This window comes from Boleophthalmus pectinirostris, unplaced genomic scaffold, assembly GCF_026225935.1.
Source record: "Boleophthalmus pectinirostris isolate CB_2022bp ecotype Guang Dong unplaced genomic scaffold, ASM2622593v1 HiC_scaffold_7, whole genome shotgun sequence".
In the NCBI taxonomy this organism is placed as follows: Eukaryota; Metazoa; Chordata; class Actinopteri; order Gobiiformes; family Gobiidae; genus Boleophthalmus; species Boleophthalmus pectinirostris.
The window spans coordinates 18,536,152-18,596,682 of NW_026571473.1; the positions used below are offsets into that span (position 1 = coordinate 18,536,152).

Genomic DNA, 60,531 nt, shown 5'->3' on the forward strand with positions numbered 1-60,531 from the left:
CTATCAAAAGTGTGTGTATGAGGAAGTGTGTCTTTGTGTATCTGTGTACAAACTGTGTGCTTTCTTCTTGTGTATCACTATTCCCCGTGTGTATAGTTTAAAACGATGTTTCCTTCGAATGTGTGAAAGTATAATTTATGCCTGTGTTTGTGCCTATGTAAATGTATGCGTTTTAACGGTTGTCCTTGTGTTCCTGTAAAAGTGAGAGGAGGGAGGCGCTGTGCTGTAGCGGTGTGTGACAATAACAATAAATAATGTCCTAGCTTGACCTCGGATTCAGCTGTAAATGTGCAAGCTCCTGATTGGCTGCCACGCCCCCGGGATGAGGCAGAACATTGCATTTTATACATGACTCTGGTGTGAATTAAGAAAAGTGGTATTTGAAGGAAAAACTGTTTGCAGACTCCAGTTGAACCAAATGCGCAGGTGCTCTGAGGAAAATGGGAATAGGTCTATCAAAGCTTAATCTTCCTGCTGTTGATGAAAAAGTCCACAAAGTTAACTGTGAAAATTGGAACCTGACCTTTTTATGGACCAGCTGCCGTAGTTGTGGATATGCCCTTTGCTAATGCTGTATCCTTGGGCTAAGTTTTGGTTATGTTCCAAGTATAGATTGGTTCCAAAACTCTGGGTTGGAATCCAAAAGTGGGTCTCTGGGAAATTTATGGAATTGCCTTGAGTTTTGATAAGTTCAGAACTGAAGTGGATTTAAGGGACACACTTATTGTTAGTATTGCATTTTTAGAGATCAGAAACTTGTGGGGTGTAGTCCTTTTGTCGTTTAGTTAAATAATCAGTCGATGGTGTCTTAGTTGACTAAAATTTGTGTGTTAGTAGACTTACCATTTTATTCAGCTGCATTCATATGAGATAGCAGCAGGAAGAAGTGAGTGAGTTATCTGAAGAAGGTCTAGTTTTTGGTATTTATAAAAAGGCAGATTAAACTCATGATTCACAAGTTTAATCTGTCTTTATTTAAAACCACTCTTTTCCTAGTAGTACTTTTTAAAACACAGATAGTTGTTTTTGCATGAACTCCCGCTTGCAGTTATAGCTTTGTGAGTGCAGTTTGAGTCAGATATATAGAGATACATAGTAGTTTTGAGAGTTTATGCCACACCCACTTTTTAGTTGACTAATCTATCGGCAGGCGATGTCTTTAGTCCACCAAAAACATCTTTAGTTGAGTATAGCCCTAGAGACTTGTCATACCTATACAGAAGCAAATTAGCTAAACTAGAAATAATCCTTGGTCAATTCAGTCTCTTATTGGATCATAGTATTAACCAGTAGTAACAATATCTATAGTTTGCTTGACAAATACGTATAGTTAACTTAAAAGTGTTCAAAGTAACTTAATAAACCAACAACTACTACCAAAAGTGCATTCCTGCCAGTCACTTCTTTCCTTTTAACCACCTTAAAATCTTTCAGCTGATTAAGGAAAGGCGAACAACAATAACAGCACCTGATTAAATTAATTTGACAACATTCCTTGAAAATTGTTGTTGCTTGAAGAAAGTGTGCCTGCAGGTTTCATTTGGCACAATATAAAAACGGTAGGAAAATTGTTGTAATCAATTGTGCATCTGTGCTTTTTGTGGGCTGCTTTGGCCTTGAGTATATTTAGGCTTTTTTTTTTTTTTTTTTTTTTGCATGGGGCAACTGAAGTGCCACATGTGCAGGGTTAATGAATCCAGAGACACTTCATGTTTGTGTGTTTGGTACTGATATAAAATGGTACACTCTAAGGTTGTGAAATATACCCAAATATGACCAAAACTGAGAACTAGAATTGAAACTAGTTACTAATTTGAGGTGAATAGATACTGGGAAAAATACATAAATATGTCAAAGTTGTAGTTGGAGCATTCCTGTATAGTTCTTAAATGTGAAAGGTCTTTATCAAAACCAGTACGATCACATAAAAATTCTATTACATTGTATTACATTACACTACATTACAGTCATCATTTTGGTATCAGAATTTTCCATAGTGTTTTGTTTGAAATTTTAATGTCGCTGTCCTGTTTAGTCAAATGTAGAGTTCTGGAGGTGAGTCTTTCCTCTCGTTCCAAATTTGTCATGTTTTGTTACCCACAGGATTTGTCGATGCAATGAAAACCACATGATAAATAGCATGGGCGGATTACTGTCACCTCCCTCCAATGACATTCTCTCTCCTTGTCTCTGTCCCAAGTTTGTTTACATTTAATTTCTCACAGCCGTTCATAGTGTGTCCTGAGGAAATGGCAAAAAGTCAAGTTACAACAATACAGCTGCAGGAGACGACCCAGAAAACAAGCAGAGAAGTCCTGTAGCTCCTCCGTTTAGGCAAAACAGATTACGCCTGTCCTCTGATTTATAAAAACAGGACATTTTCTATCCCCCAATTCTACCTTCTTTGTTGTTCAAAGAAACGATCAGAGGGAAGCTTGGATAGCGTCCAGGCCTTTGACTGCCAGTCCCCCTGATTTGTAATCCAGCGATGACTTACTGAGGGGCTGTTGCATTACTGGGTTACTTCTTTCAGTGCTAGTGCCTTTCATGACTTATTCCTAGGCTATTCATCAATGTTTGAATGAACAGCTCTTCAGATAACTTTGGCGACCATAGCCGCCTTTTTCATTTTTTTAAATTTACAGTAGGATAAACTAAAACGAAAATTCCATTTTGAAGTTATTATACTACCTTAGTTATTATACTACCTTTGTTTAAAATATAATTTGAACAAATAGTACTGGGATATTATTGTCAGTTCCTTTTATTTTAGCAAACTACTGTCTTTTACGTTTATGTTTGTTATTTGTGCAGCATTAAGGAAGAAACCTATTATGTATGATAAGAGCTTCTTTCGTTAAAGGGAGGACATAAAGATTTTGTTTATCTGTGTCTCTAGATATGAGCTAGACATGTTCCAACTGATGCTTTATTCTTAATTACAATTTTTATGGACATGACGGTCAAGTATTTTATGTTGTCATTTGGTGTTTTGTTCCTCAATGCAATGATTCATTCAGAAATCAGAATGAGCCTCACGTGAGGGTCTAATTTTTGTTGCCAGTTGGAATTAAACCTAAAAGGCCTCTAAAAACTCACTGCCAGAACTCCAGCTGCAGCCAGTCATGAATGAGTGCTAGTGCAGCCTCTGCAGCTCAGTGAGTGAACTCAGGCGGTTCTCAGCTTTTACATGGCCATATACTGAGAACGAGAAAAACTTTTATATCCTTTTAAGTAAGAGCACAGGTTACATACCCTTCTTTTAACCTTTCTAAATTGTTGTACAACTCTCTGTCTAATAATCACTAATCACTTTATACACCCTTGTATTTAATTCGCTTCTGTTTCCAAAATCATCTTGAATTGGAATAATTTGTAGTATTTTGTTTGACTAATATGCCTGTAAAAAAGTTGAAGAGAGGGTTAAATGTCCCATTGCGGCTCAGGTCAAACATTGCGTTTGAGAATAAAATGATGAGGTCATCAGCAGAAGATGGAGAGTGTGATCGCCGTAGTTACATCTCTCTCCGTCCGGCTCCTCCCTGCAGCACTTGCATTTTTCATCTCCACACAATTCAAACCAATGAGCTGTAGCATGGGCCCATTGCTCCGCACATCACAGCACCTACACACACACACACGCACGCAATGGGTACGCATAGGGCAATGACACCACTCCGCCACGCTTTCTCATCTATTCCACTGCCTTTTCCTTAATATTTCACCAGCCAATTATTATTTTATGCCCCCTCTTAATGTGCCTCTGGTAAGTTGTCTCACAGATGAACGGGCAAATGCATGAACAAAAGCCATAAGAAAGAGGAAAGAAGGGCAGAAAGGATTGTTTAAATGTTTGTTTGGAGGTGTTCAAATAAATGCCAGCGTGCCCAGACATGCCAGCACATTTATTGGATGTGGGGCGGAAGTGTGCCACAGGCTCGACAGCAGACCGATAGAAGGATCTCTCTCCCAATCACTCCCAGACTCACATCTGGATCAGTTTGAGAGGATCCACCGCCAGAGGAAAACATGCATCTGCTTCAACTGCCACTTCCATCACAGCAAACTGAGAAAACAACTTTGAACTCATGAAAAATATTGGGTTTAGTAAATAAACTACAAGACATGGGAAAGCAGTAGATGCAGTATAAGTCAGAAATGTTGTGTTTTTGGGTAGGGTTGTCCAAAAGAATTATAGCTGGAAAGTGTTTGATACTTATCTTCTTGATATCTTCTTGAATAGTTTTAGAATGATCTTGAACCTTTCCAAAACTATATGGCAATTTTAAAGTAACTATACTGTTGAAAATATGGCATCATGTTTGGAAAAAAAAGAAAAATTTTCATTGTGGTATTAAAATTGGTAGTGAGTATCAAGTCTTTTCCTTAAAACGGAAAGCGTGTTTGAAATTTCAGAATTGGGACAACGCATGTGTTATTGCTAAATTGCAGTTGCCATGTTAAAAATTGCCTGTGGTCTGTGCATAAATAAAAAGTTGGATCATGTTTTGGAAAGGTTTAATATGGTTTGGCCCTGGACTCGTGATTGAGCCCTTATTTAATCGGGATTTAGCCAAAGCAGCAGCCTTCTGTTTCTCTTCATATCATAGATGAGACTGATTCAGTGTGTTACAAATAGCACATAATATTCTGTCTATATTTAACTTTTGTCTGGCTGTTTCATGTAAACTCAAACCTACTTTAGCATGTACTAAAAGTGGCCTCCCCATGTCCCGGCAGTGCTAAATATCAAATGTTATGAAGCGACAGACAGGTGATGGTTACAGTGGGTGCGCTCGGCTCTGGTCCTGTTATGTGATCCGCCTCACCCCTCGCTCCCTCAGATAATCCCTTCCTAATTCCCTGTGCGCCCTGTGCCAGCTTCGTCCAAATTGTGATTGACTTCTGTCCCACACCGCGACACCCCTCTCTTGCCCCCCTCTCCACCGGCTCCTCTCCTGCTTCTAGATTAACTGGATCAGTTTTGGGTTTCAGCGCGGTGCTGTTGTATTTCTCACTCATAGATCCACACACATAAACACATAGATAGGTTGTTTTTTGGCCCGTTTGACTATCAGACCCCTAACAGTCTGCGTCGCCATCTGTCACAGCACTATCCATACATATACATACACTCACATAACAACTGTTGGTACATGCGGCTTTACGGATGCCTCTGTATGTAAACAGGGCTGTCCATATTGTTAAATTTACACACTGTTCCTTACATTTCCACTGGGTCTTCTCCTAATACAAATAAGAAGGAACTAATTTGACTTTCCACACTAGTCTTTTGATTCTGACAGGCAGGGCTCAGCGCAGGCACAAAATCATTCTGCCATCGCCTCAGGAGCTTCTTACTTTTTTTTTTTTTTTTTTTGTATTTTTCATTTCCTTCTTGCTCATATGGAATAAAAAGTTTCATTGCTCCAGGCTTGTGGGATCTTTTTAGTAAGGTACAAGCCGAAAATCAAAAATAAGACATTTTGTCCGACAGTTGATAGAAATGAAGCAGCGTTCTATCAGTGGTATGTTCACAGACGCATTTGGACTCTCATATCTGGTCTAATCCTGATTTGTGACTATGGGCTTTGTTAGATGACTTAGTGTTGCTGATGTAACGCGCCCGCAGCACTTTGTTTGTGAGAGTTGCTGGCAGCAGATGGTGGAGTGCTATTACCACAGAGCAGTGGACACTGGAGAGACGAACTGTGTTGACTGCAGCAGATCTTCAGCCTCCTCCCTCAGTGTCAGACGATGAACGACCCACTCTTTTCTCTCTCTCGTCCTCCCCCTCTCTCTCTCTCTCTCTGTCTCTCTCTCTCTCCAGACACTCTTTCATCATCTGTCTCTCTCTCTCTCTCTGTCTCTCTTTCTCTCTGTCTCTCTCTCTCTCTCTCTCTCTCTCTCTCTCTCTCTCTCTCTCTCTCTCTCTCTCTCTCTCTCTCTCTCTCTCTCTCTCTCTCCAGACACTCTTTCATCATCTGTCTCTCTCTGTGCCTCTCATTTCTCTGTATGGGTGTCAGTGTTGTCCATCACTGCCGTCACACAGCAGTCATCACACACTCAGATCTATGGGTGTGTATTTATCACATTGCGAGGACTAAAATCTATGTACACAATCAAATTATGTTTCCTTATGTCGATAAAACTCATCCGTAATTATTACGACCTGATTTGAAGTTCAGTTATACATTAAAATATGTCAAAGTTAGGGTTAGAGCATTAAAGTTAAGATCAGTGTCTTGGAAATGAGTGGAAGTCAGTGTAATGTCCCCAAGAAGCATGTGAACCCAACATGTTGTGTGTGTGGTTGTGTGTTTGTTTTCAGTCTGGTCTGTGTGCGTAGCGGCGAATACCCGATCTTTATCTCCCTCATGCCCCCCACCCCTACCCCCCACGTCAGCGCTGCGTGTGAATCAAGGTCAGTGGGGATCTGTTGGCAGTCACCCCGCCTGAAGCCCCTCCTCCCTCTCCCACCCCCCTCCTCCCCCCAAAGGATGGACACAACATGCACATGCAGCCATCTCCATGTACCCACTACAGCTCACTTTAGCTCGGTGAGTTTCAGCGGATTAATTACTGAGGAAGCCAGCGCGTCTCTGACCTCCTCTGTTGGACTAATTGAAATCTAATTGAATTGTGCTTGTCTAGACTAATGAAACCCCACTGCTGAAGCCGACAATCTTTTAGCCATAGCTACAAGCCAGTAACCACCCAGTACAGTACTGGCTGCATGGTGTGGCACTGCTTGGTAACTTTGGAGACTGAATCAGTGGGCACACAGCACTGAAATACTGTCTACATAACACAAGACTTAGACTAACTTTATTGATCAACAAGGGAAACATTTTGGTCACATTAGCTCATACATCACAATATAAGATACTAACAAAGAGCAAAAATATAAATGATAATAATAAAGTCATAGTCAAGGCAGTTTACTTAAACTCACAGATTATTTGATTCAAAAAGGTTTCATTTTAATGTAATGTAATGTAATTTAATGTAATGTATAATGAACGTAAAAAGGAGACGTCAATACAATGTTTGAGGGTTTGCCACTTGTCTCCATGATGTTATTGTTCTGCTGTAATGCTGTACAAAAGCATGGGTCATCTCTCCATAGATCTGTCCTGTAACTTAACTTGGTGTCATCTTCTTGTCTCCATTGAGATAAATAAGTTGGAAGTACTGTATATTGTACCTGGCAATGAAATAACATCTCTATGGAGAAGCAGGTTGTGGACCTCACACATTTGTTTCACATGTTTAAAACACAAATCCTGCATATTTAGGCTAAGTTCCCCCTCAAACAGAAAACACTGTTTCACCTTGTGATGTCATGTGGTAATACAAGTGCTCCACTGTCATTTTAAACTACGCCTTCATGAGAATCATTTGGATAATTTCATCCATGGAATCGCCCTTCTTAACTGAACCAAAAGTAAAAACAGCTGCTAACTTGAAAACTACCACATGACACATGACACAGAGCATTATGAGCTTTGGTGATAGGCTAATAATAAAGGATTACTCAAACATGTTTGAATGAAACAAAACACAATCCGTGTATGTTTTTAAGGAGGTAACAACAACATTTTAACATGGCTTAAAGCTCATAAGAGTACATTTTGTGTAATATAGAACCTTGAAATATTTACTTGCTAATTTGATGCTGGATAGCTGGAAATGTGCTGTTAATAAGGGCAATTTTCTATTATTATTGTTGTTATTATTAACCAGTGCACCATGACTGAGCAGAGGCTGTATTCCACTGCTGAGCTCTGGCTTGTGGAAACTCATCGGTGTGTGACAGGCCTCTTCATGAGTCCTGCAGTGCTCCATCAATTAGACCACAAGCAAATAGGCAAATGCTGCTCTTCTTCTAAATAAAGTGATCCTCTGGGACTTTTGAGACATACTCTAGATTTCACTCCCTGTAAACATCAACAAACAACCGCAGTGGCCTTGTTTCCTGACTTCACACTGAGCAGAGAGCGCTGAGGAGGGGAGTGGGGCACCCATGGGAGAAGCTTGTTTTTATAGGTCTTCTGTAGCTTGTAGCAGGTGAGAAACATAACTATTCTCTTAAGGTTAGTAATTTGATGTTCCCTTTATTCTTTGTAGAATATATTACTTTGCTAGGCAAGGAGGATGCTGCCATGAGAGAGGCTGAGGAAAGGAGAGTGGTAATTAGATAGACATGGGGACATGGTTTTGTGTGGCAGCAATAAATGATCTTTACAACTGGTTTGACCCCGATTTGGTCCTGATAGACAAGGTTTAGTCCTAGTTTAGTCCAGGTTTTGTTCCAGGTTTTGTCCCAGTTTCATACCAATGTTGATTAGGCATCTCACAATAACAGATATATTTCTGAATAAACTATAGATAAAAACCATCATATTAAATGGCTCTGACACAATAACCCTAAAGCTGGATTTCCTCCAAAAAACTGAATATAATGAACATGAGCTGCTATAAATAAATAAAACTTAATGAGTCATAGAAGTTATTAATTCAACCCTCTTCAAAAAAAAAAAAAAATAACAAAAAGTTCCCCTCCAGTACAAGAAAAAGTACCCATAATAAATATTGACCCCCAAAAATAATTGTTCCATCTATCATGTATTGAACAACAAGTCAACAGAGTAATTATTGTGACAAGAGTAACGCTGATGTGGTGTGTGCATGTGTGAAGTCACCACATCTCATCCGCCACTCCTGCTTTCAAGTACAGATACAGCTTTTCACACTGTATTCATGGGTTTCTGCTTTCTCTTTAAAGGTGATAACTTGAAGACTTTACCCATTTACAATATTTGCTATGGCAACAGTACTAGATTTTCATCTCTCTGAAATGGATAGCACATGTATATCTATATTATACTAAACTTGTCTGTGTATGTTTTTACAGGTCCCCTTGCAACCTGGCCAGTCCTTTAAATTCACTGTCCTGGAGACACTGGACAGGATCAAGGAGGAGTTTCAGTTTCTTCAGGCTCAGTATCACAGGTAAAAGCGTTTCAAGTTTAGATCAATACAGCTAAAACAAAACTAGAGGAAAGGTGTTAATACAGGTTTTGTGTTGCTTTCTGTAATGTTTCCATCAACAATAATAGTGCTGGGTTTGGAATTAGTGATCAAAGGGATCTAGGGTTGCTGTTTCATGCAAGAATAAATATTTATAATGTAAGACTAAATCATTTCTGACTATTGCTTTTGTTAATCAAACTCCAATATGTTATGAACTGTATGAATATAATTATTATCTCTTTACTTTAACACTGACAATAACAGTGTTCATATGGCGCCTAAGCATCCCCTAGGATTAACCATCTCTACTAATGTCTGGCACATAGCTATTGTAACTGCAAAGCATAACTGGAAAGTGGCCATCATGTGAAACATTACGTGTCGATTCATTGAGCTCATCTTTGTGTGTACGGACATCCTACACTTACAATAGAGGACACAATGGAGTACAACAGTAAATATATACAACTCCTTTTCGTATTTCCACACAATGTTAAACTGCATTTGACCTCAGCAGTAGTGACAGTAGGCTAGAAATTATAATTTAATTCAGTGGATGCAAATAGGCCATTTTAATATGTGTCCCCTGTGCCTACTGCAGCCTGAAGCTGGAATGTGAGAAACTGGCCAGTGAGAAGACGGAGATGCAGCGCCACTACATCATGGTGAGTCCAATCAGGCCTTTCCCTTTTCCTAACTCTGATTTAGAGCTCCCCTCAGAGCTCAGAGGCTGTGACCGCTCTGACGGGCTCCTCTGTTCATATTACAACCAAACCAGCTGTGCATGGGTCCTGGATGTATTATGCTGTATTTACATCACTCACTTAACAGCTATTTTTACCTAAGCTCCAGTTTTAGTGTTAATATTTTTTATTATTAATGTTTTTGTCATCTTATCAGCTCGATACATTGTCTTGAAGAACATGGTTTTACATTTTATAATAAAAGAGATTGAAATTTCTTCAGCACAGCAGCAAACCCCTTGTTCTGGTATTTGATTGTTCTACTAGTAACAACACTGTCAATAGTTCCTTTTTATTGCAAGAAATATGAAAGAATTACATTTTAAGCTTAGTCCTCACAGTTAAGAATAAACTGCTTTTGCATCAGTTTGGGCTTGATGCTGATATCTCTGGTGATGGTTATTAATTAATAATGACAGCCCAATGAGTTTTTTTTTTTTTACAGTACTGTTTTTTTACTTTCTCTTTTACATCTCTCTGTCCATGTTCAGCCCTGCGCTGGTTCATCTGTTCCTAGTTTTTTTTCTCTAACAGCCCTGAGCTCCCTGTGTGTCTGTGCGACTAAAGGCGCACATGTATCGTAAGCCTTCGTCTGTGCTACACAAACCCACCGCGAGCCGACCAGAATACGATATGCACCATCTGCTAAGCTGCTAGCATTTCATAAACCTGGAGAGTGGTCAGGATCAGGGCTGTGAGCACCGCAGACACACAGACGGAGGCAGAGTACGGAGAAGAGGGGACGCAAAAGCCCACAGATAAAATAATGCCAGCACACAAGAGCTGGAGACTGTTTATATGCAGCAGAGAGCAGGGAAATGCATACAGCAGGTGCGCAGACCTAACGCTTCCACATCTTTATTTTACTTTCTTAAAAAACAACATGACTCAACCAAGGAGGGTTTTCACATGCACAGAGAGAAGCTGTAGAGATAGCTTTAGCCTTTTATACAGATAAAGATGTAACTGGTGATCAGTTATTCTGCTACTGAACATATGCTTATGCAGTGGAACTTAGCTGATGATGCTATTTTATTTGTATTGTATTTGTTCACTTTTTAGGTTACTTTCAAGATTTAAATCGAAAGTAAAGTTCCTAATGAATGATTTCAGGCATTTTTGGGGCCTTTAATTCATATATGGTAATATAATTCTTTATCCCGTAGTCCCAATTATACACTATTTGAAAACAACAATTTCTCAGTCTTTCTTGCATTTCCCAACATCCCATAACTGGTGGTTTTTAAAGTACATTTAAACTTCATTGACTTTTCAAAGAGAAAACACAAGATTCTGCTTGCACACAAAGTATAGTACAGTGAGAACCACACACAAAGAAAAGACGCCTCAGACGCCTTCGTACACCCACTTTCCTAATCTCTCCGGCACTCCCAGTTTTAGCTGCGGTTTTCTACAATAACTGTGCAGTAAACACCTCTTACACAATGCCAGCATCCTGCCTGACTCTACCTTTTTTGCATAGACAGGGCCATAGATGACATTTGAGTGAACTTTGTGCATATTAAATGTCATGGCCTTTGTGACCAGTGGTGAACTACAGAGAGGCAGAGATAACACCAGAATCCTGCACTACGTTCTAGTCTTTTTAACAGCTCCCTTTGGCAGTGAGTGGGCTTTGAGGTCAGAGAGGGGTCCATGTGGTGTGTACACTCATCCATACATGCACACATATAGGCTACGACTGCAGGCTCTAATACTTGAACTGGATCTCTGCTCTGGAAGTGTGGCCCTAGCACTGAGAAGAGAGAGAGAAAATGAGAGGGAACGATAGCTCAGAGAGAAAGAGAGAGAGAGAGAGAAAGAGAGGCAGAGAGAAGAGAAAGAGAGAGAGAAAAAAAAGAAAACCACTCATGAGGGAGGAAGGGCACAAAGGAGGCTGAGGGAATAAAATAGCAGTGAAGGAAGGAAGAAGAGTACAGAGGGGAGAGGATGGGAGGATGAATCTAACAGACAGAGAGAGAGGGAGTGATAGTGATGTGTTTTTTGGAAAAGGATGGTGGTGGGGGTGATGCAAAAGAAAGGGATGAAGGGAAAGAGGGCGCACTCACAGACACGTAAATAATGTGAAGCAACAACGGCCTGGCTGTGCCCACAGAGGAGATAACCCAGAAGGCTATATTTAGCTTGTTAGCCCTGGTACACACACACACGCACGCACACACACACACACACACACACACACACACACACACACACACACACACACACACACACACACACACACACACACACACACACACACACACACACACACACACACACACACACACACACACACACACACACACACAAACACAAACACACATACACACATACACACACTATAAGGCCTGTTTCCACCACGCTGCATCACTGTGTTTCTATTCTGCACCTTTAAATACTGCACTCAGGGCTGCACCTCTTGCCCAAACCATGATATGAGAACATATAAAAGGAAATACAGATTAGAAACCATGAACACAGTAGTAAGTAAAAATAATCAATTTTATTATCAATTATCATGTGTTGCTGTTTTAAGAAGTCTTTGTTGAATTTTAATTATGTTAACACTGACTACAGAGAAAGTCCTTTGTGAATTCCAGATGTTAGTTCACAGTTATGGATTAATCTTATTATTGACAGTTTTATTTTCCACACGTGAGAATGAGTTGTGGAGTTTTCTTTGTGTCACCAAACTTGTCAATGTCGCTGAGACTTTTTCATTGGCAGTGGGCACACTTTACAATTTTCATGCTTTAGAGACATGTTGCAATAGCCCTCTTAAATTGCAGCTGTCTGTGGCGTATGGAGCCAGCTTTTGGATATTGTGTGTTGGATCTTTGGCAGCTCCAATGTGTGTTGCTGCTTTTTGGATGGAAGACATGTTTTGTGTTGGCTGCTTTAATAGACTCATGGTTCATTGTGAGCTGTGGAGAGCATGAGCGAGACATTGGCATCTTTAGGGGGGAAGCTGCCATCTTGATTTTAGTTGGTGTTTATACTTCTGATAGGTTAGGTTTCTTAGGGCAATAAGACATTTATAACAGTTTCTTTTCCTCAAACTGATTGATTACAGCTTCAATTTTATTTTGTCGTTTTCTGAACATAAACAATAGACTTTTAGTAATTACTGTTTAAAACAAAAATGTCAGAATACTGCTCCAAATCACAGCTTTTACTGATATATAATTGCTATAGACCTCTTGAAAATACCCAAGCATATTATTGATGAAACATAAAAGCATAGAAAGCATAGAAATAACGTATTCTGGATGTTGATTAAAAGTTGATGAATTGCCCTGCCCTGTGATTTCTCCTCATACTCCTCAGTGTATTTTTAAATAAAGGGCTGTTGATTGTTAGCCTCAGTAATAAGAGTGTGTGGATGTGTAGGTTGTATAAAGGACCTTCCCTGCAGAGCGGCGTTCACCTCTGGCGGTCTGGGAGATAAGCAGGGGAGCACCAGAGTGTGAATGAAAGAGAGATGGAGCCGTCTTGCATCATAAAACTCCCCAAAATCTTTGGCTTATTCAAACAGACCTTTTGGACAAAAGGCTTTACTGCTGAGCTATAAAGTAAAAATTATCTTTACTAAAGTGGACATGTTATACATAGTGATTTTGTAACACGGTCGTTGGCATCTTCATATCAGTATATCACAGTCCAGGGTTTTCAGTGGCAGGAAAATTTTGTACTGTTGCCATAGCAATTAGCAATTCAACAGGAAACAGGAAGTTGAAACGCAGAACAAGAGTTGAAACTCATGAGCAGTGATTGCAGTTGAAAGCTGAAAGTGAAAGACAAGTTGTGTTCAAGGTGTGAAATATATGCTTTCCATTTCAGTAGCCTACTAACCAGCTGACCTTTCATAAGTTTCACACATGGTGATTGTCTAAAGGTAGTCTAAAGAGTCTAAAGTCTAAAGCCTTACTGATAGTATTGCTGGTTGATTGAATTTTTAAGGAAGTCAGTGATGGTCCAAGAAAGATAAAGTTCTTGTTTTATATTGCTGTGTCTGATAGATGGAGCCTTTACTCCTGAACTAAGATCCTGCTGTGATAGTTTTCAATGGAACACCTGGTATAATCTTTAATATGTATGTTTCATTTCAGCTGTCACTCCGGGTCCTCAATAATTTCTCAGTGCGATTAAATGTTCTCAGAAACCCATTTTATTTCTATCAATGTCCGGGCTGTCAGACAGAAGACAGAACCACAGGAAGCGACGCGCCCACCCCTTTAATATAGAGTCCAAAGAAGACGTGTGCTGAAGGGTGACAGCTCCCAGCCGGGGGCACATCAGGTGGCCTGTGTGTGTGTGTGTGTCTGTGTGTGTGTGTGTCTGTGCGTGTGTGTCTGTGGGTGTGTTTGTGTGTATCTGTGTGTTTAAGAGAGGTGCACACTCGCGGCAGGGACTCTGGTCTTAATGAAGGGACGAGCTGCTGTGAAAGACGAAATATTGTTGCACTAAGCGTCAGCATAAGAAGAGGCATTAAGTGTGATATGTAGCACTTGCTTTGTTGGTTATATTTGTGGAAACAGAACTGTTGGTGATTTGAAAAGCTTTCTTTTCAAATGTTGTCTTTCACGTGTTCAAGATGCTTTGTATCTAAGAGTTTCATTTATTTAACTGACCTTGTAATGCCTTAAAAGTGGTTAAGAGTCAGCTCCATAATTCAGTAATATGTCTCACTCCTCTAATTATTTAGGGAACTTTACTTTTATGAAGATGGCTGTGGTTAGCTTTAGGCCAAACAGGGGGGAACTGCATCTCCTACCTAATTATAGCTTTAGGGTCATAGTTTCAAGATTAAACTATTCCCAATGCAGAATACTGTATATATGCCCCTTGACTTATTAGAGGAAAACATGTTATATGAATTTATGCTTGCAGCCTATATTCTTACAGCTCAATCAATAATAGTGGTGGAGTGGATCGCAGTCTTGTCTTACTTTATGAAGGTCTCAGGTTTGCATGTTCTTCTGGGTTTCATTCCTCCACCTAAAACATGCACAATAGACCCCCAGCAGTAGGTCTGTCACTATAACAAATTTTGAAGCATGGTATACAGAGAAATACCATGATAAACAATAATACTGAGACTACTTTTGCCACTGACTCAAAGCACGATAATAGCAGTAAACCTATTTTTAAATATATAGTATCATTAAAAGCCCCGAGCTGCAACGAATCAATAGCAGAGTGAAGCAATAATTAGCAATAGAAGTTATTCATTCAACCCACTACAGCTCAAATCCTATTGTATTACAACACAAATAACACAAATCTCCCCATTATTGCAAAGAAAAAGTACACGTGATAAATATTGAGCCCAAAAATATATTGTTCCAGCTTTCATGCAAAGGATAAGTTGTCCTGTGGGGAGAATTACTATTTTCTGCAATTTTTGAAGCTAGCATTTGCGAAAAAGAGTGACATACGTGAACTCCAGTGCTGAAAAAAGGTCCTATATTATATTTTGTTAATTTTCCATGTGTTCAGTCTCATCCGTCATGTGATCGCTCGGAGCTGTGTGTTATGTTGTGTTGAGTGCAGCCCTGAGGTGCAGACACTGTGTGTTTAGTGCTGCTCTCAGCCTCTTCCTGTGCCTCTGCTCATCCGTCTGATTCAGTCTGACACTGTGGTCTCCTCAGCAACATTACACACACACTCAGAGAGGGGCGGGAGAAGAAAAGAGGGAGGAGAGGAGGAGCAAGGAGAGAGGGGTAAGGAGAGATTTAGGGAGAGAGATAGAGAGAGAGAGAGAGAGAGAGGAGAGGGGGATCGAGAAGAAAGGGTAAGGGTTAGAAAAGAGAAAGAGGAGAGGGGAGGAAGAGGACAGGGAGATGGGAGTAGAGAGAAAGAAAATGGGAGGGGGGGTGAGAGGAGAAAGGAGGAGAGCTGGAGCAAGGAGACAGAGGGTGGAGAGAGAGAGGGGAGGAGAGAGAGGGAGTTTATAGAGGGAGAGGAGTACAGGGAGAGGGGGAACAGAGAGAGGTGGAGATGAGAAGAAAAAGTAGGGAGCGAATAGAGGAGAGGGAGGGGAGACAAGGTGGAGGAGGAGAGAGGGTGAGAAGGGAGGGATGAGGGAGGAGAGAGAAGGCAGAGATGGGAGACAGTGGAGAGAGAAGGGAAGGCAGAAGAGTAAAAAGATAATAAAAGACAGGACATAGAGGCTCTTTGCAGCAGCAAAGAAAAAAAGGAAGGGAGGGAGATATGGGAGGAGGAGAGAGGTGGGACAGGAGGGAGAGTTATACGAGGGAGGGGTGAGGAGCAAAAAGATAAAAGACAGGGTATACAGGCTTTTTGCAACAAAGACGAAACCACAAGGACTTATAAAGCAAGAACTAAGAAATATTGGTATCACACTTTTTGTATGTGGCTTTCTTGATGCAATCTATTATTAGAGTGCCGTGATTAGGGTCCTGCTTTTTCGTTTATGACATCGATTTCTTTATCAGTGGGCCAACTATGACTCCTGAAAAAGTCTTTTTACATAAATTCTCTCAAACCAGGATATTGGCTGAATCGATATTTGGAAGCCGATATCCGATACCAGTATCAGAGCAGTGCATCCAATGTTGTTTTTTTGATCATTTGGCTCTGTTAGCTGCTTCATAAACTAAAATCTAAGACAAAAAAGATAAACTAATCCAAAATAAGACTGATATGACCTAGCAGGAAGAGAGGGGCTCGATTGATACTGGGATTGCGCTCTACTTAAGCTGCTTCACTCTGCCAGCCAATAGTGTGATTCGTCCAGAGGATTTAAGCAGGGCCAGATGTAGGGAAGGATTGAGTCTGTTTTAAGAGTCTTAAACCTGTCTGCCCAGTCTAGAACTGGACAAACAGACATTGACAAGAATTCATAAAGTTTGAATAATTCTCGAGCAAACTGCTGCAGGTGATAGTGTCTTAACTACAGAGATCCAGTGTGCAGAGACATCAGCTTAAAGCAAAAAATACATCAGGGAGCCATGAAGAAGTGGTCTATTATATTTAGTGTTATCAGTGGCAACACTGCATGTCTCCTGTGGCACAACAATGAGGAAATTAGACCATAAAGCACTAAATAACCATTTTGTTCACTATTTTTGCTTGTGCATTAAAACTTGCATCCCAAGTTGTAAAGCGCTGTACCCCTGTTGTGTCACCTACTTAAAAGTATAATGCACAACTTTTCTGGTGGGGGGTTCACTACCTACTTGTCTCCATTGAAATGTTATTGCTTTCCCAGAAATATTCCATGGTATGACTTTAAACATACATCTAGCATTTATTCATTACTGGTGTTTCTATTGCTCAAAAATACAATAATTCTTCCTGTGAATAGAGGCGACTCTCCACAGATCTGAATTATAACCTGCTTGTCTCACTTGTGGTAGATAGAGCTGTACTCTGGAACATTCTAAACAAAGCTATAACATTTTCATGGAGATAAGCAGGTGGCGGTCCCTCTGCTAGAAATGTTACGCAGTGTACCTTTAAGTAACATAGTGCATAATAAATTACCTCAAATTCCTCCACCTCTAGTGGAGGTTAGAGCCATGTACTCATTTTCCAGTAAGGCTTTCAAAAACCTATTGACAACAAGCTGAGTGTGTAAAAGTGCCCTCTTTTAATGTGTCAAATTAAAATGTTTTTGCATTTCTAAATGTAGCTGCTACAAGCTCAGATCCAGCTGCAGCTCCTCTGATGAAACCTCCTGAAAGAGAAGCCTTAGTGTAGCCAAGCGTTTGCTGTGACTGATTTAGCCGTCACCCCCGTCACAGAGAAGTCAAAACCTGCTAAAACAACCTGTGATGTGGGTTCACTTTGAGCAGTAATAAATGTTTTAGTGTCTACCGTGCATGTTTGTGTGTGCGTGTATGTGTGTGTGGGCGGGCAGATGAAAGAGACAAGTCCACCCAAGAGACACCCATGAACAATGTTGCTGTTAAGGTCCTCCACACTTAGAGACAGCAGTACAGACAGTAAACAGCCACACGCTAACGTCCCATTTAGATAAATCACCTTGGATTAGACCCACTTCCTAAAGCTCATTTTCAAAGATCCTGCCAGAATCCATAGAGGCGTGCATGAGGGGGATTCTGGCTCCGCTGTCTTGCACTCTCTCAGCGATGCAGGAGGGGGGCGAAGGGTGCACCAGAAATAGAGAGCTGAGAGATATGGAGGAATGCCTTTTGTCTGTCCCGATGATGACAGTGCTGCGTGTGTGTGTTGTTAGCGCAGATACACACCAGATACAGCCCATGTTCACAAGACTGGAACCTCACAGCGCCATCAGATAAACAAGGATTACATTGGACCTCATTAATCTAAAGTAGCCCGCCTGTCGAACACACATAATGAGCTAAATGTGAGCTAAAGCACAGGTAATGGAGATGGTAATAAGAAAAATGATTGTTGTTATTCTTCATATTGGCTTCGCTAGAGGTACAATAGTGGGGTTCACCTCATGATGTATCAAACAAATTAGCACATTTTATATGGCCCAGCACGTCAGATACGATTTCGGTCGGTTGGTTACTTTTACTGTGTAACATTTTTCAGAGTTAGAATTCACATGTTGATTCAGATATAGTGAACCAAAGAGAGTTGGCTCTGTGGGTGGACACTGGACAGTACTTCTTGGTTTGGAGTTTGTTGGTCAGGGCATAAGTTACATAAGGAAATCAATATAGAGCTAGCACATAAAAAACTATTTCTAAATACAGAATGTACAATATGAGGTCAGTGGTTTTGAATGGTTCTTTTTAGGTTGAAAATCTTTGTTCTTAACACATAGTAAGTCCCACTGTTTATTGACTTCTTTACAAAGCATTTCACTGGGGACTTCCAAAGATTATAGTGAGTTAAGGGAGTTGTGTACTGCTCAGACAACATTTACTGTAGTCTTAGAAACCATGCATGTTTTGTTGGACTTTCAAGGAAAAAATATTAAAATAGTTACATTGTAAGAGGTCAAGGTATGATGATCTTTAGGATTGTGCTGACACAATACAAAAAATTCAAACTTAATTTTCATACTCGGTGTCTAATTTGGATAAGATCAAGGTCATCTGAAAACTTTTTTTTTCCTGTTTATTCTGATTTTTGTTTAGTATCAATACTTGTTTAATTAATACCTATTTTCTATACTAGTTTCAGTAGTGATTAGTATCAGATTTTCAATACTTTTTACCACTCTTATTTGTACCCTGGGGATATGAGTCAAAGCAAATGAGCAGTGCTAAGTTTAAGCACTCCTGCAGGGTGACACTGCTCTGCATCTTAACTACTGTGACCCAGCGTCAATAGTGGAATAAGCTAAGAGCAGACGACACCACAGGGAGCCATAGAGAAGTGGACTATAATATTTACTGCTATCAGTTGCATCTCCTGCGGAACAACAATGATGAAAATGAGTCCATAAAAACAACTAAATAACCTTGCTCAGTTGCATCTTTGCTTAATGCGTAGATCCCAACTTTAAAAGAGACATCACGTATATAGGCATTGGTTTTGGATGACATAAGGAGGTTAAGAAAAATATTTGCTTTGAGTTGAAACCCAAATCTAGTTCTCAAAACGTTAACATGTCTGTATGTAAAAGGTGGCAGGGTTAGAGTAGATCACAATGGTGGAAAGTAATGAAATACTTAAGTAAAACTACTCTACATAAGTCAAATCTGTAGTTATCTGCAAGAAGAATTTTATGTTTATTTCACTACAGCTGAATAGTATTTGTATTTTCTCCACTACTTTGAAAATGGACTGCAATATAATAATAATAATAATAATAATAATAATAATAATAATAATAATAAGTAGTAGAAGTATAATTTACTTATGGTTTAAAATTGCTGAAAAGGCTGAGGGGTTGTTTTCTATTATTTGGTGACATCTTGTCTTAAGGTTTTGAGTTCATTTTGAGACTACTACATTTGATGTTAAATATGTGTGTGATACTTTTCCTTTTACTCTAAATAAACATTTTCAAACAAGTTCTTCAATTCTTGTATACTTTAAGTTGATGTTTTATGTGATACTTTTACTTTTAATTAGTAATTAAAGTAATATTTCTGCTCCTCTATCTGTACTTTTATTTAAGTAAGAAAAATGTGTACTTATTCCACCAGTAGATCACAGAACAAACCATCTGAAAGCTCTATGATTTTAATACAATCTAAACATCTGACATTGCTGACCCCAAGTGTGTTCCAGAAACCCCAAAAACAGCACCAAAAAGAGGAGAGATATGAAAGGCAAACATTGATCTAGTATTAATGCGTTATTTCTAAAGAATCTTTCTCCGTTTTGTGTGGTCTTATGGGAGGCAGAAACATGCGACAAAGCCAATCGTCTGTGTTAATGAGGACGGACGCATTGAGCTGAATAGCAGTTTTAATTAAACAGTTTTGATGTAAGTGGACTGAAGATGATTTCCATTCATTTCTTGGCCACATCGAGGCTTTGCACACTTTGCCTGTTTCTATCATTACTTATTGCACGCCTTCTCATAATGTCATGTCATTTTTAGCTTGAGATGAATAGTTGTATGAGTATGAGCCAAGGCTTTATGTAAGGTGTAAACTTAAACTCTTTTTTCATGAGATATAGGAGCATTAGTTTTGCCCAGTACAAATGTATAAAAGCAGCTCTAAGGGCTGCTGTATGTTGTCTGCATCTTATAATAGACTTTTAAAATTTTATTTATAAGGTCAATTAATAAAACTGCACTGTTTGCATGCTAGTTGTTGTAAGAAGTGGCATGTCACGCAAACTCTGTTCTCGACTCTGAGATTTGTGGAACACGCTTTCACAAATTTCACATGAGAGTAAAGAATAAGTTTGGACAGCTGTAAACTGTGTGAAATTAACTAGTTCTGTTTTTCATGTTTTTAAAATTAGATACAGTGCCTTTAATTTTAAGGGAAAAAATGAATGTAATAAAAGAATCATGCATGACGTAGTAGGCTATGCTGAAGGAACAAAGAGGCAATCACTCAAGCAGAAATGAACTCAAACATGTTTTTATATGGATGTTTCCAATGTGTGTTGCCAGGTGCAAGATGTACGCATAAGGTATATACTGTATGTATAAGGTATAAAAACAGGCTTTGAGGTGGCTAAGAACAAAGAAAGGCATAGCAAATAAACGGGTGAAAGAAAAACCTTTATAGAAATGAGAGATGAAACTATTACCCAGATTTCATCTATTTCTGCCAAACTAAAAAAAGAAACTGGAATGCTTTAAGAAATACATAAATAAAAATAAAAAAAACACACCTGTTACAAGTATACATGTATGTGGTATGTGGCTAAATGCGCAGTACTTAACAAGAAACAAATGTAGACGCCACCACTCGAGAACGGGAGAGCAAATATATAGAGCAAAGCAGAAAATGAAAAGGCAGAGAAAGAGGGAGCGTGAAATGGGACGGAAGATGATTGATAGAAATGGCTCAGAGGAAAAAAAAAAAAAAAAACGAATACATTTTAGATTGAGTGAAAAGGACAGGGACAAGATCATGAGAAAATTTACATCAAAATGAATAAAGGTTCACTATGTTTTCTGGTGGAGGGTCCACCACCTGCTTGCAGCCGTGACCCATTGCCTGGACTGTTCCACAGTATACTATTTAACTCCATGGAGACAAACACACAAGTCAGATCTGTGGCGAGATGAGCCCACTCAATGTAGAAAAGTATATTTCTCAATTAACTTCAATCTAGTTAATTAACCGCAAGATAGATGTTTAATGCTAACGTGTGAAACATTTCTTCCAAAGCAATGACATTTCCATGGTAACAACCAGGAGCTGAACAGCTAAACCAGAAAAGTTTCACAGTGCACCTTTATTAGAATCCAAACAAACAGTGACAAAGGAGGGAAGAGGCCTGATTAAAGTTTGGTAAACTTTTTGAGGAATAATTACTTCTGCAAATTAGAAAAATTGAACATACAAAAACATTACTGTAGCACTTGAGGCGCCGGGCTGCCTGCACTGCCTGAGGGGAATCAACAAATGAACCTCTTGGCAAAATCAGCTATTTCACTTTTTTTTGTTCTATCTAACATAACATTTTCAGTCCTTTATTATGCTCTCTTTATTCTATTCCCAGCTCTGTGGCTTTTCAGTACAGTCTAATTTGAGTTTTTAATTGGATCGATAGATGGAGACCGACAGATATGGTGAATGAAATGGAAGATTGGTGCGTAATGAAGAAGGGCTGACAGAAATGAAACGAGAACATAAGTGAAAAAGGAAAGAGCGGAAAAATAAAATGCAAAGGAAGAGACAGGAGCGAGAGAGCGCGGGATAAATGGAGGAGAGAGGAGAGTGATGGAGTCAGCGTGGGCCTGTCTCATCAGTCACAGAGCTGCTCATCTGACTCTGCCTCTGCCACCAGCCCCACAGAGTATTACTGCTGTATACACTCACGCCACAGGAGACTAGGGTTTAACATAAAGCACACAACAAACCATGATCTACATTAGCCTAATATATTTGACAAGACTATTTCTTCTATATTTGGGATCTTTCTTTGAGATTCCCTTGAGACATATATAGTATAGTAGTAATAATAATAGTGATGTGGTCAGAGGGGCAATGGTGCAGATTGGCAGCCTTGCTTTTATCAGTCTGCCCCAGGGCTGCTGCTCCTCCGAGTGTGGAGTGACTGAATAGTGCACTGTAAATCGCTTTGGGTGTCTTGAAAGGCGCTGTATAAGTCCAATGATTAATTAATTAATGTTATCCTTTTTTCTTGCATTGAAGTAAATCATCATTTTACATTTGGTTCATTGTAAACTGCAACATTGATCTAAAACAGCTCAATAATAGAAATGGGACCAATGACTTCGTGTTCATAACTGCAGAACTAATATGCCCAGCCACATCATAGTGGCATTTCACTGATGAAGGCAGCAGATTGTCATTTACATGTTTTTATTTTTGAAAAGAGTAAAAAAAAAACAACCTAAATGTTCCCTACTAGTGTAAAGAAAAGATCCATGATAAATATTGAGCCCAAAATATCTGTTCCTGATCTTTTATTTATTGAACAACAAGTTGATAAAGTCATTGTTTTTACAGGCCATTGGTGGAGCATATAATTGTTTTGATAGACAAAAGCTTGCAGCAGATCACACAAACACAGAAAGCACAGTGGTTGATTTTCTAACCTGTGTTCAGAAAGACACACTCTGTGATCACACATTGCCCGCTCTGGGACATAACTGCCTCATTATTGATACTGCTCTCCTGTTATTTTCTTCTCTTCATTAAAGCTTCAGCAACAAACAGGGCCATACGTATGTGAAGCTGAGCAACAGATGTTCAAGGGAAATACTAACAAACTTCTCTCTTTGTCTTCACAGTACTATGAAATGTCCTACGGCCTCAACATCGAGATGCACAAGCAGGTAAAACTACTGTATTTGTATAAGGTGTAACTTTAAATGTTGAGGATGGATGTTTGCAGTGGGCTGTAAATGGTTATGTCTTATTTTTGCTGCTAGTTTTAATGTGTGGGTGGTGTGCTCTTTCATGTTCCCTGTATATGCAATGTGGTGCCTGGAATTACAGTCCACATCACTGTGTCCCTTTTAGTGGAGTAGCATTGGTTTACATACTCAAATGAGCTGTTCTGCACAGGTGGTGTCTTTTGTTTTTGGGGAAAATCCCGTGTGTCTGTATACAATGTGAATCACAGAGGTAACCCACATGTACTTAGTTAAAATACTTAGTTTTATTGGTCAGACTAATAATAGCCTAAGCTACAAGTGCTTTTAACATAACCACAACAAACACTAGCATTAAATGGAAAACTTTGTGATATAAATAAGCTATGCTAGGATGCAAAAATACATTGGAAGTTGGTTACTACAAAATCGTGCCAATTTTAGTCCTGCTTTAGAACAGTTTTTCATATTGACCAGACCTTGATGAGTATTTCCAAGTTCATAAAAGTATAGTGTGTAAACCTATCTAAGTTCAGAGGTAGAGTGATTTGTGTTCATTAAATGGCCGTACTGGTGGTATGCTCAGACTCGGAGGTAGTTAGCGTTTGAGAATCACTGTTCAGTGTAAACGATCACTGTAAACATGTCTGACAAGACACAGGATCTTGGCCACTTCTCCACAGTCACGTCTTTGGTTTTTTCAAATGGACAGATCAAATGGCAGCTGGATGTCATTAGCAGAGGCTCACTTGAAACAGAGAATCCTGGTGTTTTTCCAGTTCAGCTGAAGATAAGACAAAGTCAAATGAGCCATGGATTTGGTGCACTCTGTGGCCGCCTCGCACTGGTCCACCCTGGTTCTGTTGCTGGTTGGGTTCATATGGCATTGAATGGATACAGAAGAAAGTCATTAAGGTGCACTGACTAACTTTTCTGGTGGGGAGGAGGGGACTCTTGTGTCTCCATAGAGATGTTATTGCTTTGTCTTGAATATTCCACACTACAGTATGACATAAAACTGAAGGCAGGTAGCTGGCGCCATCATGCCAAGTTACAGGTCACATCTCTCACAGTCAGAATGCATGTCTTTCAAGGTATTTTTGTAATTAAATAAATTGTTTCTTGATATATTTAAACCATACTGTGGAGCATTCCAGGCAACACAATAAAATTTCGTGACAAACATATGACTAATCCCCATCCTCAAGAAATCCCCAGAAAAGTGACACAGTGCACTTTTAATATAGTATGTACAAATACTGACTGATTTCTTTTCATTATCGAAAATGTTATTAAAGGAGTAGAATGTGTATTTAACACTGAGTTAAGTTTTGGGTGTGATGTTGTTACCAATGGTTTGGCAGAAATATGTGCTTTTGAGTGTCCTTTTTTATTTAGAATTTTTTCATTTTCTTGCAGACCACCGTGCGTCAGTGTAGATATTTCTCATGGACTTTCTTTAAAGGTGACTCTCTCTTTCCATCTCTCCTTCTAAATTGTTCTCCGCAGTCGCCTCGTGCACTGTCACGACAAACAAGAGGGGGCTTTGTTTTTTAATACATTTTACATTGCACGCAGCACGTCCCTCAATGTCATTTAGAGAGCACCATTGTTTGATTTTTCATAAAAACACCCCCAAAATGACAGCCCCTGCTCTCTGCACTTTAACCCTTTAATCATGGTGTCATCCCATCAGCGAGGTAATTATAGCGCGCAGCTCAGAACAGCAGGGTTTTGTCCAAATACTTCCAGAGCACAAACTGTATGAGCAGCAGCCACTGACACACCACTGTGCAGAGAAAGGTTATTCCAGTACATTAAAACATAATGGCCCACTACAAGCCCACTGTAGGGTTACGCACCAACAAAACTCTATGTGCAGGTATATTGACTTAAATGGTGCAAAAGATCTGGTTTTTAATCTTTTTAATTGAATATATGCCTATTATGGTAATTATTACTGAACTTATCGTTCAATAAATTCTAGCTGGATTTTTTTTTCTGGCTCAGTATTTATCATTTGTACATTTTTTTTCAACAGTGGTGAGATTTTTGTTTCAGTGTGATAGGATTTGAGCCGTAGAGATTTGAACAAGTCATTTTTATGGCTAATTACTTTTTCATTCAGCTATTTATTCTTTGCAGCTCATGCCTTTTAATGATACTGTCTATTAAAAATGGTTCACTGGAATTATCCGCTTTATTTTTTATTGTGTCAGTGACAAAATGAAGTTTCAATATTATCGTTTATCACTGTACCAATATGTCATGCTTCAAAATTTGTTATTGTGACAGACCTATAGAATACACAGATTATAATGTGCCATTTCACCAAAGAAGTTTATTTGGCGATTTGAACATAATTGTAGATTTGGTAGTATATAATAGAATATTGTACGTCAGAGTATTTATCCTTTTTAGACTTTTGCGACTTGCAAATGTAGCCTTAACTGTCCAACATTTCAAAGAGCCCCTACAGTTGTGCTTGTACTACTTTTTTCTTTTCAACATTAACAATGTCTTCACCTTCCAAAGCTCACATTGTAATGTCTAGTTTCTTGTGAGACTTTTGCTGCCCAATAACGCTGAGTGACGAATGAGGCAGATCGATTTTTTGTGAAACCCACAGCAGAGGTATTGACAGAGCAATAATCAGAACAGGAGAAAGAGAGGGAGGAAGAGAGAGAAAGAGAGAGAGGAGCGACCTGCCAACAACATAAAGCACAGGCAGAGTGAGAGAACCGGAGAGAAGAGGGTCTGGGGAGATGACAGAGGGACAAAGAGCAGAGGAGATGGAGAAGAGTTGAAAAGGTGCAGAGAGCTGAGGATGACAGAAGTTGAGCTGTACAGAACAGGAACACGGTGTCAGGAACACGAGCAGAAGAAAGAGGAAGAAAGAGTACACATGAATGGATTTAAAAGAAAGGAGATAGTCCAAAACTTGGTAGCTGAATGGCTGTTTATTCTAAATATTGTTTTAATTTAATCAAACTGTCTCAGACTTTGGTATTGTCATTCATGTGTTTCTGCACACAATGTAATGATTATTGTACACTGAAAATGGAGAGAAATAACTTCTGTCTGTGAATGCGAGGTCATGATAATTACTATATTAATTTATCATTTAATACATGAAATGTGGAACAATATATTTTTGGGCAAAATATTTATTGTGGGTACTTTTTCTTTTCAATATTTGAGATTTTATTTTTTTTTTGCCAATAACACCCAGTCTGAAGCCTGTTAAAATGCACAATACTGTACGCCTGTAACTATTAAAAATAAACATATTATAGTACTTACCAGTTAGAAAAATGCATAGAAAACTTTCTGTAAAATATATGGCCATTATTGTCATATTATTGAACACATCTCCACACATGGATTAGCAGTAGGAGTAGGTGAAATGGGCAAGGTCAGTGTAAATAGACAGTAAAGTACAGATAAGCGAATGGAAAAAATTTGTGTATGTGGAGTTATACAGTAGATGAATGAACCTGTTTAATGGAAAATCTCTGTAGATTAATTGCACGAATGAAAGCAAGAGGTTAAACAGGAAGCCACAGCAGCGACAGATAAAGACAACTCCAAGAAAGGAAAGAGCTCCAGAGTAAGAGGGCAGAGACATCAAGAACAGGGCGCCGCTGTAAGAAATAATGAATCATGAATAGATTTAACACTATGCGCTCTTGTCCCCCTCACATCCTGTCTTCATCTCTGCCTCTCCCCTCTCTGTCATTATCAGCAGCAGGGTTGTCTCATGTCTGCAATTAATTGAGCTTTAACACTCCACTCTACTCTTGTGAATTTAACTCATATTTGGCTTTCAATCTTTCATTCTTCTCCCCTGTGTTTCAGAGTATTCTTATCTGAGGTGACCATTTCCTTCAAAACTACTGTATATGGACTCGCAAGCATTGCTTCTTAACCATTATCATATCATGCAGGCTCTGTGGAGTCCCAGGAGGAGGCAGGCGGGCTATAAGGACTTTACACTCCTCTCTGTGGTTGTTCTATATTCATTCATATAGCACTTCTGGGGCTGTCACTGTTTTTGCCCAAATCCACTGCACTACATGTATATTCAGAGGCAGGCACACAGCAGGAGGTAGGGGGCAGCACTGTGTTGATGCGGGCCATGTGATGTTGTGAGGTGTGTGGTGAATGGGATTGAGCTGGTTTAATCTAGTGATCATTATAAAAGAAGATAAAATATTTTGCCACCATTGTTCAGATTTTTCGTTAATTAAAAGGGTTACGCAGTGATATTGAAGTATGAAGTATATGAAATATGCAGCAAATATGAAGATACTTAACATCCTCAGAATTGCAGCGTTCCCAGCTCTAAAATTTGTTGAATGTCCCCCCCGCTCTTTTTTGCCTTTCACACTTCCATAGCAATAAACTATATGCACAATAAATAAATGTTAACTAGGTAGCCGGCATCATATGAAATGTTCAACATTCAGTTTTAATTGTGTTTTTAAGTCGCTACAGATACATTGCAGAACACAATTTTGTTCATTACTAAACCATATAATCTATCAAGGATTAATCAATGTGTAGCTTGTGGTTTAGCTTTTTCCAGTAGTTCCTCTAATCACTATGATTATTGAGAGCCATGTGTTCTCATGCCTAGCATAGCATCAGCAGCATCATAACTTCACATATATCAGCACTCCACATGTGTTCTCGCCTAATTAGCCGTGATATGCAAAGTAGCCTCTACCCCAGTGTAGATTTGTCATGGTAAAATGAAACTGCTCATTAAAAAGGCAAGTACCACTAAATAGTTGTAAAAGTTTGAAATGGATTGCTGCTACTTTTTGCTTAACTTTTGTAAAAGTGCTGTTATTGACTCATCTGATGCCAAATGGGTTTAATACGTCACATATCAACAAAATATCCTCAATGTTGAAATGAACTCTTTTGCTGCCCAATATCATCCACAGCCGGGACCTGACAGTCTGGTAATTTGATAGCGGACATGTGGAAATTGCCTTGCCCTGCACACATTTTACTCACTAACCTGACCAAATAATATTACCTTGTCAGTTTCCAATTGAGAGGGGTTGTTTCATCACAGAGCAGAAGTGAATGTTCGCATATTGTATACATACCCTGTGCATCTCATTTTGAATATGGAAATAGTGTACATTTTTCTCCAGTGACAGGGGAGCCCATCAGCGGACCCCTGGGGCCCGCTGGAAGCAATTGTACGACTGCACGTGTAAGCGATTCTCCACAACTGCAATGGGAGCTGACAGAGAACCAAAAATTGTCATATCAGAAATGAACAAGAAGAACAAGCTTAGATTTTTTTTTCCTTGTAAAAAGAGTCAAACAATCATATTACACAAAGTAGTACCTTTTGGACAGAGTAATTTGGGTGGCTCTGTTTAGTTCATGTATAGTTAACAAAGGCTTGATGTAGGAGACTATTAAAGCCTTTAGAAATTAATAGGCAAATACAGCTGTTTCTTATCTGCTGTGTATGTGCTTTGTAGACTGAAATACTGTGAATTTAAATGTGACTAAAGACATTCAAATTCATCATAAAACAAATGTGTTCAAAAGAGAAAAATAAAAATGGAAGATCTGTGTATGGGTTTAGTTGTTTCACCAATTCAAATGATTACACGTACTGTATATATATTTAATAATTATGGTTATAGATACAATTTAAAAAAAAAAAAACTTAAAGCCATTGTCCATTTTTCCTCTAGTTTTTACTGTTGTTGTGTTCCTGGGCAAGACACCTCACCCACATTACCCTACTCCTGTCTTGATATACAGGACTAGCTGCCATATCCACATGCGGTTTGCTATGGCAACCAGACAGTGAAAAAAAACAAAAAAAAAAAAAAAAAAACAGCCAGGCTGAATGAAAGAAAGAAAACATTTACCTATAAGCAGCATTTCCAACTTGATTACATTTTATTTGTATTTTACTTTGACCAGGCAGAACTAAAACTAAAATTGTTGACCTGAAAGTATAGAATTCCTTGTGTGTTGCGAGATGCAGGAATAAAATCACCAAACTTCAAACTTTGTCCCTTTAGCGCCAATACTGAAAGACTGCAGCCAAATGCCTTTTCTTTGAGTCCTTTGCCCGGATGTGATAAGCCCATGTGTACATACAGTGCAGTCTTTATTGTGTGGAGCATACATAGAGGCTCTGTGTGCCGGCAGGATATGATAGGAAGTAGTGTTTGATAGTCAGGATGCTCCGCAGCCAGACTCTTCCCCCTGTGGACTCCCGAGGACACATGAAGCAGCTGGCTGTCCTTCCTTCCTGCTCGCTCCTTTCATTTCACCAGCACTCACACATACACACACACACACGCACGTCTGCACACACATACATACATACATAGACACGCTCATGCTGGGTTTCCATGCTTTTTCAGACATTACAGTGACTTACAGACATTTCCTGGAGACAAATATTTTATCCTTTAACATTGTCACTATTCGGCTAACCTTAACCTAAATCCTAACCTTACCCCGTTTAACTTGTACCTTAACGCACGCACACACGCACATGCACATGCACGCACACACAGACACATACACATTCTACTGGTAAAGAAAGACACTACAGCCCTGATTTTGTCTTTCTTATTCTTTTGTTATATTGCAAAACATCACTGGCATTTGCAGTCGTCAGTAACGTTGCGATTGAGCGAATATAGATGATAAATACAGAACATGAGGGACTGTGTATCTTGCTGCTTAATTAGCCTGTGCTGTCTGTGTCCCTTTGATGCATGTATTTATTGCATACTTTGGTATATTTGGCTCAAGTTCTGACCCAAATTTTTTGTTTCATTTGGAAGACATGAAAGAGAGACAGGAAGTGTGTTCATTTTCAACTCTTTGGTTAATAATAGGATTGGACCTCTCTCTTCCTCCTTTTCCCCCTCTCCATCTCACCCTCTGCCTGCTCATTCTCTGTGTGTCATCTCTATCACACAGCCAGTCGATAATCCGCGCCGCTATGGTTTGAATTTATGCTAACTGGTTTTATTTAAAGGGCGGGATTAGGACAGGGCTGCCTATATGGGTCAGCTGCAGCAGGCTTCCCAGAGGTCAAATGATGTCTGTTATTACAGTGTGTCTATGATCAGTGATGTGGATATTTGGATTCATCTTGTTAAGCTTTGATTTTCTGCAGAAAAATTCATTGGTGCATAATGAGACACAGAATGAGTTTGGGATGATGAGAGATGGTTTAGATTACTACTACTACAAATATGCTCTTAATATTGAACATTTATTGCATTGTGTAGGAAGGGCAGTATGGTCTTTTTTTATCATGGTATGAAGAGCTCAGTGTGAAAACTACATGGATCTACACATCAATCTGCGATGGCTTTCACTGAAAGTGATCGGAAAAACGCAGAATGTCATGATGATTATTTGAATCTGACTTGAACCTTGTGTCCAAGCGTCCCGACAGTGGGACGCGCCAAAAATCAATCTTTTGTTAAATCCAGTTTAGAGAAAAGCACAGACCTCTTCCTCATCCTCAAATGCTTAAAGTGCTTACCTTCTGCTTTCACAAAAAAAAAATAGTCTGTATTGCCGGTAAAATAGGCTGAAGTGCGTCTGTCGACGTCGCCATTTTTGTTTTGGTTCACTTTGGTGCTTTGCTTTTGGCTTCCGCACAAACCTCAAAGCTGCTTTGTGATTAACCAATCAGATGCATGCTTTGTTCTGGTAAAAACCAACATGGCAGTTTACATGTAAAAAAGGGAAAAAAACACTAAGACAGAAAAACAGCTCAGATTTCTATAGAATCAACAATCAAAAAATCTGTAAACTGTTATTGATGTCAATTAATATTAAAGTAAAAGTTATATATTTTGTTCTGAATGATATGAGAATTTTCAAGAAAAGTTATCTTCCACATTTCAGTGACACCCTTTTGGATTCTAACAGAATGTAGAAGGGAGTGTCTGGTCATCACCATTGACACATTTCTCCATATGTGTAACGTATCTCCAGGATCCCTGCCTTTGTGTACACATGTGCATATTGTCCTCTTTGTAACTCTGACTACTTTGAGGCTGATTGCATAGTGAACAACATGAGTTTAGGCTGTTTGCAGTCTGTCGGTGCAGCTGGTGTGCTGGCACTGTGTGAGTATGACTAATAACTCTGTAATATCAGAGAAAGTGTGGAGTGAGAGAGGAGTGATGGTGTGTAGTAGTTTAACTATAAATTCATGCGAGACTCAATAATTAACAGAGCAATGAAAGTTTGATAATTAAAGTACATTTGATATCCTGCTGCCTCAAATGTATAAAAAAAACAAAACTTGTATATATGTTGAATATGTCTTCATGTTTTATTGTTCAAATTTAAAAGCTATATTTTAAAACTGTTTGTCATGCATTATTTATCTGATGTGCATATGGTTACCAGTGAGACAGGTGGTTGCGGTTATGTGAGCACTTGCAACCTGCCTGTGGTAAACATGGGAGCAAAAGATGGCATAATTAGTGGACAGTGCCTCTGTAATGAATGTATTTTAAAATGACATTTAAGAAGAATTTTTAAAAACCCAATGCAAACTGAATTAGTAATACATGTGACACTGGCTTCCCTTTTTATGCATAAAATATTCTTTGACAAAGATAGTGTCATTGCACGCGTCTGAGAACGGTAAATTGCTTTGTATTTTATCACCCCCCTAGTTTCCATGTAGTCACCATACCCTCGAACACAGGAAAACCCACTTCTCGTGTGTGAGTGTGTGTGAGTCTGTTGATGTGTATTTGCGGGGCTGTGCTTGCTCTGCACACAGCCGTCGTATGTGTGCTTGGCTCTGTTTAGATTGCCTCTCTGTGCGCCCTTGTTGCCTCTCTCTCTTTCACTGTGTGATTTGAGGAGCGTGCTCGTGGAGGCCATGTCTGCCTACGTGCACATGCAGCTTAAGCATACACTAGAATTTGTTCTGTGTGCTGCTCTTATATCCTCTATCTCTTTGCCTCCCCACCTCTCTTTTTCTCTCCCTCAGTCTCTCTCTTTCTTTCTCTCCTTTTCTCTTCCTCCCTCTCTTTCCGAATAGTGGGGCCATCAATCAGAAGGCAAGGGGGATAGAGGAGAGGAAGGAGCAGGGGGTTGCAGTTGGCTCAGAGCCAGGGAAAAGGAGCTGGCACCCTGCCCAGAGGAGCGAGGGAACAGGGAGAAGAGAGTGAGAGAGGAAAGAAAAGTGTGGCGAGGCCATTCTCCGAGAGAAAGAGAGAGTGAGCGAAGAGCAAAAGAGCAAGGGCAAGTGCACTATGGGAAAAATATAACTTAGACAGTGTGGAACTAGAGGAGAGCAGGAGGCTGATTGTGTTGGAGACAGTAGGAGTTTGAAACGAAGCAAAGCAGCTTGAGACAATAAGCAGGTGATTAGTTTGTCGGAAATATATAATAAGACTAAAGAAGTGGGATAACTGGAAGTATCTTATATAACACAAATCCCAAAGTCACTTCAAACAAATGTCGACACACATGATTGAGTTAAGTTATTTATTTTAGGTTGGGACGCATTTTCTTGAGAAGCATGCTCTTGGTGATACAATGGAAACAAGACTTTTTTACAAACCCCAAGTCTAAATTAGACTTAATGGGTTTATTACAGAAACAAACTGACATTGCGCATCTTTTATTAACTTCATGTATCACATTGTTGCTGTGGCACGCATTTTCTTTAGTTTATGGAATTTCACCTCTGAGGGTTGAGTGCTCTGCTTAGGATTGCCTTCTGTGTTTCCAAATTGGACCTGACGAAGGAATAGCAGCTATTGTTTTAGTAATTAGATTGGTTAATTGATAGTTGCAGAGTTATGGCTCATGGTTTAAGAGTAGATGATGCTCTTATTTGGTCAGACTGGGACTTGCATATGAAAGATAAAAGTGTCATTTTTCTTGCACAAACCTGGCCGTGCTCTGCTCTGAAGCCGAGCTGGCACAGACCCTCACTGGGCACGCTCTCCCTGCACCTGTGCCAATCTGCCCACATGGATCACATTCAAATTCACCAAAGCTTTATTGGCAACATGATCATTGTTGCTTGCTGTTATGCTGGGAGACCAAACACAGCACTGATCTGACATAGGACGTGGTTCACACAATGTTCCAATTGAATATGCAATATGCAAATGAGAGGCGACTAATTACCCCCTTTTAATACCAGTGCACATTACACTTGCAGGATGTGAAATACTTGCTTAATTCTAGTCTTAACTGATTAATACATTTTTTTAAAATTTATACTGCAAAAGTACTCAATTACTGCAAGATTTAATAATAATTTAACAGCTTCCACTGCTCTGCTGTTGTCATGTTTTAATTGTCAATATTTCAGGACAAGACTGTATGACTGTATTCTCCAGTCTAGACTTAAACCAATTTAGTATAAAATCAGTTCAACTCATTTGTCCTGTACCTTTTTAATTCACAACGAAGTTCTGTCTGAATGAATATTTGCAAATAAAAAGTAGCCAGTATGCCTTAAGAGGGTAAGTACTTGTACACAGTTGATCTAATTGTACTTTATATTAGGAGATCTTTATGCAGTATTTCCTAGAATAATGTGTTTTATGGATTAAACTTGTGGGTAGAGATGCAGAAAATAAAGAAGCTATTGAGGATTTGTCCTTATTTTCGGCCATATTCTGTGTGTTTATTAACACTTCTGTACTGTCCCTTGATTAATTATAAAGAAGTTGTGTTTCAACCAGACATGTCCTTTATGTATTGTAAGTGAATACATGGACAAGGTAATTGACCCGGGCCCCAGGGTCCCAAAATTGGACCTCCTTCCTATTAATTTATATTAAAGGGGGGGACCCATGTGAGACTTCTTGCCCTGGGTATACTAGATTTAACTATTTATTTATATGTATCTTTTATGTCATGTCTCTGAACACTGGATTATCTAAAGTCTGTTGTTTAATTAAAATATAGTTTCAGCATCCAATGAAGCATGATTTGTGAATTTTAAGGACACTTTTATTCAGCTCATTATTGTGCACACACAGTCTCTTCCTTTCATAGGCCTAATGCCTATGCAGACCTTTATGGTTGTAATGTATTGTCAAATTGAAAAAGACATTTTTTAGATGTTACAGAAGTTCTGTATTCTTTGTACATTTTATTCCTGTGTCCTGTGACAAAGTGCTTGTAATTTTAATGGATAAAGTGGAAATACAAATTCCCCCTTCATCTCCATTTTACCCATCTCTCTCTCCCACTCTCTCTGTTTGTAGCTGTCTCTCTCTCTCCCTCTCTACCTCTCTACCTCTCTTTCCCTCCCCCCTCCCCTCTCTGTCTCTCTCTGTCCCTCTGTACCGATGCCACTTGGCAGTCTTTGAGCTCTCAGGTGTTCACTGACCCCCCCTCCTCCCTCCCTTTTTCCCTCCTTTGTCTCTGGCCGTGCATTCACCCCTCCACACGCTTCATCCCCTCATCCAGCCAACCTGTGCCAGCTCTCCATAATGGTGACGTTTTGGCACTGTGGTGCAAAGAGACTTTCCCTCGTTTTGTGTGGCACCTGGCTCTGCTCGTGCTGCTTCAGCCAGATCACTACATTGATTCATTGCAGTAAAAAGCATCATCTGATTGGCCAGTTTAACATACATCAATGTCCAGGAAAGGATCTTGCTCTGCTGTCATGCCACACACGTTTAGCTGCATTTTCTGCATAATAAGAAATAATTTATCAAAATCTGCATGTTTTTCTAGTTTTATGTGAAACTATATTCTTGATCCAGGAAATGATCACATCAAAGATTGTCATTCATAATATAGAATGTTTTGCTCAAAAATACGTAAAGGACCTGTTTCATGATGCTGAAAAATTTCTGGGATGTAGAAGTGGACAGACTCTCTTGGTCCCATCTCGTAATAGCATAAATAAATTGTAGTGTAGTGTCCAAACCGGCACAGGGGTAATATTCTGTCTATTGCAGACCAAATACACATCTTACTACAGAATAAACTGTATTTAATATATTATTTTGCTCGCTGCTTATGACCTTGGCTACTTCATATTTACTGCAAAAGTGTTAACTCTATGTGTACTAGTGCAGAACATAATGTTTTATAAGACCATATCTTAACTGTATTTACTGCTGGAGGCATATTACATCTTAATTCATGTGTAGAAAATAAAATAAACAGAATATGACATAACAATAAACAGCTTAACAGATGGAGGAAAAGGACCAAAGAAGTAAAAGGTGATTATAATGCCAGACCCAGTGGTAATATAGAAAAATAGAAAGACAAGAGTAAATGAGACAGAGCAGAGGAGCTGGAGGAAGCTTGAATAGGGTAATGATGGCTCAGTGTGAGAGCTGCTGTGTGAACGGCTGAGTGAAGAACAGAACAGAATGAGGCTGAGGGCACTCACTGATAGAATTAGACACACCACAGAGATGCTGTATGGATTTGTGTGTGTGTGCGTGTTTGTGAATGTGTTTGTATGGGGTGGGCTTTTTCCGTTTGTGTGTGCATTTGTGTGATGGTCTGAAAGCAGGCAGGCGTATGAATAATGATGAATAATGCCAGGCAGGTTTTTGTCATTTTCCTTGAAGTCTAAGACAAAACTGTATCCTGTCAGTTATTACCGAAATTGTTAATGTGAGGCAAAACATATCATAACAATAGCGTAATTAGCAGTGTTGCCATAACAATTAACAATTCAAAACTATTATCTCTTTTGAATAGTGAAATGTCCTCAAAATGTTACCTATAACAGGACGTTGAAAGCCATGAATATTTGTTGCAGGCAGTAAGTACAGCATAGATAAGTGGAGTGGGTTGCATCAGGAACAGTATCTAGTGTTAAGCTTAATATTAAAACTACAGCTTGTGAATAAGTAGATCATTACTGTGGTGACTCCAAAAAGCCACAAGCTGGAATTACATTATATATGTAAAAATCTATACAGAAAAACTTGCCATTCATTTCTACAGAGCATAATACAACTTGATGTAACGTAAAGACAATCATATGCTTCGCTCATTATTGTGTTCTCATCATATTTCATCATTTGAATCCCTCTGTCTCTCTCCTCTCTTTTCGTCACAGGCGGAGATCGTCAAGCGTCTCAGTGCCATCTGTGCTCAGATCATCCCATTCCTCTCTCAAGAGGTAAGTGTCACCACTGCCACGCACACACACACTCACACACGCAGGCACACACGCACATCACACATCACACATCAGACACAAACACACGCGCACACACACACACACACACACACATCACAAGCGGTGTCGAAGCACTCGTTACAACCGTTTGTGTCATGTTGGCCTGCAATTAGGATTGCATTGTATGTTGTACACTTATATGGAAGGTTCAGGGTGGTATATCCTGGTGTAATTACACAGAAAGTTGTAGCTATTGATTTATTTCCACAAAAAATATTAAAGGTAGCCTATACATCTTTAAAATGTAGCTCAAAGATTTCTCCATCAGCTATTGACTTTTTAAAATATGCTTTTGGATTATAGGTAAATCACTCTCAGTACTATATATATATATATATATATATATATATATATATATATATATATATATATATATATATATCTCAGCATAATTGGACACAAACATGTCATCCTTGTGTGAACCTACACTTATGAGAGCGCCCCCTAGGGATGGAAATGCCACATCTCTGTCAGCTCGATCAATATTGACTGTGGGGCGGTGCACTGTGAAAGGCACACATGCATGTTTGCGTTGGTGCGACTGATTACACTGGGGTTTAGTGCAAACACAACACGTTTGTGTGTCTTTGAGCATACATGTACGGGCTCTTTTATGTGCCTCTTTGTATTCTGAATGGATGCTTACTCAACCTGGTGTTGATATTTACACATCCTCTTGCAAAACCCTGAATCTATTTTCACAGTTCTAGATCTTTCTAAACATAAATGCTGCAATATAACCTCTTCATTCTGTGTGACTTTGTGTGTCTCTGCAGCACCAACAGCAGGTGGTCCAGGCTGTGGAGAGGGCCAAGCAGGTCACAATGGCAGAACTTAATGCCATTATTGGGGTGAGTCATTGCTATTCTCCTCTCTAACACATTAACACACGTGGACTTGTCTTACTACTGTAATCTTACTGAATTATGGAGGGAATTCAATAAATAGGTCACACTGAGAGTGAAAAATTATTATTGCTTTAGAGAGACGGAAAAACCCTCAACCGCTATAACTGTAGGAGATCACTCGCTACGTTTACATGCACAGGTAACTCTTAGTGCGCACTTAATCTGATTTTGTGAGAACTGGTCAGACCACTCTAGTCCCAGTCTATGTACATGCAGGTCAAAGAGTAAGTAGGAACGAGGGTCTAAGAGATGTGCCAGAGAGTCTATGTACGTAAGTAATTTTTTCAGACAAGCTTGAAACTGCGTTACTCACAAGTCATTTGCTCTCCACAGCTCTATTAAAAACATTGAAAACCTGGTACTTTTTACTTTCACTTTTAACCTAGTGGATCAAAGGAATTCTCCATATTTGTTTATGGGATCTGGGACATTTGAATCACGACAACTCAATAGATGTTCCCAGGTTTACATACATACCCTGGTGTGCATGTAAAAGTAGTGATCGATGGATTTATAAACACGTATAAAAAGTTCTGGTATAGCATTGTAGTATTCACCATAATTAACCTACACCCAGGAACTTGTTGTGAAGTCTTCTAAAGAGTTGCTACAGCCCTCACAGCACCTTCAAAGCCCCTATCTCTACATATACTAGTACATTTTATCTGTAGCCCACAGTCATACAGTATTTGTGTGTAGTGTGCATGTAGAGGTGCAGTTGTGATGGTGATGCACTCTCTGATTCTTGTCAGAGCTCTGATCACATTACTGTCTACTTAAAGCTCTTTGTTCTCTGCACTACAAACACAGACGTCTCCTAGGTGTGTGTATGTGTGTATGTGTGTGTGTGTGTGTGTGTGTGTGTGTGTGTGTGTGTGTGTGCGTGTCTGACACAGCCCAGCGCCTCCACACATCACAGTGTTCCCCTCAGGATAATAGCCTTTCTTTATCTAGTACTGTTGCGTTTTGTCTTTTCATTTTCTTTGTGTATTTTTCTCATTCCTTCATTTGTAATCTCTAGTCTTACTCTCATTTTGTATTTTATGTTTTTCTTCTTTTCCAACCACCCTTTGCCTTTTGGTTGTTTTTCCACTTGCTTACTTCTTACCATTCATTCCCCTTATATCACATACTTTCTAACCTCCATCCTGTCCTCTCTTCCCTCTCCCCTCCTCTCCCGACGCCGCGGTCCACACCCCCTCTCCCCTTTTCTCCCCTCTCCCCTTCCCCCCTCTCCCCCTCTCCCCCCTCTCTCTCCCTCTCCCCTCCCACCTCCTGTCTCCCCTGTGGCCACAGCAGCAGCAGCTCCAGCACCTGTCGCACCACGCCCCCGGTATCCCCCTGACACCCCACCCATCAGGCCTGTCCCTGGGTGCGAGTGGCTCAGGTCTCCTAGCACTGACGGGTGCCCTGGGAGTGTCTGCTCACCTGGCTTCAAAAGACGAGCGCAACCACCTGGACCCAGAGCACCTCCGAGGTATCAACTTTTTATTAAAACTTACTTACTTTCAATACTTTCAAGAAGAGCTTCTTCTCCTACAACTGTAGAAGTATAGAAATAAATGCGATTTGCAGTGACTTAAAGGTTCACTATGTAACATTTCTAATGGAGAATTTGCCACCTCTTTGGCTCTGTGGAAATGTCATTGCTTTGACACCCCCCCGCCATAAAAGTTACATAGCACACCTGCGCCAGTGAAAGTCAAGACCGGAATAACTATGATTGCTATGAAGAACTGATGACTAAAGGAAGGTTGACAGGTTTAGCTTCCACAGGCTTTCAACCTCACAATCTGCATGCATTTAACATTGTATTGATGTAAGCTTTTGTTTCCAGAGCAACATATGCATGAGTATTGAGAATCAATTACACTATGGAATCTTTCAGATGGCGTTGCGTTCACAGGTTCAGCTCTGTGCGCCGGAATATCACTTTCTGGGAAATGATCCAAACTCAAACCATTACACATCCATCTGCATTTTTAACTTGTGCAGAATTTATTTCATTTTGGAGTGGACACCAAACAGCTGCACAGCTAAAGTAAATCACTTTACCATTTCAGAACATGAATGCAAATCAGTCCTATACATTTAGACACAGACAATTTATGAGTAATTCTCACTGCAGACACCTTTGGGATGCTGCGCGGTCCTAATATGGACACAAGTACTTGAACATTCAGACGACTTTCTCCCAATGAACTTCTTTTCACCTCAATAAAAAATCTTATCTCTTCTCTATTTCTGGCACTGGGCCAGGATAGACTTTCTCATGAATAAAACGGGGGTTTAGAAAGAGGAGAGGAGCGAAAGGAGCTATAAGGAGTCATCAATGTTCTCATATTTGTGTGTTAGGTTCAGTGAGGCCTACTGTGCATGTGTGTGAATAGTGTGTGCTGATAGAGGGAAGCACAGCCCAGTCAGTCTGAGACCAGTACAATAACCCTCTGTGTCTTTAATAGAGAGGGCCCTGTTCTGTGCCTAACCTTGGCCATAGCTGTTGTTATTATCAGGACTGACGTCAAACTTTCTCCTCTTTCTTCTCTCTCATCAACTTGGCTTGGCTGCCTGTCCCAGAGGGAGCCCCCAGTAGGGTGAGTAACACAATTACCCCCAAATATTACATGAAGTTCTTTATCATTTGTTTGTGCATATGACATTAAAAAGACACATTATGCTTTTTCAGACATTTAGTATTAAGCTACAATGTACATAGATTGTTATTTTACATGTTGTTCATTGTAAACGGCAACACTGATCTAAAACTGTTCGATAATAAGACGGGGTCCATTGATTTTCAGTTCAAAACTGCTGAGCTGAAAGGCCCCACCTCTTCATAGTGGCATTTCAATGTAACAGGCAGCAGATTTTCAATTACAGGGTTTTTACTGTTGAAAAGTGGCTACATGACATTTTTGAACTCTACATGTAGGACCCAGAGTCTTTATCCTTTTATTTTAACAATTTATAGCATGGTTATAATAAACTAAAGCTAAAAATAATAATAAAATAAAGACATAACCTCTACTGTATTTAGTTTAGTTGCTGCATGTCATCAAACAGCTTCTTGATGACACAGGAGCTCAATTCTTGCTTTTAACCTTGAGCCATTCAAGGTTTGCACCAACACTGTAACATGTGAGCCTGAGCGTTTGACAGTTATCTGAGAGAAAATACAATCTGAGTAAATGGATGAACAACGGTTTGTTTATTGGCACAACAAATGTGTCTAATCTGTGAGACTTGCCGAACAAGAGAGAGGATTAGGAGACAGTTAATGACAAATTCTGCCCAGATCACCAGTTTGTCTGTGAAAGTGACTCGAGTAGCCTCAGGAAAAAATCATATCATAGTTTTCTTACAGCCTAGGTTTAATTTTTATCTTTATTATTGCACACATTAAAGCTTTAATAGGTTGCGTTCACATGACATCGCCACATAACGTAATCCCTATACTAAAATGGAGCTGGAGGACAGGTCAGAACTTCATGGTAGATTTTGCTGTCAGATTGTGGATATTATGACCTGATTTATAGATTAATATCACTGTAATTACTGGGTCTATCCACATAAAATAAAAAAAATGTCTGCACTCATTTCTTTCAAAAACTGTAAATCTCTCAGTGTTATATAGGCCCATTCCCTCCATTGGAGTTATTGCATCAAATTCTAGAGCATGAACGCAACCTGTAGGTAAAGCTAAATTGGTGTCTTCACAACATAATGATCTCACCAAATTTGCAGCTTGTCACAGGGTCCCATTACTTTCTGTTGTACATGTATTGCCCAACCCATTTTTAAACCACCGGCCTGCTTAGATCTGTACATATAGTGGAGTCTGACACTTTAGGACTCACTGACAGCCAAAATTTGCATGCGTTTAGTGGACTGGTAAATCTGAACTGCCTCTAGAGGGAACTTGTTTGTGACCGGTTGTTTGTCAGCCATTATTGTGCTGGGTTTATCCCACCTGAGACACATAGTTTTAGGGAATTCTGATCAGCTAAGTACATTTGATACTCAACTCTTAAAGACATATTGTGTCATTTTTCACATGCTTTTTTCCATGGAAATGTTATAGCTTTGTCTGGAATGTTTCATACTAAGGTATTAAACCTTTCTGTCTTCATGGACACCAAACCAGACCAAGTTACAGGTCAGATCTGTGGAGAGGCAACCCTGCTCACAGTCAGAATGCCTGTTTTTCTAGGTATTTTAAGCTATAAAACCACCTGTAACAGAATAAATGTAATGCATAGCTGTTTAATGTCATACTGTGGAACATTCTAGGCAGAACAATGACGTAGCTATAGAAACAAGAAGGTGACCGGCCTTCCACCAGAAAAGTTACACAATGCACATTTAAGACTTATAGCAAACATTTCTATATTTTCATTTTTTCTCACTGTAATTCAAGTCCTTTTTAATTGAATGGACATTAAATGTTAGCTAATGGTCTGATTGTAATTCAGTTTGTGTGTGTCCTTTAGATCACTAGAAACCCCCCCCCCCCCCCCATCTGTGTCTCTGTCACTGGCTGGCTTTCATCACTGTAACCACTGATAGGACAGAGAGGGGGCAAGGTTACGACAAGGACACTTAAAAATATATACCAAATAGTTTTTAACAGAATTATATTAAAATAGTAGCAAGTCCTTGTTCTGGCTTTTATTACGGAATGAAAATGATTTAGGAGAGCTGCTGGCTTAACTTCCCTTTTCCTCTCTTCATGCCCGCTATGAAACCCTTAGCATAATTTAATTGCTAAACACAAACTCCAGGAAAATGTTCCTTTTGTGAGTCTGAGGTTTGCTTTGAACCGTAGCAAATCAGTGCAACATTTTCGACACAAGAGACTATTGGAAATACCACAGTGATGGCCATTGTCTGTTCTTTCCGGTCTGAGTCATTGCTGTCTTAAAGTCCACTGTCCCACTCCCCACCGAGGGACCCACAATAACGAGTGGCCCCCATCGCACCCCTGGCCCCTGCTCAGTCCTAAACAACGCAATGCTTTGATGGGTTTTCTCCACTGCTTCGAGCACGGGCTGTATTGTAAATATGTCGGCACAGCTTTATTACCCATTAATGAGAGCCATATTTTACATGAAGACTGGGGTGTCGAGGGGGGAGGGCTAATTAGCTTTATAGGCCATCCTGTGTGTAATCTGTAACCTGCTGCTTACGTCTGCTCTTCCTCCTGTATGTGTGTGTGAAATTACATGTATGTGCACTTTTGGAGCGTCACCGTCTGATTTATCATGGCCTTTACCAAAGCTTACGTCTCCAGATTGTGCATGTTTCTATGTGTGTCACTATACATTATGCCTAACTTGCTGGCCTTGTAGAATGATGACTTTAATTATCTATTTGGCCTATTTTCCCACTCTTAAGCTAATGTTCTGTCTCCTCTGCCTCTCAGAGTAAATCAGTGTCGTCGACAGACAGCCAGCCCAACGAAGAGCGCCAGGGCCCGTCTGGAGGGTACAGCTCTTCTCAGGGTGCAGCAGAGGCCAAGAGGAGGCGCTGTGAGGACAAGGAGTCCCTGCCTCCACACTCTTATGTATGCATCTCTATTATTTACTTGCATTGAGGTAGAGTCATTTACTCCTGCCTTTTTACAGAATAATAAGGATTGTAATCCACTGGATTTATATTAAATTTTTTGCTCACTTAGTGACATTTTACGTTGCATAATTTATTTACTCTCTACCTGGTTATGCCACAGCTGCCTTGGTAGACTGATGAAAGTGATGCTTCTTTGGCCCCCGCTGACCATGACCATTCAGCCACTGTAATAGACACTAATGTAAGATGGGTGAAGTGTCTTTCCCAGTGACACAGCAGCATTATGCAAAACTAAACAAAATATTGATATTTAGGCTTTCTGTTTATTAATCCGAGACAATAATCTTCAGCCAAAAAGTGTCACAGAGGACCTAAAAATATCCCATGAAAAACAATTGAATGTGAGGCATGTGTTTTCTGACTGTGTTGTTTACCAAACAAGTTGTCACTGGACATGAGGGATGTGTGCAGACAGTGACATTGCCTGTGACATTTCAGGGCACGCTGGTGTGGGGGCCCAGGGCCAACTGGAGCTGTGTTTGGTTTGGATTGGTCCAATAGGCAAGAGCCGAGAGCCAGAGGCGATGTGATGCCAGAAGAAAAGACAGCCAAGGCAGATAGCTGTAATGAATTAGATGACTGTGTGTTTGCAGTCTTGGGGATTGATTGACAGTGGGAGTCTGTCTGCAAAGATGGCCTCCAGCTAAAACAGTTTGGCATCAGCAACAGCAGTTCAAATCTTCCCATTAGTCCAGTGTGAGAACAAGCACAGATAGTTTCCACTTTGCCAATGTTTTATTTTTTTTCCTCTGTCAAACCGCATTACAGTCCTTCTATCTCCCTGTTTGCCTTTTGCTCTGGTCTACATACATCTCTCTTTCTCTGTCCCTCCCTCTCTTTCTGTCTCTCTCTCTTTTTCTCTTGCTCCCTCTCTTTTGCTCTCTATCACTCTCAATCTCTCTGTTTATCGCTCTATCTCACTCACTCTCCTTTTCTCTCTCTGCCCCCTCACCCTGTCTCTCTCTTTCTCTCTCTCTCTCTCTCTTTCTCTCTCTCTTTCTCTCTGCCTAAATCCTCCACTCCTCTTTTCTTTTCATTTTAAGCCAGCTCTTGTTCCCTCTCTCCTTTCTATTTTCTCTTTTGGACTATGCACATAGCCTTGTTTTGGCTGGGTATAATTAGGTGCTGATGTCACTCTACACCGATGTCAATAGAAATATCAGGCCATGATCACATCAAAGCTCAGTTGCCATGACAACTAAGTGCCATCGTTCTCACCCCAGAAAAACTAAGAGAGGGAGAGATGGAGGAGTGAGAGAGTGACATGGACGGAGGAGAGTGTTTTTATATTTCTGTGAAGAGCCATGTTTGGGTGTATGGCGTGTATGGTGTGCGTATGTGTTAAATGTTGTATATGAACAGACAGAGGCAGGAGGATATCGACATATTGATCCATGCTCACTTGTGCGTGGGCCTCTTTCTTTATTATTCTGTGTGTATAGGTACAGTACATGCCACATCTGCCAACAAAAAAAGCTTAGTTTTAGTCTAATATATATTCACAGAACTTTTCTTTTTCAGGACAGTGATGCGGAAAAGAGTGAAGACAACCTTGTGGTGGATGTCTCAAATGAAGTAAGCGTAACATTTATAATATAGCCTTTTATAGTAAGCCAAAATAAGCATAGCATTGATGTTCTTCACTGTTGGTATCTTATCTGTATTCAAGGTCCTATATTGCGCTAAATTGACTCTTATGAGCTTTAACCCATGTTCAGTGGTGTTACCTTCTCAAAAACATACTTGGAGTTAGAGTCATTTCCAAAACTCAAAATGCCCTGTTCCACCTTGTGATGTCCTGAAGCATTAGTTTTCAAGTTAACAGCTACCTTTACCTTTTTGCTTAGTAGGGCTGAAATAATTCAAATGATTCTAGTGAAATTGTATGAAGTTTAAAGGCAATGTGGAGCACTTCCTGCATTACCACATGACATCACAAAGTGGAAAAGATTGTTTTCCTTTTGAGACAAGAACACAGCCTCAATATGCAAGATTTCTCTGTTAAAAAATTGTGAATGAAATAAAACACAACTCCAGCTATGTTTTTGATGAGGAAACAACATTATAACATAAATGAGAAAATGAGCACAATATAGACCCTTTAGTCTTCAATCCAAAGCATGCCAGTACATACAAGTTGTCAATTACATTTGCTGTTTTCTCACTAAAATATTGATTATTAAGTTTTTGCTTAAGCCACATGCAGTACAATCTGCAGTCTCCAATATGTGTTTTTATCTCTATGTGAAACAAATAAACAGAATTCATTTATTCAGGTCTAGCTATGTACATTGGTATGCTATAGTTTATATCTTCTTTTCCCCTGAGCAGCCTCCACCTCAGCATTAACTCACCCTTTCACTTTTTCTTTCCGCTGTGGGATAAAAATATTAGTCACTCACAAACTCTTACTTTGCTCTCCCTCACACAGCTAGGGTCTTGTGCAAAACCTCCACACAGCTGCTTCACAAAATACCTACAAATACCTTTTATCCACCTAAGTCTGACACACTATGGCCCACACATGAATGAAGCAAGAATCCAGTGAAAGCAGGCACCTGTTACTGAGTGGGAAATAAACTTATTAGGTAAACATGTTGTTGCCAAGTTGGTGTTAATAAATAGAAAATAATGACTAGAGCCAATTTTTTTTTACGCTGTAACCACCAAAACTAAAAAACAAAAAAAAACAAAAAATGTAATCAAAGTTATATGTGACAAGTAGGAGAAGGATGCCTCGTGTGGTCAAGTCCAATAGAGGAACTAGATAGTATAGTTTTTGATAGATACAGTAGCTACTACTGCTTTGATAATCTACCTTCCTTAACACTATCACTACTACTATTTATTTCAGGATGTAATTTATTTGGTGATAGTTATTCAAGAAAAACATTTTAAAAAGCTGAACTTGTATATTTGTGTAGGCTGTATCAGTGGTAATCCTACACTACCAGTCATAAGTTTGGACTCACTGTCTCAGTCAGTGTTTTTTTTTTCTATATGCTTACTGCTTTTGACCTTTTATATACATACAGAAAACATCAAATATATGAAGTAAGATATATGGAATTATGTAACATAAAAAATTAGTTAAATAACTCTACTAAATATAGAAAAAAATAAATAGTAGAATTATTTAACTTTTTTGCTTTACTAAATAATTCCATATTTTTTGCTTCATATATTTGGTGTCTTCTGTAAACTATAGAAAAAAAACACAGATTGAGACGGTGATTCCAAAGTTTTCACCGGTAGTGTATGTCTGACAATAGATTCACCTTTTGTCCTTTGCATAACTCTGCCTGTATATGTCACTTCTGTCTAAATGATAGAGAATGACCCCTAAATTGTAATCCAAAGCTTTAATTATACTGTCTTATATAATTTATTTGGGTAATTGTTTCAACTCTACACTTTCAACGTTGTATTTTGTGACTAGCTTAATTTAGTGCTTTTAATATGGGGTGTAGTAACCTTGGTTTGTGTGAGCTGAGTTGTAGAGTGTGTACAGAGTCAGAAGGTACTACTCTAATACAGCTTTCTCCTGCACTTTCTGTATGAGCAAGATGAACTGCTATTACACTCATTATCAATCAGTGTTTTTTTTTGTTTTTTTTCAAAGCGGCATCATAAAACATCTTCAGTTTTTTGGCTTTGTCTTCATAGTTCCCCTCAGTGTGTTCCTTTGCACTTCCATTCACTAATTAGATAACCACAGTCTTGTTCATTTAATGTATGCAAAGCCCTTTATGCCCATGGACTATTTAATATTTTCAGGATTTTATGCAGTGAGCCAAAATAGGTCTTATCTAACCTATTTTTGATATTGCATACAAAGGCTGAGGCAGACCATGTATGATTTTAAAACCCTTGCAATTGGGAACAAGAAAAGAATGAGAATGTGTGTAATGGAAAAATAAACAGGAGGGTCTCTGGTGAATTCTCTAGCGCTGTTTCCAATCAGCTAGTTCTTAATTTAATGCCAAACTTTTGAGGTAATTTGTGAATGCTATTTCAAAAAAGGAGTTTGCAAATTGTACTGAAAAGTAAGCTTCAATACTGAGACTAAAAACAAAAGCACATTTTAGCACTATTTTCATAGATTTGCTAAATATTTTTTGATTATTGGGATGAGTGTCAAAGCCCACCCCTGCGGTCTGAGTATTAATTCACACATTCACAAAGGCTTATTTGTCATCACCTAAAATAATAATGCCTTGCACTTTATAGACTTGTTGATGTCTCTCAAAGCACTGCATTATTCATTCAGTCCATACAGTCTGGTAGTAAGCTACTTCTGTAGTCACAGCTGCCTTGGAGAATATATTGTATATATTGATGGACATGGCTAACTCACGAGCCGTCGCGCTCCAAATATGAAGTTTGCATGCGGACTCTTCTGGCTCCTACTGACCCTGACTCCCATTGACTTGCATTAGAATATAGTCGTCCCTGTGTCTGTAACTGCTGCAATGAGCATTGTCATTTTGGTCTTAAAGTGTTCGTATTAACCCTCTTTACATATTCCTGTTTGTTTTTATTTCACTATTTTGTTCAGTAAAAAAAGTTCTTCTCAATCACTCTCACACACACCACATACAAGGCAAGGTAAGTGAAGTGTCTTTCGACAAAATATTTTGTGCACTTTGAATCTACTCACTGACATTGAAGCTCTTGAAGTCACTTAAGCATCTCTGGTCTCCATCTCCACTACATGTTGAATGCTGAATGCTGCTGAAGCTGGGTCAAGAAACTCAACACAGATGGGCAGGGGAAGCAATGTCAGACAATAAAATTCTCAAACAAACATTGGTGTCATAAGGAGCCACTGAAATATCATATGTTACAAAATAAGTACAACTGAAAATGTCAATGTCAAGATAAAAGGATTTTAAAAAGCCATCCCAAGGACATGTCTGAGGATCTCTTTGTGAATATGAAACACAGTAAAATGTGGTGGAACTGTCAAAGACCATATTACCATGAGCTCCAAATGCTTCAAGGGTGAATGAGCCAAACTAAAAGCATTGCATTTTGTTTTCCTTTTATTTCCTATTATTCATTCAGGAGCCAAACTCTCCAGCAGGCAGCCCTCCTCATTCTCCACACGGGAACGGCTTAGACCGGGCCCCCACTCTTCGGAAAGAGATGCCTGGCTCCTCAGGCACAGATGCCCCCACCACCCCAAACCCACGTAGCCCTACCCCCGGGAAGGCCAAGGACCCTGCACAGGTGAGATAAGGCATTCCTGAAATGGACTCACCTGCATACATTAAAATGCCCCTCTGTGTTTCCAGGTCTTTCTGTGAAAATTTCACATTTTGTTTTATATTTGTGTGCAGATGGACAAATCGCAGTCTCCATTGTCCAAGTCAGGTACCCCCTCCCCGTCCCATCGTGAGGCTCTTACTCCAGGGGCCCCGGGAGCTCCTGGTCCCAGCACGTCCTGCCTTCGCCTGGTCAGCAAAGCAGCTTCAGCTGCTGACCCGCTCGGTGAGAGCCTCCGGGTTACATGTTAAAACACACTTCTGAACAAGATGCACTAGACTGTTTTTCATTGACCACACGATAAAAGAGATAAATGCACTTGTCTGGCTTTATTGCTTGTAATACAATGGGTTTTGTACCTTGAACTCCCCTGTCCTCTGTGCCAATCATTGAGCCTTTATATTTTCCCATTTTCTCATTGACACTGTAACATGAAGGTGACCCTGACCCTGACTAGACTAGTGATATTGTTATTGTAGATTATATCATCTACTTTTCTCTCTAGATAAAAGGAATTGAAAGATGAAATAGTTTCCTTTGAGTTGCTTCCTTTGTGACAGTGATTTGATGTTCCTCCTTCCTTCTCTATTCCCTGTGCCCTGCCCCAGCCCTGCGCAGCCCCATGTCTGTACCCCCTGGTTCATACCCGGCTCATTTTGGGGTGGTGTCCCACGCAGGACTCAATGGGGAGCTGGCCAGTCCAGGAGGTTTTGGAGGGCCTTTGACTCTGTCCCCACAGATCAGTGCAGCAGCCAGTGCCTACTCACGGAGCCCGATGGTGAGTAGAGGCAGTCAGATGATCTAAGTTTGTGTGTAATTGTTGATTTTAAAAGATTTATTGGTCTTATATAGCCATTGGTCTCGCATTCAGATTTTATCTGAACTAGTTCAGCATAAAAAGGATTATAGGACCATTTTGTTTGTCCATTGTTTTATTGAAGTATTGTGTGGAGTTATATTTTGAACAATCTCACCTTTGTTGAAGCTTGTACAGGCAGCTACAGCTCCCATAGGACTTCCACATACCTGAGCCTCAGGGCAGGATGTTCACTGCAGAGCCTCATTCACCACCATGTCACCTGTCTGGGGAAATGCTCACAACATCACTTATATTGTCTGTACACATTGCACCACATACAGTATAGCAACCTCTTAGCCATTCTTGTTTCAACCAAAAAGCAAGATACAGTGTACTACTTTACAAATCTCTCTGTAATGGAAAACAGTTAGATTCATGTTTTGATTCATGACTAATATATTTGTCATTCAGGTTGCTTATGATTCTCGAGCTCATTTGAGGGCGCCTGGGTTATCCTCCTCCCTACCTGGTGCTTCAGGAGGAAAGCCGTAAGTATTAAAAAAAAAATAACATGGTTGCAAGTAAGCTTTCTATATAAATAGGCCTGTCATGATAATTACTATATATCAACTTATCATTCAATATATGATAGCTAGAACAATTTTTATCATCTGCATATTTTTGTTGCAACAGTGTGGAGGTTTCTGCTATTTTTTATGTATTATGGTAAGACCAAAGGGATGAAAAGTCACTTTCAGGACTAATTATTGGTTCTTCCTGCTATTTATTTATTGTAGCTCAGACTTGTTAATAATACTGTATTTTAAAAAATGGTCCTATCCTGCTTTATTTTTATTGTATCAGTGGCACAAAGTAATTTCAGTATTATTCGTGATATATCGTGATATTTCTCTGTAGCACTATATCGTGCTTCAAAAAGTGTTATTGTGGCTGGCCTATATAAATACACGATTACAGTATAGCATCTCCTATGCATGTTTACATAGAGAATCAATCACACACATCTTGCCTGTTCCAGAAAAGCATTGTTTATGTCATTCGCAGCAAAGTAGCAAATCATTCTAGCAGTGCTAATTTGAAATCAAAACACTGCCTTGGCTTCCAGTGGCTACAGTATTGATCAGCCATTAGCAACAGCACACTGACTCTGGCTAAACATGCCTTACCTCTGTTCCTTAGTAATCTTAATCACTACTACTTACATTCCTATCAAGTAGAAACAACAGAAAGAATGTATTTCCTACATGGTTCATACTTTCACTCGCATGTTTGTTGCTGCTGTTTAGCGATATCTTGTTAGGTTTTTAACAAATCACATCTCAAGCTGTTCATATACTGTATAGCCTATAGCCCTTATGTAAATTTAAGTGCCATAACTTCATGAAGAATGCACAGCTAAACAGACGTTTTCTATATATGCAGTAGTGTATAGGCCTTCTCTAACCCCTCTATCATCCAAAATGCAAAGCAGCCATGAGCCACAACCCCCACCGCAGCAGTGTTCATGATCAGCCACCTCAGCCTCTCCATGTTCTTTCCAACCATCACCAGTGTAACACCTTTTATAAGTTTATCACAATACTTTTCCTTCATCCAATTTTTAATATCTTAACTGCACCTTGTTCATTTGTCATTTCTTGTCTCTCTAGGCCTGTCACGATAACAAATTTTGAAGTTAATATAAACATTAAACAATAATTTATGCCACTGACTCAATAACCCTTTAGCAGCATCATGCCTCTGTTCTAAATGTGCAATATTGGTAAACATGAACTGCAGTAAATAAATAGCAGAATTAAACACTTAATGTAAGTTTGCATCTGTAATGAGTCATAAAAGTTATTAATTAAACTTTTTACATCTTAAATCTTATCATATAGCCAAAAAATAAACAAACATTTCCCCATTGTAAAAATCGTACACACGATAAATACTGACCCCCAAAAAACATCATTCCAATGTTAAGTCAATATAATAATTGTTGTAATAGACCTGTGTCTCTCCTTATTGAATTTCTGCCTATACTGCTGTTCCTTACCTGTTCACTGTGCCCACCTTTCCAGAGCATACTCGTTCCATGTGAGTGCAGATGGGCAGATGCAGCCTGTGCCCTTCCCCCCTGATGCCCTGCTGGGCCCGGGGATCCCTCGACATGCGCGGCAGATCCACACCCTGAGTCACGGAGAGGTGGTGTGTGCGGTCACCATCAGCACCTCCACCCGCCATGTCTACACCGGAGGCAAGGGCTGCGTCAAGGTGTGGGACATCAGCCAACCGGGCAGCAAGAGCCCCATGGCACAGCTCGACTGCTTGGTGAGGATAAGAGGACTGGTCTTTGGTTTGTGTTTCAGGGACAAGAAACTGCAGATATTGCATTCCAACATAAAGTTTCCACAAAAACTACAGATTTATATTAAGCTTATGAAATATTATGAAACGATATATTTATCTTAACTTACAATGATTATTTTAAAAAAATAAACTTTTTTCCTTACTTTTTTTTTACACAAAAGAATTGCAGTTTCTTTTAATATTACCATGTGGACCTTAAAAACGATTCAAAATCAAATTTTATTTTTTTTTATACTAGCTTTAGCATTGATTTGTATCGATACTTTCGACAACTCTAGACCCAGACCTGAGATACACATTTTATTTGTCTCAGACATAAGATAATACTATTAATATTTGTCTTTTAACTAGAACCGAGACAACTACATTCGTTCCTGTAAAATTCTTCCTGACGGGCGAACTTTAATAGTTGGTGGTGAGGCCAGTACACTGTCCATCTGGGATCTGGCCACACCCACTCCTCGCATCAAGGCGGAGCTTACGTCATCTGCTCCTGCCTGCTACGCTCTGGCCATCTCCCCTGACAACAAAGTGTGCTTCTCCTGCTGCAGTGACGGCAACATCGTGGTCTGGGACCTGCACAACCAGACTCTCGTCAGGTGAGACAGGAGAGGACAAACTCAAACTATTTATAGAAAAGATACTGGTTCTGGCTCTACTAAAAAGGGAGGTAGAATGGTGGCAGGTTAGAGATGCATTTAATAAGCAGCAAAAAGACAAAGGGAAAAGTCAGGGGAGGATTTTAGATAAGAAAGGAGGGAATAACAAAGTCAAGCATGTGGAGATATTTGTGTGTCACCAAAAGTATTTCTATGTCTCTTCCCACAGACAGTTCCAGGGCCACACAGATGGAGCGAGCTGCATTGATATCTCTAATGACGGCACCAAACTGTGGACGGGCGGACTGGACAACACTGTCCGCTGCTGGGACCTCCGAGAGGGACGCCAGCTCCAGCAGCACGACTTCACCTCACAGGTGTGCACTCACCAACCAGCAGCAAAACTAATGCATTTTTTACACTTAAATTGTCTAGAAATAGTGCTTTACATAGTTCACCTTGTACCGACCCGTCCGCTTCTTTATATCTTTTTTTCATTCTTTCCCTCTCTTTTAATCTTGATATTTCCTCTAGCCCTGTTAAGCGCACCTCCCTCTGTCATCACCACTATCCCCTCTGCTCCTTCCTCCACTATTGCGTTTTTGTTTTCACTTCTATCTCTTCACTTGATCATTGACTCTCCCTTCTTCTTTTCCTGTTGTGGTTGTCTTTGTTGTTATTCTTATCTCACGCCCCCTTTTGGCCTGCTTTGCTTGTGCAGATCTTCTCCCTGGGCTACTGTCCCACGGGTGAGTGGCTGGCTGTGGGAATGGAGAGCAGTAATGTGGAAGTCCTTCATGTCTCCAAACCTGACAAGTACCAGCTGCACCTCCACGAGAGCTGTGTCCTCTCTCTAAAGTTCGCCTACTGCGGTACGTACAAAAATCACTATACCTGTACACTGAACAAATGATAATAGATAACTAGTTTTCAGCATTGACTTTCATTAAGAAGTCTTCAAACGAGTTATGTTTATAGTGCTTGAACTGACTTCTTTACAATGACAGAAGTTACTGATTAGCCTTAGGAATTAGTGAGATATCAAAATAACATTTTAGTTTGTATCTGATCTGATTTATAAAAGTTACAGATTGGACTTAATTTGTTTCACCAGGCAAATGGTTCGTGAGCACAGGTAAAGACAATCTGTTGAATGCATGGAGGACACCTTATGGAGCCAGCATATTCCAGGTGAGAAACTTGTATTTAATAATGCTTATACAACATTTACAAATATATTCTGTCTGTATTTTGGGAACAGCAAAGTCATCTTCTTAACCAGGATGAATAATTGTCAAAGCTACCTCCTGTTCCGGCATACAAAAATGAAGGTGTAATAAACAAAGCAGTGTGCATGTGTCTGAGGGTATCTGCAACATTGTGGGGACTAAATCTGTGCACACAGGAACCTGCCTCCCTGGTGACTAGTGATGTGACATTTGTGAGCAAGTTGGCTCTTATGAACGGTTCCTTAATGCGAACAGTTGGAACTGAATTGTTTTCTTTCAGATTTTTATGCATTTTTACACTGATTAACCCAGATCCAGCATAAGAATCAGCACAGAAACCAAGTAGGCAATATGAGTGACGGCTTTGTACTACAACATGGTATCATAATAACAGTTAGTTTTTAAATTATTATTATTGTAGTGCAATGTTTTATTTAGATTATGCATACTTTTAATGGGTAAACACACTTCCACTCTTACTTTGAATCATTTCTTAGCCTTGGTCATTTATGTGATTAATTTGTTGTTAAAATTAGTTCTCACAATGGCTTCTGTCATATAAATAAATATTAAAAGAGGCAATATTTTGAAGGGTTCTTTGAAATGAATGGATCCACAAGATTTGAATCCCATTAGAGAGCCGAAATCCCACTCTACAAAAATCAGGTCCCCGTGACATGAATCCTATTTTTAGATCAACAACATGATTTAAGTGCAGATATAAATGATGAAAATAAGTCAGGTTAGCGTTTACATTAAGGTTAGGCAAGTAGAATCAAAGGTTTAAGTTAGGATTGGTCTCCAGGAAATGAATGTAAGTCAATGTAATGTCCCCAGAAGACATATAGATGTGCTGAGTGTGCGCGTGTGTGCTGGTTGTATTGGAGTTGGTGTGGGCAGTGGGGTTGGCAGATCCCGTCTCCCGGCAGACTGGGAAGAGAATGCTGGCTATCCTGCTTTGTTATCTCAATGCCAAGAGTCTCCCTGTGCCAAACTCATCACAATGTTATACGGGCACCCTCCTCTCTCTCTCTCTGTCTCTCTCTCTTCTTCTTTCTGTCTCTTCCCCTCTCTCTGTCTCTCTCTCCTCTTTTTTCTCTCTCATTCTCTCTTCTGCTCTTTCTCCCCATTTCTCTCTTTCCCTCTCGATCTCTGTTACTCGTTTACATATTTTGGAGCTTTTGTCCCATGCACATTTCATCCCCCTCTGTTTACTGTCCATTGCTTCGCTTTGTGCCTCATATCTTTCCCTAATCTATCTCCACCCTTGTATTTTCTTGTCCTATTTTTCACTCTCCTCCTTTCATCATCTTTTTATATCATGCATTATCTTTTACTACTTCTTTTATTGCAGCTCACTTTTATCACCCTGGCTAAAATAGGCTTTATGTGCAGTAATGCTAATGCTGCATTATTTATTTAAGATTTCCTTAGCAACGCAGGGAGATTGAATATTCGGCTTTTATGACCAAATAACAATGGCATTCAGTTCGTTTTCTTTCACATGTGTGAATACTTAATGAAAAGAGAATGTGAAAAAAAGGATTTATGATTCTACATCGCCAAACTTCCAGTGCACCTGCTCTCTGTTGTATTTATAGCACAGGATGGTGATATTGGATGAAACTACCTAAAAACAAAGGCAACTTAGTAGTGTTGTCATGATGTTAAAATTTCAAACTTGATTTTGATAGGAATAGGCTCGATACCGACAATACCGTTCAATACCACAATGATCTTTTTTAGACAATAGACATTGCCAACACAAAATAAAATTTTACATTTCTTTAAAATACCGTGTGGTTTTGAACTAGCTGAAAATCCTCATAAAACTGTTCAGGAAAGGTCAAATGTTCTCTTTTATGTGATTGTTTCAGTATTGATACTTGTTCAAATGAGTATCTAGTTTTGATACTAGTTTTAGTGTCAATTACTATCAGATTTTTGAAACTTTTGACAACCTTACAACCTTGACACATGTATAGAGTGCAGACTACCACAAAGGCACTGGCCCTGTCTGCAGTTCTTAATAATTTGTCCAGGATGCTTAGTTTAGAAAGTAAGCGCTCTTCTCTCTTCATTCAGTTTCTCAAATTCTGATCCCTTGTGGTTCTGGAGTTCCTTCGACCCTGTCCTGCAATTGGAAATACAGTTATGCAAAATCAACAACCAGTATCACAGAAAATATAGATTCACTGATTAATTAAAATTAAATTTGTGTACTAGCTATAGTCGTTTATCCAGGAGACTTTTTGGACTGCTGCGCCTTCTAGCTCCAACTCTGAGGAGCATTAAATCTCAGGGCAGCTCTTTTATATCTTTTATCTCTTGGTCACTTTCCAAACTCATCCTTTTGGCCTGTCATAATGGACCTCCCTTGCGAACGCCCTTCCTCCCGACATCCTTTTTCTTGGTATAATATTAGGAATCCTGTGTGAAATGGTCTCTTACCGGCAGCTCGGTGATTGACAGCTCTGCCGCGCTACAGGCAAAAATGGAGCTAGGAGGGAGGAGGCGCAGGGGCTAAGGGAGCGGGTGAAGGAGCTGACACAAGGCAAGGGAGTGTGGGAAGAGGAGAGACAGGATAGAAGTAAAGGTAGCTTCAGATCCTTTTAAAGCCAGGTGCCCCGGTCCTGCTTCAAACACCAGAGTGTAGAACAGAGAAACCCAAGACTTTGCGTTTTGTAGCCCTTCAGTGATGCTTAAAGTCGCATTTAATGAGCCTCGATCTCTCTGGGAAATAAAGAGCACAAGACAAATGACTCAGCATCCGCTGTCATGTTTTTTTAAATAATTGCAGCTTGTTTTTTCAAATTCAAATATGTCCTGTATGATTGAGGCGGTGAGTCATATCTGTGCTAACCATTGTGTGTTCTTCGTCTTTGTGTCCTGTCTCAGTCCAAGGAGTCATCGTCTGTGTTGAGCTGCGACGTCTCCCCTGACGACAAGTACATAGTGACAGGCTCGGGGGATAAGAAGGCCACAGTGTACGAGGTGGTGTACTGAGGAGCAGAGGCAGGAACAGACTCACTGTGGAATTCTGTTTGTATTTTCTGGACGCTCCTTTTCTCATCGCATCGGCAGAAGTCTCGGCTCAGCTCTCAAAGAACCGAATCTCTCTGACCTTCAACCTGCTTTTCATCACCCTTTTGCTGTGATATAAGCTACTGCAGAAGCGCCCAAATCCCACCCACCCTTTCCCACCTTGTTAGCAGCCAGATAAGAAGGACAAAGAGCGTGATAAAAGTAGGGCTGGAAAAGACCAAAAACGAGTGGGGAAAGCCATAGGAAGGAAGTGGAATTAGAGGTAAGAATAAGGAGAAGAGGAGGAGGAGGGTAATTATGGCTGTTTCCTGATTAAGAGCTCAGAGGAGGGAGGCCCCTAGAGGAGGCACTGTGGGAGCGTCAGCCAGCAGCACTGATACCACACAATCGATTCATTAGGCAGACAGTGCAGTGCGTAATGAGGGCGCCGCCACAGCACGCTCTCCCCAGTGACGAGCGCAGGGAGGCGGGGACACTGTACACACTTACTACATACACACACTTGCATGATAGACAAGAGATGTTGTGAAGGGCATATGGGACCCTTGAACAGAATACTGAAAAATAGCCTATTACTCTGGGAGTTAAAGGTGCGCTGTGTAACTTCTTTTGTAGAGGGTTACACCACTTGCTTTGTCTGGAATGTTACGGGTCAGAAAGCATTTCAATTCATTAAAGTATGATAATTATTTTCATAACATTTAACCATTACAGTCATAAAATAATAATAATAAAATAGAGTACATGTCAGCATTTTAAGGTAGGAAAGGAATGTTACATTTTAAACAATAATTCTTGAAAGCATGCGCAAAATTAATAGCTTTTCTAATATTTTCCTCATTGATGGAGGTGAAGAGCTTCTCTGCTGTTTTAGCACCATAGAAGAAGACTTGGATATGTTTAAAAAAAACACTGGCTCTGTGTAATGGGAAGAAAGTCATTACTTAGAGCTCTTTGACCACTAATGGGAAAAAAGAAGCCGTAATTACCTCTGCAATGTTGATTTTAGAAAGGGGGTTTAAGGTTGCTTTATTTTTGTTCCATTTACCTTCTCAAACCGACCAATTATTATTATATACATGCAATGGAGTTTTCCTATAAAGAAGCAGCCTTAATGTCTATAGTACACAGCAAGTTTTTAGCACAGCCACAGCCCGCACAGTACCTTTTGTTCAAATCAGTATGCTAATAGTAAGTAGTAAATGTCATTTCCAGCGCACACACTTGGATAGGCCCCAGAGGAACAGAGAGAAACACACACACACACAAACACGCACAAACACACACCCAATTAAACATTCATGGCACTGCTCCTCGTCTCTCTGCTTAATATCTATTTTATTTCGCTTCGACAAAGGCAGCGTCTAATGAGCCTCACAGTCAATGGGAACCTCGGAGGGCCCAGAGACACAAACAGAGCACATCAGGAGCTGTTGCCTCTAATTCCTCGTGACTGTTCTGACGCTTGGCTGCTCCCCCCCCTCTCACTTAAAAGGTACTGTCATCCATATACTGTAGCAACAAGGTCGACAATAATAATCACCTAGCTGCCATCAAACAACAAAGAATAACACATGTCTTTCACTATCAATTAGACCTGCACAAGTATTATTTGGCTTTATTTGGGTGGGTTAACAGACTCAGTTTCAACTTAGATGATTACAATATACTGGAACTAAAACAAGACAAAAAAGATTGCCAGTGAATATACATTAATTTTAATCACAGCACAACTGTTTTTATTAGATTAATGTACAAAGCTCAGTGTCATATTTAGGGGCATAACACCATTGCCATAGAAACAGTGGTGGAAGAAGCACTCAATTTTGTTAAAAGTACAGATACCAGAGCAAAGAAATGCTCAAGTAAAAGTATCGCATGAAAAAAACTACTCAAGTAAAAGTATTTTTTATTTAACTACCCATTTAAAAATGTACTTAAAGAGTTAAAAATAAAAGTATTTGATGCAGATGTTGAGATCTAATAAAACTTCAAATGTAGTGATTTTTATACAGATTTGTGCTGAATTTTGTTCGACAGAAATAATTTAATCAACCTTTTTGTTCTAGCTGTTTTTATTTGAATATTTGTTGTTATATTTTTGTTTGCTCAAATTTTGAACATGTTAAAAATAAACCCTCAGCCTTGTCAGCTGGCCTTGCATGATAATAAAAAATACTTTTACTCTTCAGTCCTGCTCAAAAATGTAGTAGAGTAGAAAGTACTGATACCTGCTCTCAAATGTAGTGAAGTAAAATTAAGAAGTATTCACTTTCAAATTGACTTAAGATACAGATACATAAAAATATAGTACATGTCATGTTCCACCACTGAATACAAACTGAGAATTTGTTTTGATATGCAGTGGATGAATCTTATTTAAACAAAGGCCTTCTCATATCATTTTTTAAACATTTTATGAATTTTATAAGCATTGTTTCAGGTTGTAGATATGTATATGACATGCTCCGTATTAGGGTGGGTCTGGGCTGACTACAGTCTATGGGACATATTATAACGCAGGCGGGGAAAACACTCTCTTCTTTTCTTTTTGCCAGGCCTCCTTCAGTTTGATTAATGCCCTTGTATCCTTGGTGACAGACAGATGATGTGAAGATGATTTAATTTTTTTCCCCGCCGTATTGAGTACTATGTTCCTTCCTTTTGGCTCGTAACTAAATGTGTACAGTATTTCAGTTCAGTCTTCAGTGCTGCAGGCATAGGTCTACACAATTCATCCAGGTTGAGCCGTCTGTTCTCCTCTGCATGTGTTCACTGCAAAGTATGGTCAGTATTCATATGAGAGTTTAGTGTAAAAATAAACTGTGCATCAAACTTCATGTAAGCTCACAGGTTTACTAGTGAAATTACTTTGAAACTAAACTCAAATACCAAGTATAGGTCTATACTTTGTTTATGTCATGAAAACAGTGGAAACTGTACTTAAACATATGTTGGTTCATTATCGTGGGAGGGGTTATGATTGTTATTCTTTCCAGAAGTTTTACATGCTATCCACACAAAATATTTTTACATTTCAGAACATTTGATACTCAACATTTTTACATATCACTAACAAATATCTATAAGGGACTTGTACAATGGGTGAAAAAGAATAATGAAGAGGAATCCAGTGTACAGTTGAAAAGGTTTGCCTGCCTCTCTCCCTGTCTGCCTATAGGTTCAGCAGACTTCTCCTCACACAAGCTTGTATACTCTGAATGACGCTGTATAATGGCTATGCATCTGTTGGTATAGCGTGAGTTTTTTGGACATTGTATTTGATACTTTTCATTGTAACGTCTGTCCGCTGCCTGTGCTTTCACATCTATTAAGACTTTTTAAGTTTTCTTTTACAAGCCAAGGAACTTTGATTTAATTGCACTGTGTCTTCCCTCCTGATGCGTTCCCCATGTGCTGTACATGAAAAAATGTGTGTAAAAAATAAACCAAACTTCCTTTCACTTGGCCAGAGTGTGGTGCAGTCTTTATTACAAACACATTGAAAAGGTCCAAAGCACAGAGGACTTTATTCACCAGGTGTGTTTGAAAATTGCTTTTTGAGTGATTTGTACATTCCTTCTTTATCCTGAGAGCACAAATAAATGTGAATCATTTTAACTTACCGAATATGTTTCTTGGCCTTCATACCTTGCCACATAAATACAATAGATATAAATGCGTTTTGTTAAGCCTGGCCAGGTCTAAACTACTTGAAGAATTTAAGATACACTGAAAAAAGCGTTTGGCTAAAGCAACATACTATACTTTAGTTGCTTACATAGAGCTTACATTTCAACTAGTGCGGTATTGTAAAATGTGTTTTTCAAGTTTACTGAATTCCTCCAAAACCAGTTGGATTTTGAAAGCTGATCATTAACACAGCAAGACATAAAAGGATGATTTTGTATTTGAAAACATGTTTCCTGGACCTCACATGTATTTTGAATATACATTTTTATGTGCTTGTTCTGAAAGGGAATTTGTTAAAAAAAAAAAAAAAGAATCAAATATTATGTTTACCAGACCAGAGACAAAAGTATTTTTTATGGTTGACTTTTTGTATTGAAATATGCGTGTCTTTAAACAGTCAGGGCAGTAGCCATAACTACTGTGGGCTTCCCTCCTGGGTATTATTGCTGTAATGATTTTCATTGTCTATTGTGCAGCTGCAGATCACCTTTGTGCCCTCACTTGGAGCTTGCACAGCACAGTCTTCCTCAGCATAGGATTTTCT

General features: G+C 39.5%; 1 protein-coding gene across 1 annotated transcript; it reads left to right on the forward strand.

Annotated features, from left to right (window-relative positions):
- Positions 1-6,541: 6,541 nt before the first annotated feature.
- Positions 6,542-59,762, forward strand: tle2b (TLE family member 2, transcriptional corepressor b). The gene is made up of 20 exons (XM_055164438.1): positions 6,542-6,560; positions 8,918-9,015; positions 9,638-9,701; positions 23,146-23,190; positions 36,323-36,385; positions 37,222-37,296; positions 38,650-38,830; positions 39,931-39,947; positions 42,776-42,916; positions 44,503-44,556; positions 48,049-48,213; positions 48,324-48,474; positions 48,858-49,027; positions 49,520-49,596; positions 51,133-51,382; positions 51,773-52,020; positions 52,250-52,397; positions 52,742-52,892; positions 53,135-53,211; positions 56,148-59,762. The coding sequence occupies exons 3-20, from the start codon at positions 9,681-9,683 to the stop codon at positions 56,253-56,255; spliced, it is 2,142 nt and encodes a 713-aa protein (XP_055020413.1). The 5' UTR covers positions 6,542-6,560; positions 8,918-9,015; positions 9,638-9,680; the 3' UTR covers positions 56,256-59,762.
- Positions 59,763-60,531: the final 769 nt, after the last annotated feature.

Excerpts from the sequence above, each read along its gene's own strand:
- tle2b (XM_055164438.1), top strand. The coding sequence starts at position 9,681 with ATGCAGCGCCACTACATCATG. Across the intron at positions 52,021-52,249 it reads CACAACCAGACTCTCGTCAG|ACAGTTCCAGGGCCACACAG; the intron begins GTGAGACAGGAG and ends CTCTTCCCACAG. Across the intron at positions 53,212-56,147 it reads ATGGAGCCAGCATATTCCAG|TCCAAGGAGTCATCGTCTGT; the intron begins GTGAGAAACTTG and ends GTCCTGTCTCAG.